The 53509-nt window shown below is 37.1% G+C and overlaps 1 protein-coding gene across 1 annotated transcript; it reads right to left on the reverse strand.

Moving 5' to 3' along the window:
• Nucleotides 1-6097: 6097 nt before the first annotated feature.
• Nucleotides 6098-40489, reverse strand: CCNF (cyclin F). Its single transcript, XM_051989485.1, has 17 exons — nucleotides 40377-40489; nucleotides 36067-36221; nucleotides 31852-31958; nucleotides 30383-30450; nucleotides 29858-30051; nucleotides 27328-27381; nucleotides 25756-25860; nucleotides 25149-25226; nucleotides 23908-24059; nucleotides 22634-22798; nucleotides 16861-16984; nucleotides 15587-15767; nucleotides 13650-13737; nucleotides 12696-12795; nucleotides 12370-12497; nucleotides 9922-10091; nucleotides 6098-9051 (listed from the first exon to the last, which is right to left on the reverse strand). Exons 1-17 carry the CDS (start codon nucleotides 40393-40395, stop codon nucleotides 8594-8596), a joined length of 2346 nt encoding a protein of 781 aa, XP_051845445.1. The 5' UTR covers nucleotides 40396-40489; the 3' UTR covers nucleotides 6098-8593.
• Nucleotides 40490-53509: the final 13020 nt, after the last annotated feature.

Raw genomic sequence — 53509 nt, forward strand, 5'->3', positions numbered from 1 at the left:
GAGCTCAGAAAGGATTTTAAAAATCAAATAAAATCAGTATAAGAAAAATTGGAGGGGAAAATGACTGATGTAAGAAAGCTATGAAAAAAATCAACATAAAAATTGAATAGAAAAAGAATCCACACTGATCACCTCCTGAAAGAGATCCTCCAAAGAAAAATTCCAGGAATATTATAGTCAAATCCCAAATTCAATTCATGGAGAAAATTTTGCAAGTAGCCAGAGAGAAACAGTCAAAATATCATGGAGCCACCTGATTACACAAGTTTTAGCAGCTTGCACATTAAAGGACCAGAGGAGATCATATAATATGATATTCTGGAGGGCAAAGGAGCTAGGATTACAACCAAGAATCACTTACTCAGCAAAACTTAGTAATAAGCTTTCAGGAAGGAAAATGGATATTGAATGAAATAGAGGACTTTTAAACATTCCTGATGAAAAGACCTTCAACTTTCAAAAAAAATAATCTAGAGAAGCCCCAAAAGGTCAACAAGAAAGAGAAATTATAAGGGATTCAATAAGATTAAATTGTTTACATTCCTACATGGGAAAATGATACTTGAAATGGTCAAAGGATTTGACAGACAGTTTTCAGATAAAAAAAAATCTGAAAAAAATGCTCTAAATCACTATTCACTAGAGAAATGCAAATTAAAACAACTTTTAGGTGCTTTCACCAATACCTTATGCCAATCAGATTGACTAATACAACAGAAAAAGAAAATGACAAAATGTTGGAAGGGAGGTAGGAAAATTGTGACACTAATGCACAATAGGTGGAATTGTGAACTGATTCAACTATTATGTAGAACAATTTGGAACTATGCCCAAAGAGTTATAAAACTCTGCTCTTTGACCTGGCAATAGTTCTACGAGGTCTGTATCCCAAAGAAATTAAAAAACAAAACAAAAAGAAAAAAGACCTCCATGTACACAAATATTTGTAGCAGCTTTTTTAGTGATGACAAATAAGGGGATGCACCTCAAGTGGGGAATGCCTAACATGTTGTATTTCATTGTGGTGGATATTATTGTGCATAAGAAATGATGAGGGGGATAGTTTCAGCAAAACCATGAATGACTTACATGAATTGATACAAAGTGAAGTGATCAGAATCAAAAGAACTTTGAACATAATAATAGCAATATTTATGATGAGCAACTGTGAATGACTTAGCTCTTCTCAGCAATACAATGATCTAAGACAATTTTGAATAATTTATGATGAAAAAAAAAACCCTATCCATCTCCAGAAAAAGAACTGATGGAGTCCGAATGCAGATTTAAATATACTTTTTAAAAGAACTTTCCTTTTAAAAAAAATTTTTTTTGGGGGAGAGAGTGTTTTCTTGTATTTTCTTTCACAACATGACTGATATGGAAATGTTTTCCTTGACTTCCCATGTATAAGATATATCAAATTGCTTGTCTTCTCAATGAGGAGGGAGAAAAAAAAGGGAGGGAGAGAACTTAGAACTCAAAAGGTTTTTTTTTTTTTATTTTGGAATTGTTTTTTACGTGTAATTGAGGGGAAAACAAATATTAAATAATTCTTCTAAAAAATCATCCAAAAAAGAATGAGAGGAAAAAAAAAGAATTAGTAATAAAGAATGTCACAAAAATATTTTTCATCTTTGAATTTTAGTAACTTAAGAGGGCTATAAAGGCTTGAAACTACACTGAGACTTTTGGGACATTATGGCAAGGGTGTATGATGGAATGAAAATATTGCTAGCCAATAAACTAGTAATCATTTTCTAGTGTCTAGGAGGAGGAGCAGGAATAGAGCAAGCCTTATGTAAAGTAATGAAATAGATGGATCTTGTTCCCTTCTCACTTTGATTCTTATGAAAAATTTCCTTCCATCACAGTGCTGCATGTTTTGATCACCTTTCCCTGCTCTGCCCCAGTCCTCCCTTTGAATGGGTAGCAATATGTGAGCCTTTGGCTCCATTCTGCTTATCGTTCTTAATTTGGATGGTTCCATTTTGCTCATCTCTCTAAATTAGATATTGCAGGAACCCATCCAGAACTGTGTTCGGTTTCACCTGCCTATCTTCTGGGGGAGATTGGTGGGAAACCATGCAGCTGGGACTTTTGGAAGAGCAAGATCTTAGTTCAGTTCATGAGAGGCGTGTCAAGAACCAATGGTTATGACAATGTCACCATCTGCCGGTGGCTACTAGGAACCGCAAGGAGGGTGGCGAGCTACTTTGAGTGGAGGGCCGTAGAATACGGAAGGGGAATTCACCAATGAGGAAAGGGCAGGAAAACGGAATTTCAGATTTGACAAGGACCCCTGTGGCCTTCTAATTCAATCCATGCTAGAAAGGGATCCTTGGCTTTAGAGTACCTGACAAATAGTGTTTGCTTGGAGGACGAGGAACCCAATCAGTTTATTCCACTTTTGGAGATATTAGGAGTCTCTCCTGGCATGAAGTAAAAATTTAACCCTTTGCTCCTTCAGTCTGCTTCTGTTGGGTCTTCCTCTGGGGCCAAGTAGAACAGGTAAAAAAAAAAAAAATACCTCAAGACAGATGTCCTGAAGTGCCCCTGGAGTTGCAGTTGGGAGTTGTCCAGTGCATGGGTTTTAAGTGGCTGAGGCTTCTAGGGTTCTAGGGTATTTTTGTGGTTTCCTACCCCTAAAATTATAACTCAAGGATTATTATCACTGTTGAGCTTACCACTGTTAGCCAGTGGACACAATTAACTCAAAGAAAAGGCATTTACTAAGATGGTACACCCTTCCATAAACCAAGGTTCACTTTTCCACAAATACACAGAATCTCTTGGAAGAGTGGGCACAAAGTTAGAATACACTAGTAATAAGGTAACACAATGACAAAGCAACATATGGCTGTAGTACTGCAGGGCCCCTATATCTTTTCTCTTTCTGTAATATTCTGGGCTCAGTGTCTCTGCTGGATTGGTCACTCAATGGGGCTCTATAGCCCTTATTAAATTATATGACCATCAGGAGTCAAAATCTCTGCAGCTCAACTCTTTTTTTTTTTTTAAATAGTATTTTATTTTTTTCCAATTACATGTAAAGATTGCCTTTACAATCTCCCCCATTTAAATGTTTGCTTTCCCCAACAGATTAACCATTGTGATTTATGGCAAAGTATATATTCCGAGTTCTGGACAGGTCTCTTAAAATCCATGCAGCATATTTTTTTCCAACCATACAGATATTAACATTTTTGCATGAGGATCTGTGTTTATCAAACCTAACAGGCCTGGAAATCACATTCTCCCTTAAATATTTTGAAAAATTCTTATAGGTTACAATTTGAATGAATGCTGCTAGTAGAAGCCTGCCCCAAAACAAAGATGATAAAACAGATTTAAAAAAAAAAAAATCAAACTTTCTTCCTTAGAAGCAAAGTTTGGTCTCAAAGGAGTTTTCGATAGTGATGGGGGGAACCCTAGAATTGAATGAAAATCACTCCCTTGGCTTCAGGTCAGAAACTAAGTTCTCTCAATTAAAATTCCTCAAGGTTCCAGCAATATATTAGCCACTCCCAGAGATCCTCATATTGCATTTCAGTTGGGGTCCAAATAAACATTTCCTTTAACACATAGGATAATCTGAATGGGCTGGTAGGAAGCAGTGGATACAGAATGCTGGCCCTGGAGTCAGGAGGACCCGAGTTCAAATATGGCCTCAGACACTATATTAGCTCTGTAAGGCTGAGCAAATCACTTAACCTCATCTATAAAATGAGTTGGGGAAGAAAATGGCAAATCACTCCAGTATCTTTGTCAAGAAAACCTCAAATGAGGTCATGAAGAGTTGGATATAACTAATCGGTGAAACAATAAATCTGAATGGCAGTCCAAATTTCCCCTCACTCAATCAGGTAAGCTAGGTTAAAAAATGAAATATCAGAAAGTTCTTTTAAATTTCTAAAAAAATTAAAATTCTTTAAATTCAAAAGAATTAATCACTTAGGGTAAATTATTCCATTTCTAGATCATTAGGCAAATTTTACCCTGTGGTAGTTTATATGCACCTCAGACAAACTATTCAGTTTCATGTCAAGTATTATTAATATTATTTTAAGAACTACTTTGAATAAGTTATTTGGTCTATTATAAATACCAAAATTAACTCTAAAGGACATATAAAGAAAGTTGCTATTTGAATCCAGAGAAAGAACTGATAGATGAATAGTTTTACATTCACATACCTATCTGTATCTAGGTATGTAACCATGGGTGAGAGGGAAGGGAAAAATTTACATAATTTTGTTAAATATTTTAAAGGCCTAGCAAGTTGTACATAGTAGATTTACAAGTTTCATATACAATCATCTTTTTAGTTATATTGTGGAAATGCTTGTTTTATTCCATAAATTAAAAAAAAAAAAGTTTATATTTGCTTAAAACAAAAAAACCCAAAATGGATGTGTTCCCACAATATGCTTCAGGTAAAAGTGCTAGGCAACAATATTATAGAAACACAATATTGATGCTATTCCTAACATCTTACATAATCATCTTGGAAAAACTTCCCAATAAATCTTTATTCATTTAAACACATTTAAAGCTATTTAAAAGTGGAATCAGGTTGAGAAGCAATGGGTTTCACCAAATTGGTAGCTGGATGACCACTTGTTTGGTATATTGTAAGAGGGATTCTTTTTCTGATGTGATTTAGATTATAGATGATTGCCGAGTTCCTTTCCAAATCTGAAATGCTAAAATTCAGGGCCTCCTTAATCTCCTGAGACCAAGAACCTAACTGGTGGACAGCATGAGTTGGCAGCGTGACGCAGCAAGTCCAGTGTGAGAGTACAGCAGGAGAAAATCACTAAGTACTGCACACTGCCCTTGTCAGACCTGCTGGAATCTTGTGCTTATTTCTGGGCACCATAACTTAAAGCAGCCGTTGATAAGCTGGGCAAGGCTCGGGGAGAGCAGTCGGGATGGTCAAGGGCCTTGAGTTCATGGCATTTGAGAACTAGGTGAAGGACTTAGACAAGTTTAACCTGTAAAAGAGAAGGTTCAGGATATACATGATATCTGTGCTCAGGTATTTGAATGTTGGGTGGAGGAGGGATTAGGCTTATTTTTGGGAGGAGCCAGTAGTGGGTGGGAATTACAAATGGACCCAGTTAGGCCCGATGCCAAGGAAGACTTTGTTGTGTCCAACTCTAGGGACCCAACGTCTATGGGATTTTCCTGGCAAAAGTACTGGAGTAGTTTGCCTGCCATTTCCTTCTCCAACGTGTCCACATTTTTCAGATGAGGAACCGAAGGGAAGAGATGTTAACTCGCTCATTGTTTGGAGAAGCCCGCACATGCTTGGGGAGGTATCTCCCTAACTGGCTACCCTCAACCTGGTTCAGCCTGTTGACCGGGGGTAGCCGGGAGCCACAGCCACAGGTAGACACTACAGGTGTCCTTGAAAAGGCCCGGCAAGCCCTCACGCCAGAGGTGCGCCCCATGGCAGAAGCAGAGAATAGAGGCAGATCATGGGAACCAAAAAGGTCAGATCTTTGAGGGGGCACCAGTATATTTGTTGAAATCCTTTGATATGAGGGCAGGAATTGGGCTGGGAAAACCAGTCCAGGTACTGGCCTAAAACTGCAAATGTTTTAGTAAGATATCAACTGGCAGCTACCTATGGTGCTATTGTGTGACTTTTAGTCACTCATGCTAAGCCCCATTTCCCATCTGTAAAATGAGGTTGGAATAAATTTTGTGTCCCTTCTAACATTTAAATTCCACATTTAGCTTATTTAAGATGCTGCACTGGCCATCCACAGACCCTTCCCTCCCCCCTTTTTTTCCAATCTCCTTTTTCCAACTTGGTATACTAAGGGATTGCCAGGGATCTTGACTGTCTTAAACAATTAGATAAAGAGTCCTCTGAGCAGGAAGCACAAGCACAGGAGTAGACCAGGGAGGGGAAAGCCTGGAGACAACACGGTTATCTGTGCTAGATTAGAGTTTAAGGCTCTACTCAGTTACCCCAAGCTCCCAGCTTCTCCATTCTCCCCTACAACATAAGGAAATGAACACCGTTAGGAATGAGGACTTTGGTCCCTGGACAAATGCTAATGACAGGAAGAGATCAGAACACTAATTTTTATTGTTCACATTTATTCTCATTGGATCAATGAATGGTCAGAGATAATTCTGCAAACAAGCTTCCCTTGCCGTCCCATGTTTTGGCTTGAAGGGCAGTGCTAGCTTCTTGGGGCTATATAGTAAGATGCATTTGGAAATCGGTTTAAAAACTATTTTAGACCTCAATCTCTCAGAATCTGACAACCCATTTGCTAAAAATGGGAGAAAATATCAAGAATTCAGTGACACAATGGTTTCTCAGAAGCATAATTTGGCCAGGGTGTAGTAGATCAAACATTAATTTGGATACACTTCAGGTTAACTATCTCCCCAGATATAACTCCCTATAGTAAGAGGCTGACTGAATATATTAGTGAAGCCTTTGGATCCTATCATATGTTAATGAAACTGAGTGGAAGGTCCAGTTACTGCTGTCCAGTATTTTCTTAAGTCTACAATATACTGAAATACAGGATTCTGGGAGAGCTGGGCAATGCTATTTTCTGCTCTTTTCCTCCATAGAGAAGACTGGCTCAGAACTATGGGGGGGGAAAGGGGGAGAAAGAAAGAAAAAAGTATAGTTGCCTCTTTTGCTCATGATAGATGTTTCTGAATCCATTTCCAGTCTCTCAAGCCCAGCCAACTTCATAGGCCTGAAGTTTGTTGGTAGATAAGTTCAGAAACAGGTAATTTTTTCCTGTTGCTGAAGTTTGATTTTTATTAAACTATATCGATAAAGCAGGACCAATGTGGAGATATCTTTTTTTAAATACAATATGAAAAAAAGCTCTATCGGGAATAATGGGACTATAAAGGTATTTCCTTTTCATCATCATTACCCAATTTAGTAAAACTAAAAATTTGGGATTAAGCTGAGACCCCTTTAGCAAGCTGCAGGGGTTGGGGGTGGGGATGAAGAAGATGGGAAAAACTCCCACAGCACCCTAAGATTCTCAATTGTTAGGGAAATTTCCAATGAAGCCAGTAGCTTGGACCTTAAACTTAAATATCTATAATATCCTTCCAACAACATCCTTGTAATTTATGTGTACTCATTTTAATTTAAAAGCAATTGAAATTTCCCTTAGCTCTTGAGTTTCCAAGTTGAAGCTTCAAAACAACCACATCCTCAAGAGACATGTTTCTATAGAAATCCTGTCTGTTGCACTAATTCCAGGGGAAAATATAGAATGAGAAGCCATTGGATCACACATTATTTCCTCAATGTTGCATAGTTAAAGGGACACTTAAAAAACAAAAAACAAAACCTGGCATTTTATCCACAGTAATTAATAAAAGCAAACAATTACTTTACAGTTTCAGTGTTATTCTATTTCAGACAATTTACAATGACGAAACCATTAAAATCCAAACTGCATTGGTGTTTCTTTCCCCCACTTAATCTATTTGGCCATTCTCAGGCAGGAAGCTAGTTGAAGAAATCACATCTTGAGGAAAAATGCTTTCAGCATATGTTTGTCATGATGCCACTTGGAAATAGGACTTGGAATTAAAAAAAAAATCCCATTCCACTTGCAACTGAGTTAATTTTCATCTTAAAGGATGAATTTTTAAGTGAGGGCAGTGCAATGGTAATAAACTAAGAGTGGTCCTAAACCCCACTGTATAAAGAGCAGTTCTTAGCACCAACACTGGACTGGAGACAGTAAAGATGCAACAGCAATAAGGTTATTAAAAAAAAAAAAAGGCATTTGACTTTTCTATTGTAAAGACCAACTCTTTGTAAAGAGCTAAAAGTTGGTGGGGAAGGCACTTGGCAGTGAAGGCTTCAGACAACCTGGTTAGTGAGGGGGAGTTCAAAGCTAAAATATGCCATAGTTTTTAGCTTTTAAAATAGCCTCTGCCACCACTGGACACATTTCTAGGCTCCATGAGGACCCATGAATCCCTTCTGAATGAGATCTCTAGTTCACCGGGGCCCAGCCAAAACTCTGCAGGTAGAGTCACTGTAACATCAATAAAGCTTTTCCTAGGAACGTACCTTTGAATTCAATGTTACTTGAAGCCTGGAATACTGGCATTGGATTGGGCCTGAACATCAGATTTTACTCAGTAAAGAAATCTACTGGGAAGAGGACCTTTTGAACAGTGAGAAGGGGGTTCAGCCTCTGCTTTCCCAGGACAGCATACACCACAGAAAAAAAAAAAGGTGAAGAAAACAGAAAACAGACTTAACACAATAAGGCATGATTGCTTTGGGCTTGCATTGCCTAAGAGAAGGATTTGGTACTTTTCTTTTGGATGGAGAATTCAACTGTGCACTTTGTTTTGCATAGGACTAAATGGAAGGAAGTTCCATTTGGTGCCAACAGTGATTTTTCTCCATCTTCCACGTGTTGGAGTTACCAGTCCTCAGACCCCAGCAGGTTGTACATCTGTTACCTTTGGAGTTTATAAAGTACACATTTATGGCTTCCCCCCCACAACCCTTAGAAGGCATTACAGAAATTCTTTTAGTAAACATTGAAAGCGACAAACACTGCACAGACAATCACAGACTCCAGAATCCCAAGTTCTTCTTGTCACTATGCTCAGCCACATTTTTCCTCTTCACCTGTCTCCGGTGCAGGCTGTTCTCAGTGGGACTGGTGTGAAGAGACTGTAAACATGATTCTAAGGTGGCTGTACATGGGTGAGTGTTCGGGTCCCTGCCTGGGGACAGTGTTGAGGTAGTTTTGACAAATGCTCCAAAGTTGTTCTCCATGGAGGAGGATGTGGGGCTGGCGCTGTTGACGGAGGAGTAGCCCGAGGTCACTTCTGTTTTGGTTTCCGTCCTGTCCTGAAAAAGGAGCCACTGTTTCTCAGCGTGCATGTGGTCTGATGGCGGCGGCACATTCTGCTTAGAATGGTCCTCTAGTCGACTGTCTTCATCACTGGACTCCTGACAGCAGTGCTGTTCTGGATCCAGATACACCACAGTTACATCGAGGACCCCGCTGGGAGATGTGACTGTAAGAACAGAACACAAGTCTTGGAGAACCAACCAACGCCTACCTGTAGAACCAAGCTCACTGTAGATGAGAGCATCAGATGGGTCACCACCTGAGCCAACCTCATGGGTGTCTTGCCCGGGACAGTCTCTGACAGAGGATGCTAAGGGACCTCTTGTGGGAGGGACCCAATGAATGAACACCTTATAGGTCATTCAAAATTCAGGAGGCAGCATCCATATACTTTTCATTGATTCTTTTCAAGAATCTCACAATGAATTCAACCCTTTCTATTTTTGGAAGACTAACCTTCAGGAGAGGAGAGACAGCAGTTTCCATTCTGGCCTTGAAAATGATAAACATACAACCTAGTAACATGTAAGATTATATTTGTTCATATTTAACTATCCCTTGAGAGATGAATATCAATCTTATACATTGATTAGTTGTTTATGTATTTCTTTTATGTATATTCAGGCCTTACATTAAAATAGATTTTTAGAATTCTCTCCCAGTACTGGTTAAGATGTTTCTGCATAAATATACATCCATTATACAGATGATAGAGGCCTGACTGACCAACAAGGGCAGAGGCACAATTCTCAGAAAAAAAATGACAATTTGTGCTTTTCTCCAGTATTGCTAGAATAATGAAACTTAAGCAATTCACCTATTCTTCTGGGCATGACAAAAAAAGCTGAGAAAGCCATCATCAGGCATATGTTTTAATAGTCTTTAACACCTTTAAACAAAGGTCATGATTCATGATCCCTTAGCATCGAGGGATATGCTTATCACAGATATGCTTATCACAGCAACCACATCTTAACAAAAGAGGCATGTTCTGCACTCAATTTGGAGAAGTGCTGCTGTGTGACCTGACACTTACCATCTCCCTCTTTTTCCCCTTCACTTTCCTGGTCTCCCTCATAGCCAGAGCAGTAGTCCAAGCTCCAGTCCAGGAAGTTGCCCAGGAGAGTTTCCTCTTGGCTGGATAACTCGGCAGTAGGTGTTGTCACAAAACTGCCTCTATCTTCCTGAAGGCTGTTTTCCCTTCTTCTGAGGAAAGAGAACACAATCTAAATTAAATACAAGGCAGGAAAAGTGGCACCGGGGAAGCTACCCCAGAGAGCCCCAAATAAAACAGGAGCCTGGGCCTGGTTCCTGTGAGATCTTTACCAAGTCACTCCATCCCCTTGTTTCTCTAGGCAAGTAGCCCTAAGTGTTTGTGAAATGACCCCTCCCTGTTGACAGCTTTTTCCTGCTCTTATTGGAGCCAGAAGACAGATAGCCTTGCTTAATAGGCTCACTACAAATAGGTTATACCTTTATACTTTGCACGGCGGTCCTTTTATTCCTGCCTGATGTGCTCCATATGTGGCTGTTTCTAGTCTTCTTTTCTCTAACCTACTATGCCATATCCTATTGCCTTTACTCCTCTCTCAAAAGATATTCTTATCTCCTACTTAATAAAAAAAAAGACCATTTCTTCTTTACTAAGAGGCCCTCAAATCACCTTCTCCTCTACTCTTCTATTCTTTTATTTCTTTCCTCAAAAGCCCCAGTCTCAGACATACCTTCCTACCATTATCCTATTGCCATTTTGGGGGTCATTTTTTGCCAATTTGCAGGATATGGGGTGAAATCTTAGGATTGTTGACTTGCATTTTTCTTTTTTTGTGTGATTTAGAGCAGTCTTCCATACTTTTGTTTTATATATTTATTTTGTTTAGTATTTTGGATAACAAACCCTCTATCAAACACATTTGACCAAAAGATTTTTTTCCCATTTGACCATTTCTCTTCTAATCCTAGGTGCATTAATTTTGTTTGTACAGAAGCTTTTTGGTTAAAAATAATCAATTATCTATTTTATCTTTGGTAAATACCTCTATCTCATTCGATTAAAAATACATCTTCTATCTTTAGTTAATAGTAGTATATGATTTACTTTTCTTCTTATTAAGGTTGGGCAACCATTTAGAATAGACTGTGAAATATGGTGAAATGCATTATCCTAACTTCTGCCAGATGGCTTTACAGTTTTCAGTCGTTTTTAATCAAATAAGATAATTCTAGGTAATTTATATTTTTCACTTTATTCAACACTTGGTTATTGAATTCTATTTCTGATTCTCCCTTGCCTAGTCTGTTGCACTGATCTATATTTCTATTTTTTAACCAATACTAGGTGGTTTTAATGACTACTGTTTTATAATGTCTGAGATCTGGAAGTTCTATTTCTCCATCTCTACTTCTTTTTATTGTTTCTCTTGATGTTTTTCCAAATGAATTTGATTGCTTTATTGAGTTCTGTAGAGTATCACCCCTGGTAAGTTGGTTGATCTAGCACTAAAAATATAAATTAGTTCTGGCAGTATCATGTTTTTTCAATATTAGTATGGTCTAGCCATAAATACTGAATATCCTCCTCCAACCTATATAAGTAGTTATTTCTGAAGAGTATCTTTTAACAGTCTTCTGTGCACTAATTTAGTAGGCAGATGTTCAGATTTATATATTTTGTGGTTATTTAGAATGGGATTTCCCTTTCTATTACTGCTTCTAGTGCTTTGACATTATATAGAATTGATATTGATTTTTAAGGATCTGATAGGCTGCAACTTTTCTGTACTACTGTCTCAATTAGCATCTCTCTAGGATTTTCCAAGTAAACCATCACATTATAAGTAAAAAGGATAATCATGCCACCTCTTTACCTATTTTTATGCCTTTAATTTCTTTTTCTTGTCTTTTTGCTAGCATTTGCAGAATTATATAACAGAATAGTAGGAAGATTGGGTCTCTTTGCTTCATTTTTGCATTTACTGAGAAAAGTTCTACTGAATCTTCCTTGTATATGATGTTTGCTTTTAGATTTAGATAGATGCTTTTTATAATATTAAAATAAGCTTTATGCCTATATTTTCTAAGGTACTTTTTGAGTTGATTTATTAATAATACTAAAAAAGTAATAACAATGAAAATTAATAGTTTTCTTTCTGTGTTTTATCTTTCCCTGGTTTAGGTACTATGACTAAAATTGTCTCATAAAAAGATTCTTGTAAGATGCTTTCTTTCTCAATTTTTGAGAATAATGTGTAATTTGTATACTGTTTTTAAAAGTTTGACAGAATTTTCTTATGAATTCATCAGGATTAGTAGTTTTTCCTTTGGTAGTTCCTTTATAGCTAGAGAAAAATAGTAATTTTTTCCTGATATAAATAACACATTGAAAATACTGAGCATAAAATAAACTAGAGGCAAAATTCCCTTTGGTGAGATAATAAGAGTCTTTGTAAAAAGGATTTTTAATGTGGACATGAATCCCATTTACCTTTTGGTTCTCTTCCCAGAGGGTGAGTTGAGGAAGGTTTGAATTTCAGCCACACTGAGGGAGGAAGAAGGTTCTGTGTCCTCTTGCTTCACTCCTAATAACTTACATAATTGGCCATAACCCATTACCTGGAGGGGAGGGAGAAAGAGAGAAGGATAAAATGTAATAGTACTTTCTTCATTTCTTTTTCATCCTCTCCAAAACATGAATGATACAAAGTTTTTGAACAGGTGGGCAGGTAAGTTCAGTTATACACACTTCTCCCACATCTGATCATTCTTAAACTAAAGTTTTTTAGATAATTGGTCAAAGACAAAGAAGCATACCTTTTCTTGACCTATTCCTTCATAACGTTTATCCTCAAAACGTTGTTTCACAGCTGTCAAGGAAACTTGTCTATAATCCTTTGGGGCATCATCATGGAAGCTAAGAGAACAAAATAAAGGAGGAAGAAAAGAAATGATAGGAGTCAAATGCAGAGAAGTGATTGTCCGATTTGCATTTCAGTGACAACGAAAGCTTAAAAATCAATTTTAAACTAGAGAGAAAAATGCAAAATATTCTAAATAAGTTCAGAAAACACATCTATTAAGATTGGTCAAGATTGATCCTTGAGAATCATTTAAGGCCCCGTGGAACATGATCTGACTGTGAGAGAAGTCAAATTGCTCCCCCAAGAAGGCCCTATCTAACTCCATCACTCTTTTAAGTTATTCTGGCGGGAGAAAGAGATTGGTAGCCAGAGAGACAAAGAAAGGCCAACCTTAATACTTTTTTTTCAAAAACAGTTCCTATTCTCATAGATGTTTCCCATTTGATCACTGAAATGATTTACTGTTACACTCTGGCCATCAAAGAGTCTTATTGAAGAGGCTAAAATTACCACAGCTGCAAAGTCTATGACACTGAGCTTGACAGAATAAAACTTTGTATAAAAAAACCCCCAAAAAACCTTCCTAGAAGCTATCTTTGTTAAGGGCTTGGTTATATTATTATTATTTTCTCCTGCCTGTTCATTTATACTTCCTGTATTCATCAGTGCCACTGGAATAAAGAAAAATCAAACTTTCTTTAAATGCTGGGTATTATAGCTTAGTACCAATACAAATATGTGTAGTGTAACAACCTGTCCAATCTCAAAGGAAATCTGGTACTGCACAAGTCTTCAGATCATTTGGAAAAAATGTTTTGGACTATAGTGTTGCTCAGAAGTTGAATAAACAGTAACTGCATATAATTCCTTTCCCTTTAAATTATTGTAAACTTTTCAACTAAGTTACCATTTTTTGTGAAGGCTCAAAACGCAGGGTATTAGGTCTTCATAGAAGAATCCAGTGCATTCCCACAATTGACTTGTCCAGGGATGTGCTGGGAAAGAAGGGTCAGAATTAGACAAAATACTAGGGCTATATCATCACAACACTCATTTCTCAAGGGCATTTTGTTTCTTAATGCCAGAAAATATTCTCCAAAGACTCAAGTTCCCTATCTCAATAAAATTCTATCAGCAGCAATGGCACAGCAATCTAGTCAGTGTACACAGGCCTTAACAGAGCCTTTCTTCTCTGGCTCTGATGGCATAAACAGAGACTTACAAAGCTAAATAAGGAATCAGAAAAGGGACTTCAATTCCTTAGAGTTGTAGGGTCTTTACAGGGAATTTAACATGGAATAATTACTGTCATTACTACAGAATGACAACTTCTCATTAAATGAAGCCAAAGAGAGATCATAGAGAGATGAAGCACTTTTTTTTAAGCCACAATCCAATGCCTTGCTCACCTACTAGCTAACTGTTGAAAGAACTACAAACAATTAAGACAAATTGTCAATGAGAGAACACCTTATACTTTTGGGGGGGCAAGAAGGAAGATAAAAACAGCAGGGGAGAAATTAGTGATAACATCATCATGATAGTTCTTAGCATCCCATTTAGGAGACTGCTATCTTGGCTAGATGAAGACCCAGTAATGCTTTGCATATTTTACCTTTTCAGTATCTGTCATTGGGAATGGGCATAACTGTTAAAACCACCATTCCAGCCCAATTCAGGAATCTAGGTTTGGGGTCTGTACTAATTGGGCCATTTCACCGGTTACTCTCTGCACCAAAAGGACACCAAGCCACATATGGCAGGCAACCTAAGCTCCCCTCAAAATTCCACATGTACTTTGACAAGGATGGATGATGTGAATACAATGCCAAGAATGTGATGGGGAACAGAAGTGCTACTTCCCCAGGAGTGAGAAGATGGGAGCAGAGTCTCATTATCAACCTGAAAAAGCCAAGAGGTTTTTCCTTCTTCCTGTATTGACTGGAGCAAGGGTTGTATTGTAGCTTTGTGAAGGGGATGGGTGAAAGAGTGAGAAATGGGAGAAAGAAATCTAAGAAAATGAGCCCGTAGAGCTGAGAAAAACTTTGGAGAGAGTCAGGAGTTGCCTCTGGAAACAGATCCAAGAAATACCCAAATTGGCATAACTGTAACATCCTTTCACTCTTTTTCCTGGTTCTGCTAGAACCTGTGAAGTCACTCCCACTCTCAAGGTCAGAAGGAAATAATGATCATCTTCTCCCTGCTTCCCAACAATGATCATGAAAGATTAAATATGTACAATAAGGACTAGCTATATGTCCACTCATGGACTCATCTTCTTAACCAGTTATAAATAAAAAGTCTCCTACCCGGGATGCTCAGAGGAAGATGTACATACAGACAACTTCACTCTGGATCACTGCTGTAAAACCACAATTGCTGGCTGTATCCCATCCTTTGTAACCCCTTCTGAGATTTCACACAGCTTGAAGGGCTATGCCTTGAGCTTCTAGTCCCACCCTGGATGCAAGAGAATCCGTAGGTTATCCTGTAAATCTTGATTTTTCTCTTTCCCCCAGAAGTAAATCTATAAAACTTGTTTGTATTTAAATAAACAGATAAAAAAAATTTTTTTATGAACTATGAAATGTTACCATTGTCAAATTCTACACCAGTCTTATAACTAGACTGCATTTCAGGTGTGATGGAGAAGTGCACAGATCAGTTGTGTGACTGAGGTAAGTCACAAAAGACCTTGATAAAACCTGTTTCCCTATCTGAAATGAGGAAAACAATACTTATACTACTTACCTCATGGGGTTAGGATTAAATCAGGTAATGTATACAAAGAACTTTGTAAATTGTAGACAGATGTTAGCTATTATTACTATCAGTGTGTCTTACCTTGCCGGTGCATCAACTTGGCCAGCAATAAGGCTGCAGCAGCCAGATGGGCTGGGGAGTACACAGAGAGGCTCGTATACAACAAAGAAAGTTCACAGATAAAGCTGTACAGGTGAAGAGTTCTTCTCTCTGTTGGGACTACATTCATTAGCACTTCTTTGTAATCTACAAGAGTAGGAATCTAATAAAAGAGAGAACACTTCAATTTATTAAACTTAAGCTTTCAGATCTAAATAGCACACTACTCTGTGTAACCACAGTAGCCTACTATATAATAAGGGGAAATCAGTCTCTAAGATGAATTTAAATCTATCTTCAAAATACTTGATTTATTTTAGAAAAACAAACATAAATTTTGCTACATGGTTACTCAGTTGTACACTGACAGGAGTTCTGTTTTCATGGAAAGGAGGTGCAGGGGCCACTCCCAGGGCTGATGCAGAGCTTTAACTCTTTCTCTATCTGGTTTCCATTACGGCTTTGGCCAATGCCAAGTCTTTCTGTATAAAGCTAGGTTGGTTCTTGGAAGACACACAGGCTATTGCTGGCCCTGACTTCCCAGATTTTCCTGATAGATCCTTCTATAATTTGTCCTTTGCTGGCATTTTTTAAAAAGAGTCTTGAATCATTTGTATGCCATAATGAAGCATCAGAAAGTTGACTTATAAAATAGGAATATTCTTAGTCAATTATGTCTATAAAAAAAGGAAAATTCATAGATCACAGATTTAGAGCTAGAAGGGATCTTAAAGGTCTTCAAGTTTAATCCCTTCACTGTAAAGATGGGGAAACTGAATGCCTCCGGTACGATATGAACACAGACCTCACTGTGTCCTACCTATAATGCCATGTTTATTTTTCGCTTCATTTTATTCTATATACTTCTTTGCAAAGAAGTGTCCCAAAGAAAAATATGTTGAGTTACCTCCTTCCTTGATAATGTCCTGTAAAACTAAGTCTAAAGATACCATTGCTGCACACAGTTAAATACTCTGTACAGGTAACATTATAGGAGAAACTCCAATTTCTAGATACTGTGAGCTCCTGCTCAGTTCACAACACCTCTTTCCTTTATCAAAACACATTGGCATTATTGCTTCGAGAACCCACCTAATTGTTCATTCAGCTTTAATCCTCCCTACTCAGGGAAAGGTCAGGTGATACTAGACTAATCAGTACCAGTGATTACTTCCTGTTCCCCTGAATTCCCTCCAACCCCTCCCAGCCACTGACATAATCATTAAATAGGGACAGAAAGTACAACTTTAACTTACTCGAATCTTTCCTTCCAGAGCAGAAATGATCTCTCCCATCATTCTTACTAGATCTTCATATTTATAAGTATTATCTGTTAGCCAAACTGCTTCACGAATTGTCAAGATCTCTTTGCTAATGAAACTGAAATATGAAGAGATATATACCATATTTTAAATAAATGTTGAAAGCTTGTAGGGTTTGACAATGACTAGAACTTTATGGAAAATTCTGTTGCGTGAAGGGAAAAGATAGAGAGTTAAAAAAACTCCTTTAACACTCAGTGCCACTGGGGACCTTTAACAATATACATGGACAGACGGAAAAAAAGGGAAAAAAAATTACAGGTCCATGAGAGAAGGAAGTTAGGAGAGGTTAAAAAGAAAAAGAAAGTTAGTTGTCTGATGGTGAATGATCAAAATATCCACACCGTTTTTGCTTCCTCCACTAACCTATCCCTGAGAACCTTAGAATTTATATGGAAAGAATAGTAAAGGGCTGGATTAGAGATTTTAAAAATTAGCTTAAAGTCAAAGATCCTCCTCTCCATACAACTGTTTGCTTTATATAGGTATTGGATGGCCTAAAGTAGTAAACTGTAACTGATGTTCATATGAAATGACTCGAAGGAACAGAATGAAAAATTCATCATGTATCTTCTGAATAAAAACGCTTTCTCTTGAGCTCCATTTTTGCGTTAGTAGCTGCCTAATGGACATCTGCAATTGAATTTCTCCACACCACTTTCAACTCATCATATCCAAAACAGAACTCATCATCTTTTTCCTCCAAGCCTTACCTCCTTTTTAATTCCTCTATTCTTGTTGGGAGAGCACCCCCATCTTCCAGTTACTCAAGGTTTAAAACCTTGAAGTCATTCTCCATTTTCCTTCATTCTTTTTACCTCCCACCACTCCTCTATTCCCTCCCCTCCCCCCAACTTGTTGTCAAATCTGGCCAATTCTAATCTCCAAATCACCTCTCACATTAATCCCTTTTGCTCTACTCACAAAATCACCCCAAGTGATTCAGGCCCTTATCCTAATCTAGTGTAAAAGCCTCCTAAATGGTCTCTCTGACACTAGTCTATCTTTTCCAATCTAACCTCCACATAGCAGCTAAAACAATTTTTTTAAATGAAAAAATTATTATATACTTGCACTGTATGTCTCACAGTCACTATAAAACAGAAGCAGAATAATTACATTTAAGAGGTTATCATACACAGAAAGCCAGGTATACAGTATGATTGACACATCATAATCAACCATTCATGGTTGTTTTTTTGAACAAGTCTTGTTCCCTTTGAATGTAATATAAATCAAGAGCAAGACAAAAATCAAAGTTTGGCAGTTCAGTGAAAAATAGTTCAGGAAATTAGTACCGTAACCAAAACTGGATACATTCACTGATTCTAATGCTTAAGTAATTTTTCCCTCAATGCAATTTCATTACATCAATCCTTTAGCTGGAGAAAGGTAAAACAATTTTCTTAAAGCATTTGACCATGTTATACCCAAGTACAGGCAGATTTAGCAACTACTAAACTGAAAAGTATAAGAATGGGTTTAAACACAGTAGTGGATAGTCAGCATTCAAAATGAGTCTGAAAGGATGGAACAAACAGGTTGAAAGGAATAATTTGAGGACCTTTTTTTTTTCTTCTAATTTTGCTCTTTAAAAAGTCCATATGGTATATTTCTGTTAAAACAGTCTGATGAGAAATTAACAAAAAGGAGTTAGATTCATATTACCCCCTCAAAAACAGGAATTAAAATGTCCCAGAAGAGCAAAATTACTAAAAGATGTTATAAATAAATAAACTCACCGAAGAGACAATGAAGCAAAGAATAATTCAGATTTAATTTTCTAGAAAAATGTATGGCTTTTTAAAAAGAGGAAAATTTCAAGAATAACTGCAGATAAAACATAAATCTCAAGAGGAGGTAACAGAAATAAGGAAATAAGGAATACAGAAGAGAAAAATCAAATACTTTAAAAGACATAACCAAAGCAGAATCCATGAAGTGGAATAAAAAAGCAAATAAAACAGTTGGAGTAGAAAAACAAACACAGAAAATTAGATAAAGATTTGAAAGCAGTAGAGGAGAAACTAAATTTGGAGGACAGATCTAGGAGAAGAAACCTCAGAAGTAGCAGTGTCTTGGGAAATAATAAAAAAGAAAAAGAAAAAAAAAAACAACCGATCCCAATATTTTGAGTAATTATCGAAGAAAATTACTTAAAATATTATGACTCTCTGAATAGAAATATCTAGCATCAATCCAATATGGATAAATTACAAATTCAATTCTTCTAGTACATCCTTATTAAATGACAAAACTGGTGAGAAAAATTCCAAAGTACCAGAAATTATATACTGCCTTCCCTTCTTTCTAATCAATCACTATCTCACCAGATTTTTTTTTTTGGGGGGGGGTGGGGTGGGAAGGGGGCCAGGAAAGAAGTGACAATAGAAGTTGGAGCACAGTTATGTAAATGGAAAAAAAACAAAAACAAAAACTCAAACTAGCTTCAGTCTCAAAAATCAATTTTCTAGTAAATCTAACCTTTTCATTTGAAAATTTAAAATAAAAGTTATTCAGGACCCCAAAAGACCTTAAAAAATTGAGAGAGAAAGTCTACACTTGAAAAGATCCTTTAAGGACCTTGGTTCTGAATTAGCCTCTCTGGGTTATATGTTAAAATGAGGAGGAATAGCATTAGCCTTAGAGTCAGGAGGACCCGAGTTCAAATCTGGCTTCAAATATTTGACACTTATTAGTTATGTGAACTCTGACCAACAAAAATACAGAAAAAAACCAAACCAAAACAACCAGGCAGAATTGGACTAAATGATCTCTAAAGTTTCTTATGCCTCTAAATTCTGATACTAGATAGTTAATTACAGTTGAGATCTCAAGATAAACCTTCTACAATCTAATAAAAACATATAAGTATAATATTGACTGAATTACTAAATGATATGGTTGTACTCGAAAAAGGATAAAATGACTACCCCCAAAAAAAGAAATGTAAGGAGAAACAAAAAGATTGGAGGAAATATTTTAGATATCAACAGGATAATTCAAAAAAGTCACTGTTTATTGTTAAGTTTGTTTGAGTTTCAGAAAAGGCAAAGTTGAGTTTGTATTGCTTCCAACAAAATAACAAAACATAGAATGGAAGCAGCATGTTATAATGGAAAGAATTCAAATTCTGCCTCTGATACATACTGGAAGACCAACAAAAAGCTAGTTTAGCTTTACACAGATTTAAGACACCTCATCTGAAAAATCAGAATAGTACTAAGTACTATGGTACTTAATTATGATATCAAAATGATATGTGGTAAGGAGCTATATAAATATTGTTATTACAGCAACAGACTGGAAAGGAATTCATATGGCAGTGGAGAAAGTTTACCTCCATGAAAAACTAATGACAGCTCTAAGATATATAGCAATATAAGACATACAAAGCATTTCCCTCACAACAAGCCTGTGCGTTGGCTTCATCAGATTCTACTGCTTTTATCCTTGGATTTTCTGCTTTAAAAGCTCCTCTCACTAATCTAATGAAGCATCCCCAAGATTTTCTTACTGGCCAACAGAAGTGAAACATACACTTTATTGGCCCAAAAATACTATTCAAATTTGCAGAAACAGTTCATCATGGAGAATGATACAGCAAATTTACCACAAGAGCTGCCTTCTCACAGGATACGCTACCCTATAATTCAATTCTGCATGAATTTCTCTCACTACTCACAAAGGCAGAAAAGAACTTGGGAGGAGTGGTACCCAAAGGCTCATCTGAAACACAGAAGCACCTTCTCAACATCGTGTGGTATAACCATCATTACCTGCATTAGAGACACTTCATACTGCCTGATAGCTCAATGGATTATAGCTCTGCCAGGAATGATTCCTAAAGAAGTTCAACTTCATTAATTATGTTTCTAGATATAACCTGTGCATGACTTTTGGTATCCATTACTGAAATATGAAACAGCATCCCATGTCATACAAATATTCCAAAGATCTAGGAGGCAAGTCTTGGGACTATATTTATCTTCTTTGCTCTGTACAGAATGCCCCATTTCCACACTCAGCCTTTTCTAATGCAATTGGCTTCCTGCTTATCATTTTCAGTGGTCCTAAAAACTCTGGGACCAGTCCACCCTGATCTTTGGGGTCATGCTTGCTTGGCCCCTTAATAAACTTTGATGCTTCTTGTTCAATCTTTGTCTAATCATTGATACATGCTGGCCATTCTCCACAGCGTGACATAACAATAAAGAAATTAAACTAGAAGCAAACACTTATAATTAGCTTCACAAGGGAGTTTTAATAATGATTTTCAGGCTCTACATAAAAGAAATGATAAAAACAGTAACAGATCACCTCATAGATAACACTGGTATTTTATCAATGGGATGCAGTCAAAGAGGTACTTAGAGGCAAATTTATAATACTGATTATTGCCTATATTAAGAGAAAAAAACCCAAGTTGAGTGTACATTTAAAGAAAAGGAATAAAGTAATATGCCAAATAAGAAAAATTATAAGATTAGCAAGGTCATGACAGTAATTAGTAAGACAGACAGCCAGGGAATAATAGAAATAATAAAACCAAGAGGCGATTTTTAACAAGATCAATAGAATTAGTAAATTATTAGCAAATAAAGATTTTTTTTTTTTAAGCGAGAGAATTTATAAATTGTACAAAATTTTGTTTGGGGCTTTATTTCTTATTCTTCTTGCACTTATTGAAAGTGTTATTAAGTTTATAATTTAAAATTTGTTTTTGGGGAGGGGAAGACCTGGAGAGGTTTTGTATGGCTGTGAATTAACATAATGAAATGGCTACTAAGATTTTCAATGATATCATAGACTGCATTAACCAAAGCATGCCATCTAAGTAATAGTCATGTTCTGTTCTCCACCAGTCAAATAACATTTGGAGTATTATGTTCAATTCTAGGGGCACATCGACAAAATGGAGAAAATCTGAAAATTAATATCTCAGTTGATGATGTGCTTTGAAACCATGCCATATAAAAAATGATTTAAGAAATTAGGCATATATAGCCTGAAGCAGACTTAGTCACATGATAACTGTCATTTTACATTGATGGTCCTTCAGATACTTGAAAGGGGATTAGATTTATGATTTTCTAAAAAGCAGAACTACATGCTATTGGTGAAAATTACGTGCATCATAAAACTAGTCATCTTATGAAATGAAATCTCATCTCAAGGAGTAAGCATGGGGCATTTGTCAGGAATATTGTATAGATTAGTTTCTTATATTAGGATGTTTAGCTTGTAATAAGTTTAGTTAGGCTAAGACTTCAAGATTCTAAAGAGTAAAAAATACTCTAAGATTCTAAAAGTAAAAATGGAATAAATTTGAGAAGTCAGGTAATGAAAGGTATATTTTAGACCTTAGAAAATAAGGGCATAGAAAATTGGCAGCTTTCCCAAATCTTAAGTATCTATCCTATACAACCCAGAGGAACCACAGCAGCTACATTGGGTTACATGTTGGAATAAAGTATAAACATAGTTTCAGAATCAAAAGGTGAAGATGCCTGCCTAAATCCTACATTTAATGTTTCTACAATTTTGATTTTGAATTTCTAGAGAGTACTCAGGTCACAGAGAACATCCCAGGGTCCACATAGCTTTAGAAAATTAGCAGTCAATAAACAAAACACCCAAATCATTAGCATCTTCTCCTATGAACATTTAGCTAGCACTGCAGGATCTGTGAACAGGTGTATCTTACCGGGTACAGATAACCATGCAAGCAATTCCCAGAAGCTGTAGCTTGGCTCGAGGTACCACTCTCAGTTTCAGGTAACGATCCACACATTCCACTGTCATGTGAAGGCACAGACTTGTAAAATCCTTCATGGTGGCAACTTCCACTAGCCAGTCAATCAAGATGTACCTATGAAAACAGCACCCACCCCACAGTCTGTATTAATAAAAGCATTAAAAGAAAAGTTATATTTAATAAAGCTCATAAATATCCAATATAAAAATTTTCCCTCTGTAGGAGGGAACTTTATAACTAAAACAAGCATACTCTAAACCCAACTGACCACAGCTGAATTAATTTGTACAAATAAGCAATGTTGAGGTAACTGCTTTCATGATGCATGAAGATGCTAAATGATTAAATTGGGTGAAATGATTGAATTCATTTCAATGAAATTAAAGAGATTTTCACAAAACTCTTTGTGAAAGAGATCACAAACCTGAATCAGTTACAGGGTGAACCTAATACCTAATGTCTGTTTGACTGTCAGACATGTCTTTTTATCTTCCATTACACCCACAAGTCAAGTGTGCCTAAATTCTTATTAACTGGCTATTAGCTTCAAAACTATGCATTGGTTAAAGGATCATTTTCTACTTTTATACAACACTGACAAAACCGTCACTAGAATTGGCTATTCAGCCTTGAAACTCTACACTTCAAGATGATTGTGTAAAAATTAAAATTAAGGTAAAGTAAGGGGCAGCTAGATGGCACAGTGGCCACCAGTCCTGAAGTCAGGAGAATCTGAGTTCAAATCTGGCTTCAGACATTTAACACTTCCTAGCTGTGTGACCCCGGGCAAGTCACTTAACCCCAATTGCCTCAAGGGGAAAAAAGTTAAGGTGAGAAAGAAATTCATTAGGGAGACATTTAAGGAAATACAGAGAAAGCAATAATATCCCATTTATGTGGAAGTCACTTATGTACCTAAAAAAAAAGAATCTGAAGGCATAACAATTACAATGGTCTAATAATTGTTGGCCACACCTAAGTATGCACCTCTAAAAAGTTAATTTTAAGTAGCATAAAGTAGGAAACATTAAAAAGGCTAAAATTTTTTAAATTAAAAATCTTTAGGGCTTTTCAGTTAAGTTGAAAAATTGATTTATGTATAATCATTAATTTCAAATAATTCTGGACAAGTAAACAATGCACAGTAAAGAATTCAAAGGGAGCAATTCTATCTTTCCTGCCACCATACAGAATGTGTTGGCCATTTGTAGCTAAGTACTTACCTCATTGTATCATTCATTCCTTTCTGCACAGTGAAGATACTCTCTTTACTGACAGGGTGAGAGGCCTGAAAGAGCTGTAGCACCACTTCATTGGAAGATTTTGCTTCTAACCCAAGCTGATTTCCATTTCCACAAGCTTTAGCTAAAGATATCTTGAAAAGAAAACACAAAACCAAAGATAAGTCTGCATCACATACATGTAGGCAATTCATAGTAGTAGAAGGGATGGACTTGGAGTCAGGGGCTCAAACTTACTTTTGGGCTCAGATGTTTAGTACAAGACAAGGCCAAGTCATTTCATATTTATCAAAGTTTGGGGCTAGACTAGCTGGTTTCTCAGGTCCCTCATAGGCTTTCTTGCAGTGTAGGGCAGTGGACAGAGCTCTGGGTTTGTAACCAGAAGACCTAGGTCTTCATCTCAGGTGTGGGCCTGGACAAGATACTCAGGTCAGCTGGTGGTGCCATGCCGTCAGTGGCCAAAGGCAAGAATAGCCACATCTACATCCAGCCTCAGAACCCTTAGTAGCTGAGATTATTCCAGGTGGAATGGAGATTATTATTAGAAGGGGGCATCAGGAAAGATTTAAAGATGCTGGGACTTAATAGATTTTTGAGAGAGGTTTAAGATTTGGACTGATGAAAGGGAAAAAAGTCCTCTTTTTTCTTTATCTTTAAGTAATGTAAGAACACTAAGTAAAGAAAGAACACTACATGACGAGTCATGTACAAGAGAGATCAGACTTGATCTCTGCTTGGCCCCAGAGGCTATAAACCAGAAGTACTAGAAGTAGTAATAAGAAAAATGTAGGCTTGGCTGAAGGAAAAAAAATTCAAATAATTACAACTATTTAGAGTGGAATGGGCTGCTGGGCCTTTGGAGGTAGTGAAATCCCCCCTCCTTCAAGGTTTTAAAGACTTGGACTCAGACTGGATTTTTTTGGTTGGGGATATTATAAAGGAATCCTTGTTCAGTTATCAGCTGCATAAGATGACCTTTTAAGTTGCTCCTAGCTATGAAATGCTGTGCTTCTGAGTTAAGAGCTGTTTTTGAAGCTGAGAAGGGCTACTTTTTACCTTTCTGAACTTTTCTTTCTCTGTAAAATGTGGAAAATATTTACTCACAGGATTTTGTGAGATAAGAGAATAAAATATAATGACTAAAATAAAATACACTTAAGGAATATAAACTGGAAATAAGTAAATAAATAGTAATGTTTTCGTTTCAGAAAATTTTATTTTACCTGTGCTTCCCAGCAGCCCTTGGTTGCATAGTCCCTGAGTTTTCGGAGGCTCTGGAGATACCTTCCAGGATCTGACATCTGTCAATGGAAAAACATCACAATGAATTTATATTATTTTTTTTCTTTTGTAGAACTCAGGTGTATCACACCTTTTCTATTGTACATCTCCTTAATAGTGCCCCCATCATCATTCCTATCACTACCTATACCCTCTCAAATTCTGGAAAGTGCTACCAGTAAAAGAAAAAACTATTCAGAGTTCTCTACACTATATTAGAGATGTTAAACTTTGGGAGAGTCTAGGATAGGTGATTGAAGAGGTTTGTTTGCCCTATTGATATGACTTTTGTCATATCAAAAAGTCCACTTTGAGAACACACAATTTTTTACTTTTAATCAATCAATAATCATTTATTAAATGTCTACTATATAGACAGAACACTGGGTGATGTTAACACAAAACCAAAAATTTAACAATCCCTGTCTTCACAGATCTCATATGATATGGGAAGAAATACATATAGATAAAAAAGCTACATAAAATAAGGAGTGTAGAGAACACTAGCAGTTGGAGGAGTTTAAGGAAAGAATATTCAAAGTTACTTACAGCAGTCCTCTGACTACTTTCCCAAAGGAGGTAAGAACTATTCAAACATCCCTGATTTGATGAAGCCTCGAACATTTCAAGTGCTTCTTTTTTTTTCTCTTCATCCTAGAAATAAGTCAAAGTACAAATTCTCTTTTACTTAAAACCAGATAAATATTAGCTTTATTGCCATGTATATTTATATAAATATGAATATTACATATATAGTATCCTAATAAGGAATCAGATATTCATCCTTAAGGGTCAGCATTCTAGCTCTTAAATAGCAATATCTTGCTTTATAGAAATGTTAATATTTAAAACCCAAGACTACTGACAAATAATACATATATAGTACTCTGTAAGTCTTAAAAATATAGAAATGTCACCATGATTTTTCCCCTTAGAAGTTTATCTTTAAAAAAATCAAACACAATAAAAAATGTAATTCTCAGTGTGATCAAATATCAACACAAATTGGTATTTGAAAAGGCTTTCAGATAATATAAAGCTGAATTATCAATATCCCAGAGAGTTCTACTATGTAGTAACAACTGACTGGGATGTAATTGATGGTGCCCACAGAATCTTTAAAGAAATGAATAGAAGACTGCTTATCCTCCATCAAAGTGCCTCCAAATTGCTCTTTTCTTTGTTTTTTATTATAGCTTTTTATTTACAAGATATATGCATGGGTAAATTTTCAGCATTGACAACTGCAAGACCTTTTGTTCTAACTTTTCCCCTCTTTCCTCCCACCTCCTCCCCCAGATGGCAGGTTGATCAATACATGTTAAATATGTTAAAGTATAAGTTAAATATATGTATACATATCCATACAGTTATTTTGCTGTACAAAAAGAATTGGTCTTTGAAATAGTTGTACAATTAGTCTGTGAAGGAAATAAAAAATGCAGGCAGACAAAAATAAAGGGATTGGGAATTCTATATAATGGTACATAATCATCTCCCAGAGTTCTTTCGTGTAGCTGGTTCAATTCATTATTGCTCTATTGGGATTGATCTCATTGTTGAAGAGAACCACTTCCATCAGAATTGATCATCATATAGTATTGTTGTTGAAGTATATAATGATCTCCTGGGTCCTGCCCATTTCACTCAGCATCAGTTCATTTAAGTCTCTCCAAGCCTTTCTGAAATCATCCTGCTAGTCATTTCTTACTGAACAATAATATTCCATAATATTCATATACCACACAAATTGCTCTTTTCTCTGTAGTCCTGTGCCAAGTTTATGATTTTCATCTTCTTCCTTCCTATCAGCTTGGATGGACACTTGTTGCTTCCAGTGAACCTGTCTCTAATATCTGAACTCATTCTTTGCCCCCTTCTAGCCTGCTATGGGCTGAAGGCCAGTTAGCCAAGTTTGAAGCCCTGAGGGCCATCCTGCTTCCAGATGACCTACTCCTTTCAAGAAGTAAGATCATCAAAAATATGATTCCTGTATTAAAAAAGAGCCGCTACTGGACTCTCACCTTGTATCATAACCTAGACTATATATCACCAAGAGAAAATCATACTCTGAACATATTTTTTAAGAATTTCAAATCTATATATAATTGGTTAACTTACCTCAAAAAGGCTTAAAACTTTACCCAAACAATATAATATAGATCCTTTATGAACCTTAAAAGAAAAGAAAAGGCAGTTACTTATTTAAAAAAAACAACAACTATTTTCCCCAGTTACACATAAAAATAAGTGTTTTTTTTTTTTTTGTTATACATGTACTTTCATTCCCCCCTCTTCCTCTCCCATTAATATTTCCTTATGAACGTTGGGAGAGAAAAATCAGCGCAAAAGAGAAAAACCACAGGGCAAAAAAACAAAAAAACAAAAACAAAAACAAAAAAACAAGTGAGCATAGTGTGCTGATTTACATTCAGTCTCCATAGTTCTCTCTCTGGAGAGAAAAGTTTATTGGGATTAAGACAGTTACTTCAAAAGGTCACTGCTCAAATCTTGATAAATTTCCCTCCCAAACCCCAATTGAAGAAACTAACTGAGAGAGGCAGGGATGGGGTACAAGTGAAGCTTGGCAGACCACAACTCCACAGGGCCATTGTAAAGCACAGGCCATTATAAAGACAGACAAAATAGGTTCATCCCCTTCCCTATCCGCTCTACCTCAATTCTCAGGGGACTATCTCACAGTTGCTGTGTGCATATTCTCCCTGCCTGGCCTCTGTCCAAGCTTATGATCAGGCTTCTCTATCCGTACTTCACAGAGTTTCTTCTCTTCAGGGTCACCAATGGACCCCAATCATTGAATCCACTGGCCTCTTTTCAAATCTCATCTTTTTTAATCTTTATGTGGTGCCAAAAATCATAGAAATGGATGCTACAAATTCAGACATAAGGTTCCTTACAGGCCACATATTGATTTAATTTTATAATGAAATGCTGTCTGTATTTTATTGTATTTTTACTTATTTTGTTAAAAATTTCCCAAGTCCATTTTAATATGGTTCTGGTGAGTCAGGTTTTTTGTACACTTCTGGTCCTGCCTCAGCTTCTGAGACCAACCTCAGGCAGGCTTTTTTTTACTCATCTGCTTGCTTCTCTTTCCCTTTCTATTCTGGGCTCTTTCTCCTTCTCATTCCCAGGGATGGCGTTTCCCATAGTTTCAGTCTCACTTTCTTCTTCTTCATGCTTTCAGTCTTGCTAGCTTCCACTGTCACTTCTTGGCAGGAATGCCCCATTTTCAATCTTTCACAAACCCCGATGTACTGATCTAACTGCCAGCTCTAGATACATTTAACATATTGCTGTAACTTCTAAGTTAATGTGTCCCAAAAGGAACTTACTCCCTCTCCAACAAAATCAGCTGCTTCTCTATTATAGTTAAAGGCACCATCATTTAAAAAGATTCTCCATTTTAAAGTTCAGTGTCATCTCTGACTTCTCATTCTTCCTATTCTCCCAAACCCATGGATCTCTTAGTTGTAACCATTCTCCCTTTACAAGGTTTCTTTCCTTTTAATTCCATAAATATTAAGTATGTGTGTGTGAGGCAACTAGGTGATGTGGTGAATAGAGCACCAGTTCTGGAATGAGAAGAACCTGAGTTCAAATTGGACCTCACTCAACACTTACTGTGTGACCTTAGGCCAAGTATCTTGACCATAACTGCTTTTTTTAAAAAAAAAAAAGATGGGATAACCATTAAATGCCTACTATGTACAAAAAAGTGTTCTGAAGATTCCTTTCTAGTGCCAGAATCCTATTCTAGGATCTTATTTCATTCATACCTGGATATCATTACAATTATTACACTATTCAAACACCTTATTCTCCAGCGTTATATTGCACATTGATGTCTAATTAATCTTTAAAAACACCACTTTGATGTTATTTCGTTGTCCAAAAAATTTCAACTGCTCTCCACTAGCCATATGATTAGGTACCAACTTCTTATTTGGCATTCAAGAAACAATTCAGCTTAACCTCAATCTGCTTTTTAAATTCACTTCAATAAACACCGACTACATGTGTGCAAGGAACCTTAACTTTTGTAATTCCCTACAAGAGCCCTTTTCCCCAATTGAGTCTCTTCAGTGTCCCAAGAACATACCTTTTGATTTCCCATTTCTATTCTTTTGCTCACATCATCCCTGTTCTGTTATTATACACAAATTCGGCCACCTCTTCAAGATGCACTCAAATATTCTGTCCTCTACATCTTTCTTTCCTGATAAGCCAAAGATGAATTAATCTTTTCCCTCTAAAGATCTTTAGTAATTATTGCCTATGTTTCACTGTTTAATCACATACTTGAGTCATCTTATAAGTTATTTTGAAAGCCTTACATCTTTCTTTTTTTTAATGTATTTGTGTTTTATGTTCCTAGCTTTTAAGTTCTCCACATCAGGAAGTAGACTTTTAACCCTCACAGTGCTAAATACATTTCAGATATCCAAACATGCATTGACTAAATTTTTTCAAGCTTATATTCGTATTCCTCAGGGTTCTGACTTTGCTAGCTAAAAGTGAGGTATTCTGAAGCATTAAAAATTAACATTTATCCAATATTCACTACATGCAAAGTATTTTAGATTTTAAAAGCTTAAGGTGATCTTCAAATGAAAAGAATACAACTTACTTTTTGAAATTGACATTCTGCTTTGAGGCTTTCAAAGACTACAGCTTTACAGCAGCTTCCAGACACAGACCACGGAGGGCGAATAAATAGCCAGATAAATGGAGCAGCATTAACATTCAGGCGTTCGGTTAAGCTGAAGAAACGTGATGCCTTTAATCCATTCACTTCTGCCCGACCCTCATCAGAAATAGACACTAGAATGGCAGCCCAAACAAAATAAATAAATAAATACCCAATAAATGCTTAATAAGGTTTGTGATTCTAACCTGGCTTGATATAAAAATATGGAAAGATCTGATTTATCAGATAGTCAAATTTTTAAATAGCATTTCAATAAAAAGTGGAAACATCAATAATAAGGGCACAGGGCAATTCCTGGGCACAGTTATTAACAACTTTAATTTAAAAAAAGTTGATCTACAAAGATTGAAAACATTTCAAGAAATTAAAAATGAGTCATATCTATTTACAACATGTCACATAACTTTGTTAAGAGATCCTGGCCCTGCTCAATTGAACACTTACAGCCTTCATTGTAGAGGTAGGCAATCCCTAGCTTCACAGCAGCTTCAAAATTACCGCTTTCAGCAGCCCTAAAAAAGAACACCAAAGGCTGGTTAGAGATCTTATTTCTTCAAAGTTTAGTGTTATAGAGGCATTTGAAATCACCTAATTTACTTGCACCATTGGTGCAGTTCAAGTTGAAGTGAATCTGACCTCAACATGTGTGCCCGAAAGATAAGAATGAACATTTCTTTATTCATTTACCCAATAATGCTTATAAGGATGATCAAGGCTGGAGTAGTACATTTGGGCAATACAAAAGTAAAAGGCATAGCCCCTTCTGGCTATAAGCTAAAAGTTTATTGGGGACAATCTAGAGAGATAGGGAATAACTAAGGGAAAATTATAAAGATATAAACAACAGATGGTAACATACTACGGTCAGCAAAGGAATGATAAAGTCGATTGATTTAGAGAAGGCTTAATTTCCAAAGGTTTCAGTAACAGTGCATCAGTTTAGGTTCATAGAGACTAATTCGAACAAGAGAAGTTAATATTTGCATGTTATTTTTAAAACACATAGTTTTGTTACGTTTAAGTACTTTCAGTGCCTTACTAGAGGGAAATATTTTCGGATCTTTGGATAATTCTTTAATTGGATAATAGCAAACATTAATGTTTATACTTTAAGGTTTACAAATTATTTTCTTCATAATTTTTCCCTCATGAAAAGTTTAAATAACCAAATATCAGGTATGTTGTAGAACAATTCTTAATCAGATGTACTAGTCTAGGTGGTTTCTAAGGTCCATTCTAACTCTTTAGATGAAAACTTTCTACAATCTGGATCATATCTACCTTTCTAGACTTGGGAGGAAAAAACTCCTAAAGACAGTGGCCCTTAAAGTGAGCCTTCAAAGATGGTAGGATTCTAAGAGGGAGAGGTAAGAAAACATTATAGGAAAGGGAAATAGCCTGGTTGTAAAAACACAGAGGTGTAGAGGATAGAATATTATGTATGGGAGAAGTTTGACTGAAGGAAAAAGTATGTAAATTTAACTAAAATGTAACCATTCTGGAAAGAAAAGGTGAAGGCCAATAGGAGAAAATGATGAAAGCCTAGTAGAGATGAAATTATTAAGACCTAGCAAATAGATATGGAGGTTAAGAGAATAAAGAGTTGAGGAAAACTCCTGAATTGCAGTGGAAAAATGATGGTGTTAAGAGTGTATTTAAGAAGTAGGATAATGAGTTCTGTTTGGGACAGAGCTTGAGATGCCAAAGTAACATCTAGGTGGAGATATCAAGTAAGCAATTGGGAATGTGCATCTCCCCAGATATAAAATAAAGGATTTAGACCAGAAGCTCTCTCTAAGGCCTTTTATACTCTAAAATTTGATTTCTACAGCTGACTAAAACAAATGACCATTGCTGAATTTGATTATTGAATCTGAACAATCAGTGATTTAAAATGACACAACAAAGGTTACCTTTCAAAAAGCTTTAGATTATCTGGAGAAGGCCACATCTCCCGAAAGCTTGCACATGCCCAAACACTGGCATGATTATCTACAAGATACTTAAGATGCGGATGTACCTACAAAAAACCAGAAAGGGTTATAAATCAAAATAATATCATAAAAATATTTTCCTAAGGATTTTTTTAGACAAAGTACACATTTACTCTTAATTAATTCAAGAGTAAGTGATTGAAATTTATCATATGCAAAATAATGGAGGTATACAAATAGAAAGAAAACCTGATCCTTTTAAACTCAATTACTATTTATTGTCTACAAAGTGCAAGACATTGAAGAAACAAATATTAAAAAAAAAAAAAAAGAAATTATCTCTGCCATCAAGGAACTTAAAATATGTATGTGTGTGTGTATGAAAATGTGTATACAGGCATACACTCATACTCTCACAAAAATCATAGTGTATAAGAAATATGTCAGGAATATAAATATAAAATAGCATGTGAGATCAGAGCAAAGAAAAGTTCATTTGTAACTAGAAGGCAGGAGATTATCAGGAAAAGCTTCATGGAAGAGGTGGTAAATTTTTAAAAAGTGGATATGTGAGCAGGGTAGAGAAAGTGGCTATTCAAGGGAATGATGTGGACAAAGTTGTAGGGGAAGAGTGGGAAAGACTAAAAGTACACACTTCCTTCTAGAAATTATATGGATGGCTTACCCTCTTTGGGATTCAGTTTTCTCATCTATAAAATGAGATTGAACTAGATGGCTTCTAAGGTTCCAATTCTAAATCTCATGATCTTAAATTAAATAGTTAATCAAAGCTGAAATTTTAATCTAAGAGCCTCTACAGTGAGAAACAAACAAAAAAATATACTCAGTATAATATTGGTTAAATTACTAAATATTTGGACTTGAAAAGAAAAAAAAAAAGATATGCAGGCAAAAAATAAATATAAGGATATAATTAAAAGGAAGTTTGAACAAAAAAAGACAGTGAAGAGGGCGAGTCAAAAACAATTACAGATTTTATAGCACAAAACATTGGAATTGTTGTTTACTATCAAATTTTATTAAATATCGAGATTAGATCATATAATTGTTATGTTTCCTTCCAGTTCTGAAGGTTAAGAATAATATTCATGGCTTGTGAATATATTTTTGAGTTGAGTTGTAAAAGTAGAAAAACAGGTAAGTTTCTATTCCTACAGACAACTTAAAAGAATGGCAAAAAAAAATGAGTCAAATCTAATATTATAAAGTTAAATAATAAATAATGAGTGTAAGTGCTTATAAATCCACAATACATGGATCTTGGAGCATCAGTTCACTGATGGATTATAAATTGGCAATCTAAGGACAAGCCCAGCTAAATTCAAAGACTACACACCATCAGAAAACTGGGCGCAAAGTAAGGAATTTTTAAAATTACTGTAACTCATAAGAAGCATCTATTTATTAAAACTTGGAGGGACTGTGATTTGCCTTGATGGATAGTGCACACATCAACTTTAACTTAATATGTGAAGTTTCTTAAATTCAACAAGGTCTTAAAGTATTTATGGGATAAGAAGAGGTGAATATGAGCTACAGCAAAAATGATTCTTCGTTGGGAGATCTGAGTTCTATCTGTTCCCAGTTCTAGCACTAATTTGCTTTTATTACAGATAATTCATGCTTCCCAGTCTCCTCATCTGTTAAATGAAGGGTTAAAGAATGATGTCAAAGTTCCTCTAAACACTGAATGTCAAGAGTAGCATTTGTGCTTTAGAATGTATTTTTAGAGATTTAACAGTATTTCTATTTACTAAGGGAAGCAGAGCACCAAGAGATGAAGGCTTGAATAACACTGAGGTTCAACCAAACACAAATAGAAACTTCTTGACCACCAGAGTAACCATATTTTACAACGAACTACTTAGAAGGCTGGGTGAACCAGATCTGGTTCATCAGTCTCTATATTTTAGATAGCTTCAAAAACACATTAACACAATTCCAAAATACTTGTGATGGAAAATGGAATCCATACCCAGATTAAGAGTCTAAATGCAGATCAAAGCATACTATTTTCATTTTTAAAACATTTTTTTCTTTCGTTTTCTTATGATTTCCCCCTTTTGTTCTGATTATTCTTTCACCACATGACTAATATACTGTCATGTATAACTTATATCAGATTGCTTACTGTCTTGGGAAGGGGAAAGAAGAGAAAAATTTGGAACCCAAAATCTTATAAAAATGAATGTTAAAAACTATCTTTACAAGTAATTGGAAAAAACCATACTATTTATTAAGTCCAAAACGTCTCCCCCCCCAACCACAGTCACATTAATTAGAGAAACTTATTTGAAAGTGCTTTAAAGATCTTTTAGTTTAACCAAACCTGTTCAGAAATTTCATCTATAATATTCCCCACAAATGATCAATCAGCTTCAGTCTGAAGAATTATAATGATAGGGAATACACCACAAAACTCAGAAACGATTCAGTGTAATTTTGGAAAGTTCTGATTCTCCAGAACCTTTAAGAGGGACTAGGAAGGCAGAAGTCAAAGAATACTGCATTGGAAGTCATGAGAGCTCAATTTGAATCATGCTCTATGGCAAGCTTTATAACCTCAATGGATCTTAGTTTCTATTCTATTTCTGTAAAGAAGTGCTTTAACTAACTTCCTTTCTAATTTCTAATTTGTATTTTGCATTATCCTTACACGAAGCCAAAATCTGCCTCAAACATTTACCAGCTGCTTCTAGATGTGCTCTGTATGACTAAACAAATCAAAACTGTCTTCTAAAGGCTAGGCCTTTAAATACTGAAATGCAGATATTTTCTTCTGCAGGTGAAACAAATGCCTCCAGTTTCTTCAAATGATCCTTATATGGCAGTGATCCTGACCATCCTGTCTCCTTTGTCAATGGCAATCTTAAAATGTGACACCCCAAACTTAACACAATAACTCAAATATTCTGAACAGGGCAGAGGTCAAAAGAATCATTTTACTTTTCTTATTCTAGACACTACACACTTTTCAAACGCAGCCTAAGATTGTGTTAGCTTTTTTGGCTACAAGACAAACTTGGTATATTATTATTATTGTTATTACTACACCATAGTTTTAGACCCAGGAGAGACTTTAGAAGTCATTCCAATTTTAAATGAGGAAAACTGACAGCAAAAGCAATCAATCAACTTCTTCACAGTCACACAGGTAATAAGTGGCAGAACTAGGGCCTGAACCTTGGTTCTCTTCAAATCAAACCTCCTTTCTATGGCATTGCATTGGCATCTTATACACAGATGGCTCACTGGACCTGCTATCACACTGAGACCTCCAGCTCTTCTACGAGAATGGTTTTTAAGCTCCTAACCTCTCCACTCTGTTAAATTTTTATTTTCAAATGGTGAGCAGATTTCACAAAAATCTGGGAAGACTTACTCGGACTGATACAAAATGAAGTGAGGAGAATATTGTACACAACAATATATACAAAATACACAATTATGCAAAACCCAACTATGAATAACTTAGCTCTCCTCTTAGCAATATAATGATATAAGACAATTCCAAAGGACTCATTTTAGAAAATGCTACCTACATCCAGGTCAAGAACTGATAGAGTCTGAATGTAGACTAATTTTTTTTATTTTTTCCCCCCTTTTGGTTGGCTTTTTCTCTCACATGATTAATAAAGAAATATATCTACATGATTGTCCATATATTGCCTATATCAAATTGCTTATCCTTTTAAGGAAATAGTAAGGAGAAAAATCTGGAAATCAAAAGTTTTTTTAAATGAATGTTAAAAATTGTCTTTTACATGTAATTGGAAAAAATTAAGTACTAGTAAAAAATGTTTTTTGTATTCAAGCACAGCACTTTACATTTACTCTTATTAAATTTCATCTCATTAGTTCTAGCCATTGTTCTAGACTGAAAGTAGCCTTTTGGAACATGTCTTTTGTCCTCGAGGTTAGGAATCCTTCCCAGCTTTTTGCAAATATGCAATTCAACATAAAACAGTCTTTAAGGTTTGTTACATTGACTCTTTCCCTGTAATAAAAAATTAGGAAAACATTGTGAAATTCAGCAGTATCCATTTTACTAAGGGGTAGAATTTTCTTGACTTTTCTAAGTAGTAATATCTATGTCTTCTTAAAAAATTTTATTTTTAAGCAGATACTCAGCAGTAAGATACTCTGATCACTAATTGATGAAATTTAACTTACAGCTCGGATGGCTAGGATATCCTCCGCAGGAAGCCATTTCAGTATATGGAAGAGGACATCTTCAGGAAGACTCAATAAAGTTAAGACTCGGGGCCTCTTTTTTATTCTTCGTTTTGAAGGAAGACAAAAACACTTGGAGCATCTACAATGAATCACTGAAAACAACAATAACAAAATACAGTGAATGGAAAGTGAAAAATAAGCCCCAATTAAACATATTTTTGCGAAAAATTGAAATCTAAATCTCAGTAAGAAAAGAACAGTAATACCTCATCTATCAGAAACTTTTGTCTCTCTAAAATATGGCTGAGAACAAGTTTGCAAAAATGCCTCTTAACTATCAAAATGGAAGCTAAAAATCCACGCTTCTAAATCATATGAAAGATTCTTGGGTGCCAACTGAGCCTATTTACTCTTCAGGCACAATTCTTTGTGTTTCCATTTGGGGGGCAAAGATCTTGGAGCTGTTTCCATTTCCTTTTCTAGATCATTTTACAAATGAGGAAACCATGGGATTAAGTGACTTGTCCAGAATTACCCAGCTAGTTAAAGTGCCTGAGGCTACATTTGAACTCAGGTCTTCCTGATTCTAGGGCTGGTGCTCTATCCAAGCCGTCAGACACAATTAACAACTTGAATGAACAAAATCAGAGATCAGAAAATTCTGTGGGTTGCCAAAGATTAGCACAATGACAATAAAAACTAGAGGAAAAAGCTGACAAACTAAAAATACATAAAATCTCGTCACATAGGGGGAAAAAATCCCCATTATTCTCACTACATTGTAACACAGCCATAATCCAGATAATCCAGAGTCAAGAAATTCTCTTGTCTGACCATCATCTTATTTAAGCTGTCCATCTCTCTCTTTGCCTTACCATAGCAAACCCTGTTCTTTAGCAACACTATGACTTCCCTTGACTGCTCATTTCTTTTTCAGTCAACCTTCCCTGCATTAGTCAGTATCTCCTTTTCCCCCATCTGGATTCTGGTAAAAGAGTTCACTTCTACACTGGCCCCTTTCATCATACTGCCAATTGTATCCTCTCACTATCTCCTATTGTCTTTGTTCCTACCCCATGTGCTGTTGAACAAAGATGGAGAAAATCAGGCAACTGTTCTGACTAGGTTGCTGACAAATCTATATTACATCACTTCTTCTGGACACTCACTGCTGATAGTAATTCTTCAATGTCTTCTTTATTATCTCTCTTATCTTACTCTTCACAGTGGTTCTTCTAAACCTTTTCATCTCTCCTCAAACATCCCAAGGTTCCTCTTCTAGTTCTTGTCTCACATTTTACAGAAAATATTGAGGCCCCTGCTGAGGGCTCCCTCTTCTATCACTCAGATGTCTTTTGCAACGTCTTCTCCTCCTCCTCTCTCTCCTACAAAGAGATATATTGCTTCTCTTTGACAAGGATAATGTTCTACCTGCATAAGGGATCCCATTTCATCCCTTCTCCAGCATATCATTTTACTCTCTCTTATGTTCAATCTCTTCTTGTCTACTGGTTCCTTTCCTATTGCCTACAAACACAATCATGACTCCTCCATTTTCAAAAACCAAAAACAAAAACGCTTGATCCCCACTACTATCCTACAGCTCTTCTGCACTTTGTGGCTAAATCCCTTGACAAGGCTACCTCAATTACTACTTCCATTTCCTCTTTTCTTACTTCTTAATCTGGTTTACAATCTGGCTCCCAAAAGTATTATTCCACTGAAGCTGCTTTTTCCTATTATTAAAGATCTCCTAATTGCTAAAACCAATGGTCCCTTCTCAATCCCGTCTTCTTTACTTGTCTACAATTGTTGACATTGTTTATCACCTCCTCTCTAGCTTTTCCTGACACCCTTTTCTCCTAGCTCTCTTATCCATTTTGACTATTCTTCCTGGGGCTCTTTTGCTGGGTCCTCGTCCAGGTACCATCCACAAACTGTGAGTGTCCCAGGATCCTATCCTGGGCCTTCTTTTCACTCATTCATTTGGGGGATTCTCATCAGGACTTAATTATCATCTTGATGCTGATGATTTTTCAAATCTAACTTCTTTGTTGACATCCAGTCAACAAATTTCCAGCTGCCCTTCAGATATCTCCAAGTGCATGTTCAGCATGCATAAACTCAACATGTCTGAAACTGAACTCCTTATCTTGCCCCACTAAAATCTCCCGACTTTCAAACTTTCCCATTGTTGTTGTGGGTACCACCATTCTCTAGATGTTATCCTCAGCCCCTCACACTCACAATAACTTTTGTATTCAATGTGTTAACCAAGCATGCCAATTTCTCATCCCTAACAGCTCTGCCATCACCTCTATGCTAGTCCTCATTATCTCTTTTTTATTTATTTTCCTTATTTTATAGTAACTTTTTATTGACAGAACCCATGCCAAGTCCTCATTATCTCTAGCCTACACTATGCTACAATAGACGGGCTGCTTGGTGGGGCTGGCTGTCCCAAGCCTCTCCCCATTCAGGTCCTGCCTCTATTCAATTGCCAAACTGATTTTTTCTAACCAATAGTCTGATTGTGACTCCCTCACTATCAAAAGACTCCAGAAGCTTTATCATTTATGACATCCCCAGGATCAAATACAAAATTTTATTTAGTGTTCAAAACCCTTTATAACCCAGCTTTCAGCTGCCACCTCCTAGTTTTCCTACACTGATGCAGTGATGTTGGTCTTCTTGGTATTCCACAAACATGACAGTGCCAAGCATTTTTTTTGGCTGTCTTCCACTCTTGGAATGTTCTCCTTCCTCACCTTGGCCTCCCGATTTCCTTCAAGTTCAAGAGAAAACCTCATCTTTTTCTACAGGATGCCTTTCTTCAAACCTTTTAATTCTAGCTAATTCTCTGCTAATTATTCTCTACTTACCCTGCATCTGGCCTCTTTGTACATAAAGTATATGTTGCTTGTTCTTGTACATCAGACTGTTGGCTCCTTGAGGGCTTTTGTCTTTCTTTGAATCTCTAATACTTAGCACATAGTAAGCATTTATTAAGTGCTTATTGACTTAACTGAAGAAAAAAAGTATGTTAACTAGGGGCAGTGTGGATAAAGAGCCAGCCTCAAGAGCAGAAGATTTAGCTTTAAATCTTTTATCTTGGATGTGTGAGCCTGAGCAAGTATTACTACCAAGATTTTTAAAGAAACTCTCTTAAGACTATATATTGCAGAAGTAGTGCCAATATCCCTGGATAGAACAATTTTCTCTATTAAAGAGATTTCCATCCTCCCCAAAAAGTTTTGATGTTAAAAGCCATGCATCCTCTGGGCACTTTCAGGGATTCCTCTTTCCTCAAAGCCTTTTCTTCCTCTCCTTAGTCTTCAGCCCATTCCTTTCCCCTTCCCTTTCTTCCTCTCGTCCCTGCCTCTGCTAGGAGTCCACTCTTAACCCTACCAGCAAGCTGCTGGCCTTACTATAGCAAAACGGTGGCCCTGAGCAATTACTTAGCACCGTTTTCTCAACTGTTAGGAGGGAGTTGGACAAAATGAGCCCCCGAGATCCTTCTCAGTTCTAAATTGGTGATGCTAGGAATTGCTCACTTTTTATAACTAACCCCTGAATCGTTAGATAATTCAAACCTGCTCTTCCGACACAACCTTGAAGTAAAGGCAGCAGGGGTTCCCGGGAACACACTGCTTCGTGGGTTAGATCTGTTACTCCTTAAGAATCACTGAATCACTTAAGAAACTACGGGGATACGATCCCTTCCTTCTCACTTCACTGGGGCTGTGAAGACGACTGGGGTTCTGCACTCAGCGCCCATTTTCTTCATTTAAAAGGCTCCTCCGAAAGGGCACCGAAAGATGACGCCCATATTAGGCGTTACCTGGACAGAGGTAGCAGCCCTTTAAAGAGGTGAGGCGCTCAGGGCCCCTGACTCACGGCGGGGATCCAGAATGCCTCTGGGTCACTCGGAGACCCCGTGCTCGTGTCCTGATCTTGCCCCTATCTACCTGGGGGATCCAGGAGGGTCATTTCACGTCTTTGGGCCCCCATTTCCCCCGTGTAAAATGAGGAGGAGCTGGAGCCGGGCGGGACCACTTCGGGGACTCCTTTCTAGGTTTGCGGGGTATGCGGGCGTCCCGCCATCAGTCTTGGGGACCACAGGGGATTCCCTGTGCTCATAATTCCGGAGCCTCGTTAAGAGGAACGCACAGAGGAAGGGGGTCGGGGCGAAGCCCACTCAAAGACGCAGAAGAAGGCGACCGCGGACCCAGAGTCGAGGGAGAGACCCCTGGGGCGAAGCGTCCTTATCCCAGCTATGAGTTTCAAAGGTTGGTTAGGTCACTCACCCCCGCCGCGGACCCTCATAGCTACTGCCGCTGTTGCTATTGCCGCCGCCGCCGCCGCCACCGCCACCGCTGCCTCCTCCAAGCGCTCTCGGCTAGTCGGCTCCTGGTAAGAGCCGTGCGTGCCGCCCTCTCTAACCCCCGGGCCCCGCCCCCCGCCTCGCGCCCTTTTTTTCAAACACAGCAGGCGTCCTCATTGGCTGGCTCGGGGCGCAGGCGGTAGGCTTTGGCACTGGGCAGAAGCGGATCGCGAGGGCGTCCCCACGGCGCCCGGCCTTCTGATTGGGCGCGTGAAGACGCGAATTCGAATAGGGGCGGTTGACTGGCTGGGAGCGCCGGCCTGTCTGCACAGCTGCAGCCGAGGATGCAGGAAGGAGCGGGGGGCGGAGCATTGGCGCGGGGGTGGGGCGGGACGGGGTAGGAGGGAGCGCAATTAACTTGGAGCTTGACGCCGCTCTCACCCATCTCGACCGCTTTCTGCACTCGCGCAGCCTCGGGGCTAAACGCTCGGGAGTAGGAACAGCCCGGGACTGAAGGCGGTGGTCTAGTCTGAGTCCCCGCACTTCTTGGGCCTCTTGAATCTCCTAACAGAATCCTCTCCTTGATCCTTGACCACACTGACCCCCACGTTGCCAAACCTTTCTCTCCGATCTTCAGTTCGCTCCACACTGGCTCCTCCTCTGATTCCAGACTTGGAGCAGGCCTCCCCCAATCCCTAAGAGCCCACCCAGCTCCTAAAAGAGTAGTCTGTTTTAGCTGCCTCTCTTGCTTCATCTTTAATCTTCTCATCCCTTGGAATCTGCTGAATTTGCAAATGATCTTCAGCAAAGCTAGTGGCGTTTTTCTCCGTCCTCGGCACTTCCTTGAGTATTCGATATTGTTGCGCTCCCTCTCCTCTCTTGGCCTCGCGGTCCTAATTTTTCCTTGATTTGGGTTCTTCCTCATTAACTGAAATTAACGCTATCTCAGGTGATCTTCATACGCCTTCCCTTACTTAAGAGCACAACCTTGAGGAAAAAGGAATTGCACCTTAGTCACCTGTGGAGAAGACCGAAACTCCAGCAATGATTGAGTAGCCACACTATGGACGGGTTGGGGACCCCATTCGCTACCTCTTCTGCCAAATTATTAGATCACCCTCCTCATCCTTTTTTTTTTTTAATTTAAATTTGTTTATTTTTAATACACATTGCTTTATTATGAATTATGTTGGGAGAGGAAAATCAGAACAAAAGGGAAAAACCATGGGAGAGGGGAAAAAAAAAACCGAAAAAAAAGTGAATATAGCATGTGTTGATTAATAGTCGAACTCCATAGTTATTTTTCTGGATGCAGATGGCATTTTCTATCCAAAGTCTTTTGAGATTGCCTTGGACCTCTTCATCCTTAACGGCCATTCCACAGATCAGATAACTTTTAGGATTCTATTTGGATCACAATTTTCCTTTCTATCATCTATATCATGTATGCTAATGATTGACTTGGCAATGTTATTAGGAGACAGCATTTCCTGGAAATCCCAGAAGGGCTATCAAGGAATATTACCAAGTATTACCAAGACCAGTCTTCTGAGGGACATGAAAAATAACCCTTTACTGACGGTACCCTAAAAATCTCTATAGTCAATTTGGAGCTGAAGGATCTCATGAAGTTTTCCAGATTCCACACTATAATGGGAAATTACAACAGATGGGTAAGCTTTAACTTATAAAGAAACAATTGCTAAAAGTTGCTACATCAGAATAGACTTGGATTGGCTTCAATGTAATCTCCCAGCAAAATATAAGCATAGGCATGTTGGACATGAAGTCACTCATCTCATTAAACTTTCAGAATTTATGATGAGCTAATGTGAAAGAGAAAGACAAATGGAACACAATCCCTATCCCAAGAAGTTTTTAGCCTGGTAGAACATACATGAGTTACCTTATTGGAACCTCCTAATGATTCTGGGAGACAGGTGCTATCCCCATTTTACAGATAAGAAGACTTAGGCTGAGAGAGGTCAAATGATTTGCCCAAGATCACATAGCTTATAAGTGTCTGAGGCAAGATTTAAATCTTTCTGATTCCAACATTAGCCACCTAACTGGCTGGAGGATATAAGACAGACTTTTATATAAAAAGTGAGCAGAGCAAGAGTAGAGATACAAAGTAATCAGCATTTGCAGAGGTGGAAAAGTTTATTTCTAACTGGGCAAATGAGGGAAGACCTCATGGGGAAGTATTTGGTTTGATTCCATCAACTTTAAGCACTATGTAGTAGGTGTCAAAAAACTCCTACATAGTAGTACTAGAGGGAGGGAGATGAATTACAGTTAGAACAAGTATCCTAGAAAGGAAATAAGTGCCTCTAAAGGAAAATAAAGGAATTCCAGGGGAATTCAAACTTGTATCAAGAGGTTGGAGGGTAGAAAGTAACACTGAAGAAAGGAAAGGAGGATCACTGAACCTTGAATCATGCATTGTCTGAGCTTCTTCAGAAGCAGCTTCTCTAGCTTTAAAGAATAATGAGGAAGAACTACCATCAGAGACAAGACCTTCATGGCTTAATCCCAGAAGAAAGACTCATGAAACTCCCTGCTAAAAGATGATTGTAGTTAAGTCAACCTGACATGAATAATCAGAAGATATGTTGACTTCTTATGGCATCTATATGGAACATCATGAAAAGCTTCCTTGAAACATTGTCACATTGCAGAATTACTACATATTTTGGATGATTCATTCATGTGAAAAGCTAGAAAACGTTAGGGACTAATAAAATCCTAGATAAGGAATTTAAGACTTCCATGAACAGATGGTGTTTTCATTACTGTTAAACTAAAGGTAAAGATTTCAAAAGAAAGAGGGAGAGATTGGGAATGAAATAAGTAGTAAAATGATGCCATAGAGAGAACAATTTTGAAACTAATGCATTTATTGTGCACTTTTAACAAACCTGTACATGACAGAGATTTATAGTTTTATTTTATTCTTTGCATGTGGAAATGTTCCTGTCAAGAGTTTGTCAATTTCAGAATAACAAGTGAAAATTTTGAAACAGAGAAAAAATTATCTTGTCAAAAAACAAGATTTGGATTTCTGGATCATGACTTTAGGTCTTCTTATGAGAGATTTTTGGCTAGTGATGGAGTGCATAAGAAGTTTTCCTAGGACTTGCAGATTTGATGGAAAACTAAATTAGAAATGAAGAGGGAGAAAGAAAATGTAGAAAGTGGCTAATATGACATAGGAAAAAGACAGTGGAGAGGATCAGTAATTCACATACAACATCTTACTCTGTAACTGCCACATCTCTTGCTTCAAGATCTAGCTGGAATAGTAAGGAAGTGAAGTCTTACAAAAGTAGCAGAGAAAGTTATGAAAGGGAGATGCTGGGGATGGTTGCCCATTCTATCCACTCTGTGATGGGTTAGCTGTGGTCAGACCAGATCAGAGGTTCTTGCTAGTGTCTAGACAGCAAAACAGGGAAATTCAAATCTTCCTAAATTCTACATTTCATGCTTTGAGTGAGCCAAGTCGTGGACTCTAGAATTTTTGCATATTCACCGAATGACTTGTCCTAAGGAAAGTTTGAGTCAAACATCCCGAGGGAGTTTTAGTTTTATTGGGGAGTATTTAGTTTTATCTAGTCCTGTTTTATTGGAGGATTTAACATAATCTACAACTAGGTAGATTACTAGGTCCAAAATAATCCTATGTCCAAGGGATTTCCCAGATCTTGGAGAGAAGTGAACTTAATGAACTTGATGTTCATTATTATGTAGTCTCCTTATTATTAAGTATTGTTAATTTACTTATTGAATCTATGCCAAGAATAAACGCACTTTATAAAGCATTCAAACTTGTGTGTATCCAGTGGGGCACCAACCAGCTCCATTATATACTAAGGTCATATGGCTAGTATCCATTGAAATTCAGGACGTTCAAAAGGAGGCAAGATCTCAGAACTCATTCTGATTGGGTAGATCCACGAAACCATCCACCCCTTACACTATACGTGGTTTCTGCTTGAGGTATAGAAGGTCTTGGATTCTCTGGTAACCATACCGCAGTACTCAGAATTTCTGCAGGATACTTCTAAACTGCCAGTTTGAGTGTGGGATTCTCTAGTGAATAAGCTATCAGTGCCACATAAATAGATTTTCAAGAAGAGAGCAATTAATAATACTGAAAGTCTCAGACACATGTATGCAAATGCATAGAATATAAAGAATAAAGCTATTTTTGTTCATCATTTCAGAAAAGGAACAATGACATCACAGTGATATTTTAACTCATGTGTGAAATGAATTTAAGTGAACTGAATTGCACAAAACCATCAGCCTGATTGTCTTCCAGACTCATCAGAGCTCAGTGACAAAACAACAGTAAAGACAACTAACTGGTGATGGCCTGGGATGTAGTGGATGGCTTCAGCATTTCCCATGCTGATCAAGCTCTAAGCACTCCACAGAGCCTGCTTCAGCTGCCTGCATGGCTGTTGGAGCAATCTGATATCATATGTCCAAAGCTATTTGAGATCTCAAAAGATCTCAAAGATATGATTTGGTAGAATATGATTTGACTAGACTCATGATTGCTATTGAGCATATAAAAAATCTAATGGAGTAGCTTTGGATATTGAGAAAATATACTGATGTGAAAAAATCCAAGAACTGGAAGGAGGAAATCTGGCTGATTTTTAGCATTTTGGATACTCAGAAAATATACTTAAGTGAGGAAATCCAAGAACTGAATTGGGAAAACCTGGCCACCACTGAGTAGGTGTTTATGAGGGGGGAGGGAGGGAAACAGAAGAAATAAAAATGACAAGTTCTGGAAAGAGATATCATACTGTGTCAAGAAGAAATGCCATTTATCTGGACCTGTGCTTGTATTCCCTCTTTGTTAAAAGTTAAAAATAAAATTTCTGCTTCACAATTTTGACTTTCCCAAATTTGGAGGTCATCTGCCTTAATGAAAATTTCATCCTTCAAAAATTTGAAAAAATGATAAGGATCTAATTCTAACCAGTAATTACTGGAGGAGTTAGGTACTAAATTAGAAATGATAGGAAGCTTGGCTTGAAGTGACTAACATTTCAAGAATTTGTATCTATAAAATTTTATAGGGGAATTTGGCTTAAAAGGTACTCTCTAGTAGAAAACTGATAATAGAAACATTTCTGGCAAGAAAGAAAATGGGAAGTTGTCTAAAGAGATTGATGTGGATACTTTTAGGATATATCAAATAATTTAGCAAAGAGGTGACAATTGATGAATAATATAAAAGAGTTTCCTGGGGTTCTAAGGATGATATCAGAATGCAAAAGCCGAGAATGAGATGAGACTAGCCATAAATGAATGGGAAAGAGAACACCAAGGGTTTTGGGAATTTTGTTGGGATAACACAAGGGATATGAAGACGATCATAAAGAGAAGGCAGAACTCTCATTGCTAATATGTTCTCTAGCAAGGAGAACGATCTACAAATGGGGGAATAAGGAATGAAAACGGGGATTTGAAACTAAAATAAAGGAGATGATATACTCATATTTTTTTTCATTGAGTTTGAGACCAGAACAAAATATATGGCACAATACTGAATGTGTTTATCTGGGCCACTGTTATTGTTTGAAAAATCATAGCAAATAGATTTTTGTGATAGTATGGACCAGCATATGTTGTTCTGACTTTTAAAGAGAGGAAGAATGGCAAGAGTATAAAGGATTTTTTTTCTTGGCCCACATTGGGCGCCAAAATGTGATATTCTCTTCTTTAAAATATAATAGTTCTATCTGAGCAGGTTTCTTGGGGAGGTTTTCTGGAGGCAGCCTTAGTTTCAGTTCAGAGTAATAATCACTCCAAATGCAGCCAAGTGTTAAAAGTTCAGATTTTTATTGTTTCCTCCAAAATAGCCCAGTTAGTTTTCTTGGTGGCCTATCTCTCTGTTGGGTTCCAAGAGCTCCCTCTGAATGTCTCCAAATCCAAAGGTTTGTCCTTCAGCCTCCAGCCAGCACAAAGGTGGAAAATGGAATGAATCTGATTCCACTTCCGAGAGTGGGCTTCTTCTGAACTGACCCTGACTGGCTCACTGAAGCTCTATTTATGCTGGGTATAAAAGATTGACTCCTCCTCCAAGGGAGGGATTAAAGGAGGTATGAATTCACAAAGTTACAAAGTTAACTTTGTGAATCTCGCATACTTGTGAACTCCAATGAGTACTTAAATACATTAGTGAGTTAGAGAATTTGCTAAGTACCATGCTAAATTAGATAATTATTGCCTCTATCAATTCTAATGAGTTAACACTTTGTAAGGATTCCAACATCTGAGCACTTAGAAAGGGAAGTAGTGATCATTATCATGAGTTCATCAAGAATAAATCATGCCAGATTAATACATTTCCTTTTTTTTTTTTTTGTTGACCAGTTGATTAGGGAAATGACATACATAAAGAATATTTGCATTTCAGTAAAGTATTAAGCAATTTTCTTATGATCCCTCAATGGATGAAATGGAGATGTTGGAAAATATAGTCAGGTAGGCTCAAAATTGGTTGAATAGCTAGACAAAAATAGTGATAAATGGATTGTTGTCAAATAGATGGAAGAACTCTTTCAAGGTGTTCCTCAGGCTTCTCAATGGCTCTTTCGTGTTCAACATATTAGTGGTTTGGATGAAGGTGTACATGATATGCACTTCAAATTTTATTAGGGATAGCTAATACATTGAACCATAAAAATTACATTTCAAAAATACCTCACTACATTAAAATGTGCCAATTGTATAAAATGAAGTTTAATGGGGATAACTATTTAAATTTGAGTTTTAAAAATTGTTCAAGAATAGGATAAAGGAATAACATGGAAAAGATCTGGAGGATTTAATGAATGTCTTGTTTGATAGAGTTAAACAATACAACATAGCAGTTATAATAAAAATCTTAGGTTACATTAATAGAAATATATCATTCAGAACAAGGGAAATGATAGTGTGCTATTTTGTGTTATCATGCTACCAGGCTAACATACAACTGAAGTATTGTTCTTTTGTTCAGAGCACCATATTTAAGGAGAGATATTGGTAGCAAGTTTAAGCATGTCTAATGGAGCACAACTAAGAATCCAAGAATTTCAAGAGTCAAAAGAGACCTGTAAGATCCTTTAACCCATCAGGTACCTAGAAGAATTCTCTTTGCAAGGTCTCATGTGAGGAGTACTAGAGACTTCACTTGAATATCTCTACTTGAAGCAGTCCATTCTTATCCAGATAGTTCTATTAGGAAGTTTTTTTTTTCTTTTAGCAGTCTTCCTTTCCCACCCCCACTCCAATTGAATTAGATTGGATTGGGGGAGGGAGGTTATGTTTGCAAGGTCAGTTTGGATATTACTCTTTTTTCCCCTCACAAATGTCTGTATTCCTTTTTCACACTTTGATTAGTCAGTAGATTGACCACATTTCTTTTCATTATTGAGGTAAGGGTGTTAATGCTTGGTAATTATGAATTCAGATTTAAACAGATTTTGTTGCTGCTATTTGAGTGAATCTTTGTTTCAAAGATTCAAAGATATCTTACTCAACATGAAAACTCTTGTGAAAAGCCTACTGAGTACAGTGGTCAACTCTATGGCCACTATAGTTGAGTTTCTTAAAAACAATATATTCAAATCCATTCTGCTATCTTCTCTTTCCTTTTTTTTTTTAAAGATGAATTCATCCAATTCAAAGAGTTGACTATATTTCTACATCAAGCTCTCTTCCTCCTACCCTCCCTTGACCAGTTCATATGAAAGTGATGTTCAAGTGTTACTTGCTTCCTCCACCCCTTCCACATAATTTGGATAGTCTGTGGACCCAGGCAAGAAACAAAAAGTATTTATTAAAAGTTTACCAAGTGCCAGCCAGTCACTACTACTAAGTACTGGCAATACAAAAACAGAAAGTGTCTATTTTTCAGGAGTTTACTTTATAATGGGGGAAGTCAAAACATAAAAGAAAGCTGGACTCTGATTATGTGAGGTAGCAATCTTTCCTTTTCTCCCACTTTCTTTCACAGTATATTTTCCCTCCCTTTTCTTTTTTTTTCTTTAAAAATAAAAACCACAATATACTCCCTACCTTTCTGTTTTATTTAACTTCTTTTATGATTATTGACTTACAGTTCTTATTTATGGGGTTCTTGGTGTTTTTTTTTCACCTTATTGTAACATATATTTCATCCTTGTTTAGCTCCCCGTTGCAAACATATTTAACCTTTTATGTTTCTTGACTCCTTCATTAACATCTTAACATTTCTAATCAGTTCTGGACTTTTCATCAGGAGTTCTTGCAAGCCTTTTGATTAATATGATTAAAGATCTATGACTCCTCTAAAGGAGATTTTTCTAGGTAATTTTTGTTGTTGTTGAATCTACTACTTTTGCCTTTTGGTGGAGTGTAGAGAACTGGAACTCTGGAGAAGTATACTTGAAACAAGGTGTTAACTCAGTGGAATTGATGAGATAATGGTTCTCTAGTTCACACATATTCAGTATACTATAATGATGTAATTATAATAGGGTATTTAAACTAGGGACAAAATCAGACTAAGGGGGGACTAGTTGAGACTGTCAGACTGCTGGAGGAGACTGGGTCAGACTGAGACACTGGGTCAGACTATGACAGACACAGACTGTATAAGAAACAATAAAAAGACTTCTTGAGCATTCTTGTGATGTCTCTCATGCTGAGACCAAGGACCTTCTGGAGGACCTCCAGAAAGCCAGCCCGAACATTACAGTGTAATGTATTCCCAAATATACTTTCATTTAGAGTAGAACCTTTTCCTGACTGTGGCTCTTTAGTCCTTGAACACTCTGCCTGTCCTCTTTTGTTTTGACTTAGGAACTCTGGATTTTGGTGATGATATTCCTGAAAATTTTCATTTAAAGATTTCTTTCAGGAGATTCTGGTGGATTCTTTCTATTCTCTTTTTCCTCTGGCTCTTGTAGATCTGAATAGTCTTCATGATTTCTTAAAATATGTTATCTGGCGCTCTCTTTTTTTTTGTCACAGATTTCAGGTATTCTATTGATCCCAATTTTTTTCTTCTGTTTTTTACTTTGATTATTTTTATATAAGCTATTCTTTTTTCCTCCTTTTTAATAATTCTTGTAGTCTCTTGTCTGATTTATTCCAGTGTTGAAGGAGTCGATTATTCAGGTGCCCCTTGTATTAAACTATTCATTCTTTTGAGTCTTTCTTCTAATACTATCCATCCATTACTTTGAACTTTTAAACTCGTGTTTCATTTCCCACAGAAATTCTAGTTGAGTTTTTAATCAATATTTTTGAGTTCTTGTTAATAGGTGTGTGTGTGTGTGTGTCTGTTATTTTCTTCTAGATTTGCATCCAGAGCATCTCTAGTTTCATAATATTTATGGTGCTTTTTTTTTTTTTTTTGCCTATTCTTTCAATCTTGCTTCCTACAAAGGGATTTTGTGTTAGGGTCAGGTTCTGTGCATTTTTTGGGGGAATTTTAGGTTCTGATCTTTTTTATTTTGAGTTCTGACATTGCTTACTCTGGGTTTAGGGGCTATGTTCTTTAAGGAACTCAGGTGTGGTTCAGTCCAGGAAAATGCAAACTCTGTTCCCTCACCCATCTGATCTAGCTTGGATATTGAATTTTCTAGGCTCTGGAGCTACAGGTCAGGCTCTGGGTGCCTTATTAAACCCTTATTAAAACTCTAGAACACAATTGCTGACCCAAACTCCTGTCACCTAGCTGGAAGGCTTGGCAGAATGACAGAACTGCAGGTTCACTTTGGTATAAGCTCCCAACCCTGATAATTCAAAAGTTAGGGCTTCATCCTCTTTTATAAGTTGAATTTCTTCCTTGTGGGTTAGAGCATTTCCTAGCTGCAGACTCATCTCTATGAGGCGCTTGCTTACCTGTCTGTGCTGTGAGCAGCTGGAAGTAATAGGGCCCTACCCCGTATCCTACCCACTTCTTGGGTCAGAGCAATAGAGTAGTGGGTTTAGCCTTGTTTTCAATCTTTACCCTGGTTCATACCTGAAGGTCTCATCAGTCAAGATGTTGGAAGGCTTTGTTCTGGGTCTGTTTTGCTGAACTGTCTTCCTGGGTTTCATAATTTTTGCCTAAATCCCTGTGTTGATCTGAGCAGGAAATACTGTGATTTCTTCTTGAACTTCTGATGACCATTCTGTCTTTCTTAAATCTTTGTTGAAAGATTGTAGGAAAGAGTTAGGCTACTTTACTGCTTTCCTGTGATTTACTTTCTTCACCAGTCTTCTCCATTGTCAATAGTGTGATACTAAAGCCAGAACCCTCTGGCTTAGGTTCATTTTGGGTTGAAATTATTGTGAGTTATTGAACATTTACAAATGGAGGTTGACTTTGATCTGGCACAACAAGGATGGTACTTAGGTATTCTGGAGAGAGGTTATATGGCTGGCTCATAAGCTAAGGAGTAACTGAGGCAAGAGGTGAATTCAGGTACATGTCAAAACAGCAGAAATTGGAAAAGAACTGGGATCCTCAGGTCCTAAAAACAATAACATATGCATCAAAGGGAAAAAATGGCTGAAAAATCTGCAAGAATAAAGCTTTAACTAAAAATTAAATTTGCAAAGTGAAGAAAGGTACTGATAGCGATGAAACCCAACAAGTCATGAAGCCCTAAGTAACTGATTGAGTGAATGGACTCTAGCAAAAGACCATGTCCTTGGTGGCAAATCTGAGTGAGGCAAATCTGAGTTACCTTGTAGAGTTATCTTATATAGACAGAGCTATCCTGTACTGACACAGCCTTATACAATTTTTTTTTAAGAAGGTAACATAGTTTCTTTTTTTCTTTTTCTTTTTCTTTTTTCTTTTTAATAACTTTTTATCAACAGAACCCATGCCAGGGTAATTTTTTACAGCATTATCCCTTGCACTCATGTCTGTTCCGATTTTTCCCCTCCCTCCCTCCACCCCCTCCCCCAGATGGCAAGCAGTCCTTTATATGTTAAATAGATTACAGTATATCCTAGATACAATATATATGTGCAGAACTGAACAGTTTTCTTGTTGCACAGGGAGAATTGGATTCAGAAAGTATAAATAACCCGGGAAGAAAAACAAAAATGCAAGCAGTTTATATTCATCTCCCAGTGTTCTTTCTTTGGGTGTAGCTGCTTCTGTCCATCCTTGATCAATTGAAACTGAGTGAGGTCTCTTTATCGAAGAGATCCACTTTCATCAGAATACATCCTCAAACAGTATCGTTGTTGAGGTATATAATGATCTCCTGGTTTTGCTCATTTCACTTAGCATCAGTTCATGTAAGTCTCTCCAACCCTCTCTGTATTCATCCTGCTGGTCATTTCTTATAGAACAATAATATTCCATAATGTTCATATACCATAATTTACTCAACCATTCTCCAATTGATGGGCATCCATTCATTTTCCAGCTTCTAGCCACTACAAACAGGGCTGCCACAAACATTTTGGCACATACAGGTCCCTTTCTCTTCTTTAGTATCTCTTTGGGTATAAGCTCAGTAGAAACACTACTTTGATCCAGTGATCAAAGGGTATGCAGAGTTTGATAACTTTTTGAGCATAGTTCCAAATTGCTCTCCAGAATGGTTGGATGTGTTCACAATTCCACCAACAACGTATCAGTGTCCCTGTTTTCCCACATCTCCAACATTCCGCATTATCTTTCCCTGTCATTCTAGCCAATCTGACAGGTGTGTAGTGGTATCTCAGAGTTGTCTTAATTTGCATTTCTCTAGCCTTATACAATCTTGAAGTTAAGTTGTAGACATCAATTCCTGAGGCTATCTTGTATAAAACAGGATGGCCAAGACCACCAGTTGATTTACTGTTGTGTATAATTAGCATAGTTAGCTTCCAGTCATGATGTCCCTTTTTGCCCAAGAAATTTTTATGTGACCCCCCAGCTACTTCAGTATATGAAATAATTATACAAATCAAATACTTATTTATGTGATCCTATATGGGTTGCAACCCACAGTTTAAGAAGTCTTGCTGTGTCTAAGTAACTCTCTAAGATGGTATTCCTAAAATGTAATTAATGTAAGTTATAATGTAACTCATTAGTTCAAGGTGATTCATGATTTTAACATTAGATCATACTATATTTCTTTCTGGAATATATATAAATGCTGATCTGCCTTCGTAGAAGGGATTTTCTTAGCTGGGAATTCCCTACAGATCCATTCTCCTGATATTTAATATAACCCTTCTGTTTGGGGCAATTGCACCTACCCAAACTGACTACTCAGGAGTCACTCCAAATGATGTACAGAAAGAATTTATTAGAATCTCGAGAAGTGGACCGTCCTGGCCTGTGGGCCTGAAAGGACAGCAAAGATACCCACAGGAGGAGAGTCATTCACTTGAAGATGCTTACAACTTTTATACATTTCAGACAAAGAACCACCAAAATCCCACCCTTTACAGGCTGTGATTGGTTACATAAACCTTTATCTCCCTATTTGGTCAGTGGAATGCAGTGAAAAAGGTGATATACAGCTTCAGCTACTTAATTCCGCATTATGCAATATGTGCTTAATCTGTAGTTCTTCACCTTTCCACACACTTCTAAATTTCATTTTGTTTTCTTCTGTGTATTTTTAAGTCCTGCTTATATTTTTTTCCTTTCTTTTTTGCATTTCAGTTTATCAGAGCCAGATGAATTGGATTCATTGAAGGAAACAAGATTCATTCTTGTGTTTCAGTAAACTAACAAATACTTTGTGTTTTTCCAGCCCAGGAATATATTTGTTTGGAAGAGAAAACAGTAATAAAAGTCTGGGAGTTTTGCTTTTTTCTCATTATTACTGACAAATGAATGAGTGGGTGGGTGGGGGGGAGAGGGAGGACATAGATTGAATGGTAAGATGCCCAATGTAGATTAATGTAAGAAAAGTGGTTTAAGTGAGTTTGCTCACCAATTCATATCTCAAGATAGAGATGCAAATTTGAGTGGATTAAACGGGGGTGGGGGGATAGGGAGATGGCGGGAGGAATCAGTAGTGGTTGGGATGAGGAAAGGAAGGGCATTGACTGAAGGTTTGGTTGGGAGAGTGTTGTAGGTGGAAAGAAAGGGAGTTAGCAAAAGGGCAGATGGTGAGA

Source organism: Antechinus flavipes, chromosome 1 (genome assembly GCF_016432865.1).
Source record: "Antechinus flavipes isolate AdamAnt ecotype Samford, QLD, Australia chromosome 1, AdamAnt_v2, whole genome shotgun sequence".
Lineage (NCBI taxonomy): Eukaryota > Metazoa > Chordata > Mammalia > Dasyuromorphia > Dasyuridae > Antechinus > Antechinus flavipes.

Bases quoted from the DNA above. Each gene is read 5' to 3' on its own strand.
- CCNF (XM_051989485.1), bottom strand. The intron at 30,052-30,382 runs GTAAGTGTTCAA...CTGCCATTCTAG, and splicing joins CTACCTCTACAATGAAGGCT to TGTCTATTTCTGATGAGGGT. The intron at 10,092-12,369 runs GTAAATGGGATT...CTCTTTCCTCAG, and splicing joins TCTGGGAAGAGAACCAAAAG to AAGAAGGGAAAACAGCCTTC.